At 40.0% G+C, this 60,948-nt stretch overlaps 1 protein-coding gene across 2 annotated transcripts; it reads left to right on the top strand.

Moving 5' to 3' along the window:
• The first annotated feature begins 24,131 nt into the window (after positions 1-24,131).
• Positions 24,132-59,829, top strand: COL1A2 (collagen type I alpha 2 chain). Of its 2 annotated transcripts, XM_043588875.1 has the most exons (52): positions 24,132-24,352; positions 26,862-26,872; positions 27,649-27,663; positions 28,306-28,341; positions 29,531-29,623; positions 30,905-30,961; positions 33,742-33,786; positions 33,874-33,927; positions 34,018-34,071; positions 34,387-34,440; positions 34,860-34,913; positions 35,408-35,461; positions 37,198-37,242; positions 37,536-37,589; positions 37,692-37,736; positions 38,098-38,151; positions 38,657-38,755; positions 38,878-38,922; positions 39,030-39,128; positions 39,569-39,622; positions 39,786-39,893; positions 40,233-40,286; positions 40,376-40,474; positions 41,384-41,437; positions 41,903-42,001; positions 42,378-42,431; positions 42,896-42,949; positions 43,102-43,155; positions 43,430-43,483; positions 44,462-44,506; positions 45,664-45,762; positions 47,154-47,261; positions 47,913-47,966; positions 48,938-48,991; positions 49,689-49,742; positions 49,840-49,893; positions 49,990-50,097; positions 50,457-50,510; positions 51,631-51,684; positions 52,658-52,819; positions 53,527-53,634; positions 54,308-54,415; positions 54,851-54,904; positions 54,992-55,099; positions 55,244-55,297; positions 55,679-55,786; positions 56,245-56,298; positions 56,421-56,528; positions 56,863-57,121; positions 57,500-57,684; positions 58,376-58,618; positions 59,356-59,829. In XM_043588875.1, exons 1-52 carry the CDS (start codon positions 24,283-24,285, stop codon positions 59,500-59,502), a joined length of 4,104 nt encoding a protein of 1,367 aa, XP_043444810.1. In that variant the 5' UTR covers positions 24,132-24,282; the 3' UTR covers positions 59,503-59,829. The 2 variants fall into 2 exon arrangements, with proteins under 2 accessions (XP_043444810.1, XP_043444811.1); XM_043588876.1 differs by lacking the exons at positions 37,198-37,242; positions 37,536-37,589; positions 37,692-37,736; ... (2 more) ...; positions 38,878-38,922; positions 39,030-39,128.
• The last annotated feature ends 1,119 nt before the right edge of the window (positions 59,830-60,948 follow it).

Below are 60,948 nucleotides of genomic sequence, written 5' to 3' on the forward strand. Positions count from 1 at the left end.
TTCTCTGTAAGAATCTCCAGTGTTAACATTCTTCATTTCTAGAATTAAAATGAGTGTCAGAGTTGTTTGCCAGGTTGGGGGAAAAAATGGTTCTGAATGGCACCTGCCCACTCACCACTCTTCACACTACTCCTCTTGGGATCATTACATTGGACCACCCAAGGGTAGAGGAGAAGGTGGTTGGTCCCATGTTATGGGTTGAATTGTGTTTCCCACCCCCAATTTGTATATTGATTCCTAACCCCCAGTATCTCAGGTTGCAACCTTATTTGAAGATAGGGTTTTTAAAGAGTTAAAAGAGAGAGTTTAAATAGTTAAAATGAGGTCATTAGGATGGGCTATAATTCAATAAGACTGATGTCTTATAAAAGGAGGAGATTTGGACACAGAGATACACACAGAGGAAAGGTGATGTGAAGACACAGGAAGAAGACGACAGCCCTCTACAAGCCAAGTGGAGAAGTGGGGAATAGATCCTTCCCTCTCAGCTCTCAGGAGGAACCAGTCCTGCGGACACCTGAAACTCAGACTTTGCAGACTTCAGAACTGGGAGACAATAAAGTTCTGCTCTTTAAGCCGTGCCGTTTGTGACACTTTGTTAAGGCAGCCCTAGCAAACTAATATACCCCATGAGCTAGTTCCAAGAAAACAAAAAGGGTTCTGACTATCCAAAAGCAAAAATAAAGCAATAGGCTTGGATCCTAGACCTCTTGCCCCATCTAACCACACACCCCAATTTGCATGTTTCCCCCTCATGGCACAACTTCTCCAGTGTCTCCCACTCCCCAAAGCTGCCAACGGGCACATTTTAAACCAGATCTAAATATGCTGATGTGATTGATGTCAAGGATTTGTCTGATTTGCCCAGGCTTCTCCATCTTCATTCCCTGTGCCACAATGGTCTCCTTTGTAAAACTAGTTGGTAGGATTTGATAGTGAGAACCCCATTTAGCTACGATAACTGCATATGTGGCAGGCGATAGAGCCACTGAAGCAATTTGAGAAGAGAAATGATGTAATTAAAAGGTGCTTTAGGAAGATCAGTACCAACAATGCAAAGGAGGGGTTAGAAGGAGAGAGAAGTAGAGGTTGAGTGACAACAATCATAATTGTTCAAATAGGTGATGTGACCAAATGGTCAGTGGGATTAGATTAGATCAATAAGTGATTCTCAAATTTGAGTGTGGGCCAGAATTGCTTGGAAGACTTCTTACAACAGAGATTGCTAGGCCCCACCCTTAGAGATTCTGTGTCAGTAGGTCTGGGGGAAAAGACCAGAATTTCTATTTCTAACAGGTTTCCCAAGTGATGCTGATTCTACTGTTTAAGGGACCGCACTCGGAATCACTGGGTTAGACTGTCACAGCCATGACACTCTAGAGAATTTGGGCTCCAAGTTCTAGCTTAAATAATTTTTTTTTTCGGGGCACCTGGGTGGCGCAGTCGTTAAGCGTCCAACTTCAGCCAGGTCACGATCTCGCGGTCCGTGAGTTCGAGCCCCGCGTCAGGCTCTGGGCTGATGGCTCAGAGCCTGGAGCCTGCTTCCGATTCTGTGTCTCCCTCTCTCTCTGCCCCTTCCCCGTTCATGCTCTGTCTCTCTCTGTCCCAAAAATAAATTTTAAAAAAAAACGTTGAAAAAAAAATAATTTTTTTTTCAAGTTTGGCTTTTGGCAAAAACAGGGTTTATTTATGCTTTCGATTTTGTTTTTGGCCTGAATCATCCAAGCTGTTAAATACACAAGAGTGCCAACTGAATGATAATTGATCGTGCAAAATTCTGCCTGAGGTGGGGCCACATTAACCAGCAATTAGAGGCCTCAAAATCTAAAACTGAGGGGGAAAGATCATGAACTGGTGTCCTCAAATCTGGCTAAGGCCTTCTTTAATTTAAAAACCCAGGTGACTACGAATTCTATTCCTCCAGCTTTCCTATCCCAGTTGAGAATCACTGATTTACAATCTGCAGAGCCTTTCCATTTGATTATCAAAAGCACTGGCAAATTCACACATAACGGTTCTGTTCATCATACTATATATATATGTATACTACATATATATGTGTGTGTGTATATATATATACATATATATATACATATATATATATGTATATACATACATACATATATATACATATATATACATATATACATATATATACATATATATATGTATGTATATATATATAAGCTGAGAAAGTATTACCCCCAATTTACAGATTAAAAAATGAGACTCGATTAAAAAATGCCCCTCTTTCATTTTTATTCCTTCCAGATTTTAATAATTTTCCAAAAAAGATTAATGTCCCAGCTCCAGAAGTTTCTCTTAACATATATAATAGAAACAATATTGGACTGATTGTTAAATTCACACAAGCAATTTAAAGCAAATCACCACAGAATTAAATTCCATTAAAACCAGCCAATCAGCCCTAACGGACTTCTCCATTCGTAAATTATGGATTCTGCTTGAATATTCATCCGATCACATTGATCAAATTTCTGTTTCCTCTGTCTTCTTAGAATTAATTTTATATAAAGTGGCGTCAAGCTACAGATCCAGCAAATCGTCCCTTGTTAAGTGAGGGGAAAATCAGCCTCTTGTTTCTGATTTTCTTCAAGTTCACAAAGAGAAAAATCCTGAGAACTGTACTTTCTATTAAATCAAGAAGAGAGATGTGTAATGAGGAAAGAATTTTGTTCAACAATAGCAGCAGTGCCACATAGCTGACCAGCTGGAGCCCAGCCCAGCTGCGGCCCCACAGCCCGCCCTTCCAGAGAGAAGCCAGCGTGGCTCAACAGAGGTGCTCTGACAGAGGGTGTTTGCCCTCAACTTCCATCCAAGAAACCAGCCATCCTTTTCTGTAGCAGCATTTATGCATTTAGAAAACTTTACCTTCTCTCTCTCTTTCCTTTCCCAACTCCTGTCCTTTAAATCAGTTTCATGGTTCTCATGTGAGCATTGTAGTGTGTTGGGTCCATCCAGACTATCCTTGGATTTAAATGAGAAATGAGTTGTTTTTATTTCCTTGGGGACTTAATTTTACTCAATAGATGAGGGTTACACACTGACACTTTATCTTCATGAGAGAAGGCGAGAGAGAGAGAGAGAGAGACGAGACACAGAGAAAGAGAGAAAGGGGCCTTTCTGAGATCGACGTTTCGACCTCTCCTTCCTGATTGCTATTTAAAGCACTTATTCTGACTTGGAGAAAATGTAATATATAGTTCCTTAATGTGTTTAGTTAAGGACCTCATGAATCATGTGGATTTCTCCACAACCTAAGTGGCTATTATGCTGACCCAAGGGTGTGCCATTTTGTGGACACTTCATCTTTGTGTCCCTGTTTATTTGTAGCGAGTAAGCCCAGTTCTGTAAGACACTGATTAGAGAGGCAGTGGAAGTTGTTATCTACTGTAAGTTGCATACAGCAAAAAGCTGCCAGGCAGTGTTCACATAATTGAAGATGCCGAGCTTTCAGACTTGATTGTGATTTTGGTTTGGGGCTTCCAATTCTAGCTCAGGCTCTCAATAAGTCCAAGACTACTCTTTATCCTGAATTATTCCTTTTCAGGAACAACTCTAACCATGAATTCTGGAGATTGCATCCCAGTTGTTGCATTAAAAACTTCCTTTTTAACTACAACAATCTCATCCTTAGTCCCTCTCGAAACTAATGAACCAAAGCTGCTTCCTTTGCTTTTACCACTGGATTTCAACTTTGCAAGGAATTTTACTAAGTAGAAAGAGACAGTGGGGGGTGGTGAGTTAGCACAACCCAGAGCTTTCTTACCAGCTGTTATACATCAAGAAGACAGGCCTTCTGTAACCCCTTCCTGGCATGCTAGTGCAAAAAAAAAAAGCCAGATGCTCAGTGTTGATAAAGATTTTCCCAGGAAAACATATACACAACATGATACCATGAATTAATTCATATTTAAATACAATTACTAAAACGTGGTACTGTGTCTGTGTTTTGGATTACTGCAAAAAAGTGTGAGAACATAAGAGGCACTAAATAGTGTTTGTATCACTGACGTCCCCAAATGGCACCACTATTTGCTTTTTTCTCCAGGAAAGCCACTCTTTCCCACTGAGATGTAGATAAAGAACACACCGATCTGCAAAGTATAAAGAAAAAGGCTAGAGTTGGACTTCACCTTGGTCACATTTCAGAAGTGTGTTCAAGGGTTAAGTCCAGGGTACCTCCCAGGAAATGACAAATGTTTCCACAGCCCGAGTTTTGCTCACTCCCTGGCCCCCAATATCTAGACTTCAGGCTTCCAGGCTTCAAATAGTTAGAAAAAAGTGTTTGGTTTGAAATAATTCCTGAGGTTTAGCTTGCCTCACAAACCACATTCTTTTTGCCCTCCTCCCCCAGCCCAGTTTTAAGGGGAAATGGCTTGGAATTCTGATGATAGACTCTCATAAAATTGTCCATATTGCTTTCTGAGGCAAATAATAATACAAGTAATAATAATAATAATAATAATAATAATAATAAATCTAAAGTACAGCATTTCTGTAGTTGCCAAAATATTTGTCTTCAATTTAGAGATATTTGCCTTCTTTTTCGTATCTTAAATTCTTCCTGTAGTTTTCATTTTTTCAGTTTTCCATTTCAACAGCTTAATTTCATTTTAGCCCTACTCCCATGAAGACAACTATTTTGTGAAGTCCAAGATCCCTGGATATACCAAAACCCTTAAGTCAGTGTCTGTAAGCTTTTTTTAACTTGCAGATGCCAAGGGTTCACCTAAAAATTCTCATTCAGTAAGTCTGATTTGGAACCTTAAAAAGTGTAATTCACCTTCCAGTGATTTTAATGCAGAGCATGGCTTAGAAAACACTGCTATATAGCGTATCCCTACACACACACACACACGCGCACACACACACACACACACACACACACACACTACTCCCACTTAATGATTACCATCAGAGAAGAACAGTCATTTTTAAGAGTTCTATTTGGAATTCTACTGCAGAGGATATCCTATTTTTTCTTTATGCTAAGCTTCTTGAAAAAGTGGCCAGTCTGACTCACGACTTCCTAATCCCGTTGCCCACTTACACTGGGTGCAATCTAGCTTTCCTCCTAATGATTCCTAGATCATGATCAGTGATCTTTTAATCATAAAGTTCAATACTCTTCTTTAGTCCCTTGCTTCTTAAGCATATTTTCAGCCTTAATACTTGACCATCTTCAGCTTCTTGAAGCCCACTACTCCTTTGCATTAGGAGTTGTGCACTCATTCAGATGTCTTCTTATCTTTTTCTTTACTCTTTCTCTGGATCCTCATGTTCTTTCTGCTACAACCCCCCTCCCCCCCCCCCCCCCCCCCCCCCCCCCCCCCCCCCCCCCCCCCCCCCCCCCCCCCCCCCCCCCCCCCCCACCAAATCTGCCATTCGCTGTTTTATTTTCCATCTCCACAAATTCTCCTCTGGCAAGCTTATTCAACCCCACAGCTTCAGTACTTTTTTAAATGTTTATTTATTTTTGACAGAGAGAGAGAGAGAGTTCAAGTGGGGGAGTGGCAGAGAGAGAGGGAGACACAGAATCCAAAGCAGGTTCCAGGCTCTGAGCTGTCAGCACAGAGCCCGACCTGGGGCTCAAACCAACAAATCATGAGATCGTGACCTAGGCCAAAGTTGGAGGTTTAACAGACTGATCCACTAATGTGCCCTTCAGTCCCACAGCTTCAACAGCACCTCCTCAGCAGGAGCTCCCCAGATCCATCTCTCTACTGCTGACCTCTCTCCCATCTCCATTCTTCTCACTTAATTGTTTGCAAGACTCCCTCAGCTGGCTCTTCTACACCTCCAGAGCAATATAGTCAAAAGGGAGTTAATCTCTTCTCCCAACCCCACTGCTCATATGGTATTTCCTGCTTTTGTAAATAGTAGCTCAATCCTCTCATCTGTTGGGGCTCTAAGCTGCAACATCATCTCTGACTGATTCCTACCACTAGCCCACAGCATTCAAATATGGATCTAGCCCTGTTGGTTCTTCCACCCAGATGTCTCCAACTCAGTCTCATTCTCTCTAGTCCTACTGCCAGACTATAAATGCTGTTGCATTAAATATTAAATATGGGGATGATTCCCCATTAAATATGGGGAAGATTTTTTTGAGAACAAGAGTAAGACTCAAAATGCTCAAGACTTGAACACTCCTTGAAAGACAGGATTTCAAGAAGTCAAAGGAGTAATGGAATGGAATCTGGTGGAAAGATCAACAGGGGTAAAGGTTCACATGTAGGAATAAGCCTGGCGTGTGCATGCATACTGAGGATTTGTTTGAAGCCAAGTGTGCTTATTAGTCTCCAAAAGTTACTCCCTAATAAACCATGCTTCTAGGTAATAACAACCTTATGTAATCCTGTCCTCTTGAATCTCAGTTGGCAACGAGGCTCTCTTTGTGATTATAGAATGTAGTGCAAGTGGCACTGCATAACTTCCATTCTATGGCTAAGACAGAAGAAAGCTTGCAGCTTCTGTTTTAGTCTCCTAGAACACTCTCTGTGGCAGCCAAATAGGAAAACCAACTGCTGTGCTGGAGATGCCACATGTAGGCACTTCCGTTAATAGTCCCCATTGAGCCCAGACTCTCAGTCATCTCTGTGAAGGCCACACATATACGAACAAAGCCACCTTGGACCTTTTTGGACCAGAGCAGCTGGCTGAACCCTGAATGACCTCAGCCAATACAAAATAAAACATAATAATTACCCAACTAAGCCCCACTTGAATTCCTGATCCATAAATCAAAAATTTGCTGTTTAAAGACACTAAGATTCAGACTAGCTTGTTAGGCAGCAATAGATAACCAGAGCACAAAGACAAATTGTGTTGAGTAGTAAAAAATAAGATTAAATATGTATGATGGTTCCAAATTATGAAGAGCCTTGAAAACATCAAGCAGAGAGGCTCTTTTTGCTGATACAGGATAATAGGGAGTAAATGAAAGTTCTGAGCAATAGAATGATAATCATAGCCTTGTGTGAGAGATAGTTTGGCAGAAACACACAAAATGCATACATGAATGGCAAGCATTTGACAATCTGATATAAAAGATCTATAGTCTAAACTTGGTTTTGTCGATATCGAAAAAGTTATTAACTTGAGCTTGCTACTACCTCAAGGAATGTTGTGCTGGCTAAATGGGTCATATTCATGACAGTACTTCTTTTTATTAAATATAATTTGTTGTCAAATTGGTTTCCATACAACACCCAGTGCTCATTCCAACAGGTGCCCTCCTCAATGTCCATCACCCACTCTCCCCCACCCCCCATCAACCCTCAGTTTGTTCTCAGTATTTAAGAGTCTCTTATGGTTTGCCTCCCTCCCTCTCTGTAACTTTTTTCCCCCTTCCCCTCCCCATGGTCTTCTATTAAGTTTCTCAGGATCCACATAGGAGTGAAAACATGTGGTATGTGTCTTTCTCTGCCTGACTTATTTCACCTAGCATAATACCCTCCAGTTCCATCCACGTTGCTACAAATTGCCAGATTCATTCTTTCTCATTGCCAAGTACTATTCCATTGTATATATAAACCACATCTTCTTTATCCATTCATCATGACGGTACTTTGAAAGCTTGTTCTAAATACCATATAAAATAAATTCTTGTTAGTCAGATGAAGGAGGGACTGGAGGCATCAAAGCTGACTACAAAGTTAGAACAGTAATCTGCAGGTAGGGTGATGCATTGCTTATTTAGGATAAGTGATTTGGCCTTTCTCTAGCCTTATTTCCCAACACTTTTTGCTACATAATTTGTACCCTAGCCACATCAACCATGGAAGGTGGCTTCAACATTCTGGTTCATACTGGACTTCCTACCTCTATGTCTTGTCTTTCTCTTCTTATCTATCATGCCATCCTTTTCATCTTTCAAGACTCATTGAGGGTTTTGTTTGTCTTACAGATGTTTCCTTGATATTTCATAGCCTGAACTAACAGCTCTCTCATTGTGGCCTCCACTATATATTGTACTGCACAATAATAACACATCATATTAAGAGGCATTTGTTGGTTTATTTATTTGTATTTCCAGTGGTGCTACCCTCTGAGCACCTTTGACTATCTGACACACAGTATGGGGCTTAATAAATGTTTTTCTTTTCTTTTTTTCTTTTTGTATTAAGTAGACCATTAGGGATAGTAATATAAGAAAGTTGAAACAAGTGGCATCTTAAAGGAAAAAAAATAAGACATTATGACTGATTGAATTTGAAGAACAAAGACTATGGAAGAATCAGAGGTGACACTCAGGTTTCAGATGTACAACTAGGAGAACATTATTGTACAAAGAAACTCAGGAAAATGATAAGGATTTTGGACATAGTGGAAGAATTTTGGAAGGCTTAGATGTGAATATGTTAAATTGAGAAAATGGCAAAACATCCAAATAGAAATATCTGGAATTATTTGTATATATAAAGCTAACATTGAGTTCATAGAACAAAAGTCAGCCTTTAGTGGTGGTGCTTACATCAGAGTGATGATATTTGGTGACCTCCCTGTTAAAAAATCTTCTCAGAGGAGTACTGTACAGAGAGAGGAGACCCATCTTTAGGAACCAAGAGAAGGAAAGAAGTTATAGATGGAAACTTAAATGGGTCAATATTAATAAGACTAGCAATGGTGATGTCACAGAAGCCAGTAGCGGTTGCCTGCCAGTCAGCAGCAAATAATGTCCTGCAGCCATCTCAAATATACCATGTGCAAATCTAAGTTAAATTCCCCCTACTTTCCCTGTATTTATTAATGACACCATCATCCACTCAGTCATCCAAGGACATTTTGAAATCATTCACAATTCTTCCCCTAATCCTGATATTCTTTCAGCAAATTCTATGAACCTGTCCTTGAAACATGATTCTCTTCCTCCTTCTGTCCAACCCCCCACACTAAGTTATGTGATACAATTGCTTTTTAACTGCTTGCCTCCAGTGTCAACTCCCCGAGATCCATTCTTCCCACTGCCAGAATTATTGTTCTAAAAGACAAATCAAACCACAGATTTGCGCTACTGAGAACCCCTTAATAATTCTCCATTTCCTACAAGATGTACCTTTGCCTTCCGTGACATGGATGCTGACTACCTCTACACTTCTCTTCTGATTTGATTTTTTTTTTACCACGAACAGTTCCCATGTTCCATACTTGGGAAATTATACAAAGGTATTTCAAAAACAACATGCCTGAAAGGGAGTTTATCATTTTCTCAAGCTCAAATCCACTCTTCTGCCAGGATTTTCTGTCTCAGAAATGTCATCACAACAAGGCAGAAAACTGATAGTCACATTTGATTTTCTCTTTTCCTGATTCTCATATCTTAAATCCACTTAATTCTCTTCATCCCCAATATTATCACCCCAGACCCCGCTACCAGTCATCTCTCATGTGGAAGAATCTCTTAAAGTTCTCTTAAAGACTCTTGTTCCACTCACCCCTTTCTAATCCATTCTCAAGATCACAGACAGTTGTCTTTCTAAACAAATCTGATTGGAGTTAGAGTTAGAGAGAAGGTTAGAGTTAACATTTGGGTCCGGGCTTAATACTCTTCAGTGACTTCTCATTGCTGCTGGGATAAATTCCTTAATATGCCTTTTAAGGCCTTCCCTGATTGTCCTTTGGGTAACCTGGAACATACCGCTATGGACTCAACCTCTACTCACCCATCTCCCTTCCTTTAGCTAAATGCCACTCATTTATTATGGACTGAATGTTTGTGTCCCCACCACATTATAATGTTGAAGCCCTAACCCCCAATGTATTTAGATATGAGGCTTTTGAGAGGTTATTAGATTTAGATGAGGTGATGAGGGGGAGACCCCCCCATGAAGGGGTTAGTATCCTATTATGTAGAGGAAGAGAAACCAGAGCCCTTGCTCCCTGTCTTCCATGTAAAGATAAAACAAGAAGGCAATCATTTACAAGACAAAAAGAGGGTTCTTACCAGGAACCAAATCTGTAGGTACCTTGACCTTGGATTTCCCAGCTTCCAGAAGAGTGAGAAATAAATAAATGTTGTTTTAGCCACTCAGCCTATTGTATTTTATTATGGCAGCCCAAGCTAAGACATCATGCTCATTCTGAGTTTTACATTCCCCCAGATCCTTCCCTATATCCCATGGCTAGATCAGGGTCCCTGCCATGTACTCTAGTAGCACCCTACATATTTCCTGTCAGATGATTCATCTCAGTTTACTGTGCACACTTGTTTAGTGCCTGTCTTCTCTGCTAGACCATAAGATCATGAGAGCAGGAACCCTCCAGCCTTAGATTATTAGTGTCTGTCACAGTGCCTGAGATATAGTTGGCATAAAGTAAGTATTTGATAAATAAATGAAAAAATAACTTGATTGCACCATGCTGCTATGCTTTTACATATTCTTGTTTATTTCCTGCAGTGCCAACCTCACAAAACCCTACCCATCAATAATCATCTTCTCTTGGGGATCCACCTTAATATTCTCAGGCAAAGTTAGATACCTCATTTGTTTTCCTACAGAAAGACCTCTATCATATTGTATTGTGTCTCTCTCACACATCCTCACTAAATTATGAGCAACTTGAAGGCAATTATCATCTTAAGCATCCGTTTCTCTTCAGAGCCTATGATTCAGTACATGTTTGCTGAATAAGTGGATAAATGATTCGCTTGAGAAAGAGGTAGGTTAAGTAATATTTCTTCCAATATGGAGGGATGGTGCTATCCTAACTATTCAGTGATTCCAGTTCTTCATTACTGTATTTGAAAGGCATTATAAACATAAAAGAAACAATAGTCTATTGTTTAAGGTATGGAAAATAATAATCATATCTTCCTTATCTCATTTTACATCAGGAAAATATCTTCAGTTAATTGTGAGACTATTCCACCAATTCCTTATTGTTCACTACATTTTTTAGCCCATTCTTTATTTTTAAAAACAACTGAAGTAGTGGAAATTCCTTAATGTTCTTTGAGAAATCCATATAAAGCTTTAAAGGCCACATGATTGTAAGTTGTGTTATAAGTTTCCACTATTCTTTCTTAAACAATTATTTTTCTATTTGTAATTCTTTTAATTATCATTGTCATTCTCTGACTTCACTTTCTACAAATCTTTTGGAGATGAAGTCTATAGGAGACTTGAGTTCCAAAGAACGGTGAACTGTACTATTTCAGACCTTTCCCATTGTATGATCACAAGACGTTGATGGAACCAATTTATGTCTCTGGAATATCTCCATTGTGCTTTACATGAAGTGTGGTAACCAGGATTGTAAAAATAGAGCAAATGGTCTCTTCAATCCCTTTTTGCTCCCCACTCGTGACATGGGCTTTCATATCTGCTGAAGCTTTATCTGGAAAGTTTCCTCGGCTTGAAGAACATTTTGTATTGTTTGAGACAATAATAGATGGTTCACATTGTTTTGCCATATTTTTTACAAGTCTTTTTTTCTCACAATAATGTGAGCTTCCTTTAAAAAAAACTGCTTGAGGGGCACCTGGATGACTCAGTCAGTTAAGTGTCTCAGGTCATGAACTCAGGGTCTGTGAATTCAAGCCCTGCTTTGGACTGGACAGTGCAGAGCCAACTTGGGATTCTCTCTTTCCCTCTCTCTGCCCTTCTTCTGTTTGCTCTCTCTATAAACACATAACCTTAAAATTAAGAACTACTTGAGGCAAATTTGCATAAAATAAAATTAACCACCTTAAACTGTAAACCCAGTGGCACTTAGTAGATCCACAGTGTTGTGAAACCATACGACTATATAGTTCCAGAACATTCTCATCATCATCAAAAGAGACCCATACCCTTTAAGTAGTCATTCTCTGTTGCCCTTTTCCCCTAGCCCTTTGGCCACCACTAATATGCCTCTGTGGATTTCTCTGTTCTGAATATTTCAAATAAATGAAATCATATATCATGTGACCTTTTTGAGTCTGGCTTCCTTCACTTGGCATAATATTTTTGAGGTTCATCCATGTTGAAGCATATATCAGTACATTATTCCTTTCTACAGATGAATAAAATTCCATTGTATGGATATACCACATTTTGTTTATCCATTCACCCATTAATGGACATTTGGGTTGTTTCTACTTCTTGGCTAATGTGACTAGAGTGCCTATAAACATGTCAGTTTCTGAAGGACTGTAATTATTTATTTTGATATTCTCAGTGCCTAAATAATCGGTTAATCAAAGTCTGTTGAGTATAATGATATAATGTAATAATACAATATAAAGTTAATATTTTTAATGAATATTCAAAGACAAGCTCATACATACACACACACACACACACACACACAAATCCTGCTTCTACTCCTATCTTCCATATCTCTAGTAATGATACCAATGTCCACTTAATAACCCAAGGCAGAAACTTCTCCATTTTCCACATTTAATTATCAAGTCTTAACAATTTTAAGTCTCAAATAGCTCTCAGATCTGCCTCTTCTATCTTAACTACTTCAGCCTTAGATTAGGCCTTCATCATCCCTGCACTATTACCACGCCTTTCTCAATGACTTCCCAAATTCCTGGTTCTTTCTACTGCTGCTTGGTAGGGCACAAATCAGATGGTATCATTTTCCTGCTGAAAACCTTCCATGGTTCTCTATAAACTGTGTATTAAAGGACTTAATATGGCACAAGATGCCCTATATAGTTTTTCTTTAACTTAAAAATGGCCTTGTTTTTCCACTCCTCTTTAATTATACCCTAACTTTTAACTCTGCATATGTATTTCCCCTCCCCAAATACTTCCCCTTCTCTTTCATGTCTACATTCACTCAACAAATGTTAAATCAGTATCAACTCTGCCTGTTGACACAGGACTGAGTAAGACAGGTTAGGCAATATTGACATCTGAGGTGGATAATTATGTGTTATGGAGTCTGTCCTGTGTATTGGATTATACTTAGCAGCACCTCTGGCTTCTATCCACTAGACGCCAGTAGCACACCACCCCCCTCCGCCTGTGACAGTAAAAAATGTCTCCAGATATTGCCAAATGTCTCCCAGGGCCCAAATCGCCCTGGGTTGAGAACCATTATTCTAGAGGGAAATTGTTATAACATTAATTATTTTTTAAGTACAAATTACAATAAATTTCATCTGCCTCCATGCATGTTGGACCGCCTCCCTACAAAAGGTTTTCCAAAAAAAAAAAAAAGGTTTTCCTTTCCCTTTTGCTTGATAAATTTCTCTAAGAATCAGTTTCAGCGTTTCCTTCCCCTGGTCACCTTCCCCAGCAGAATCAGTTACTTCTTTGATCCTCCTGTGGACTCCCTTAGATCTTGTTAATACACTGTTCACTAAACAAATGCAAAATATCTCTGTTTTAATGAGCTAATGTGTTATTTTCTCCAGTTATGTAAGGTAATCTCTCCCTGTGAGTAAATTGCCCCTACTTCAGATTTTAGTAAGCAAGGGATTTGAGTATATGCAGATTTAGTTTTGTATACTTTTTCCCAACCACAAAATTTTAGTTCCAGTATATAGGGATTATAAGTCACTCCTGTTGAGGATAATTGGGGGAAAAGAGGAAATTGGGTGTCGGGAATAAAAAAGTAAAGTAAAGCAGATGGCATGGCAGTAACAGAGGTTTTTGCCTTGAGGCTTTCGGAAATAAGGGAATCTGAGGAGACATAAACCAGGACCTTAAAATGGCACTCCCGCAGCTGCAAGGAAGCAGGAAAGTGATATTTGTGTAAGAGGGGCCTGATGGCATGCGCTTTGGGGAGTTATCTCTGGGACTGAGGATGCAGGAGTCAACAATTCCAAATCATGAAATCAGAAAGGCATTACGCATTTGGATGGAGAACCAGATACAGGGGGGGAAATCCTTTCATATGCATATTATCTTCAGCAAAGCAAAGCAAATTTATGGGCATTTCATTGAAATGGCAGGGGAGGAAGACCCTGAGAAATTTCTTTTGAGCAAAAGATGGTAAATGGAAACCAATTGTACCATAACCATTATTAGTAATTTAAGACGTGAAAAATGTTACTGATACTCTCCTTATTTAGCATGTTGTCTTAATGGTTCTGTTTTAGAGTGATGATACAGAGGTTTATAAGGGTTTGCATCTAGTCTGTCCATAACCTTATTTTTCCCCTTACATCCTAAGTACTTCAAACTGAAATATATCCTTATCCTCACTTTTAGGGAGAATCTATTGTATTTGTGACATCGTCTGAGATTGGAATCTATACCTTATCCCTCTGTCTATCCCCACATCTGCACCTGGCACATAATTGGAACTCCAACATTGTTTGTCAAGCACACAGTCCAAAACAAGATGTTGCTAGAGGAACTGGCAAAACCCATTCTTTTCTCTCAGATGGAGATTCTGAGAGAAAAGTGGAGATTGGGAGCAGGCACAACAGAAATGGACTCAGCTGCAGGCAATAGCTGGAAGTCAGAAGCAGGGAAAGCACGGAGATGACTAGCATGTGTTGGGCCAAGCCAGGACTGCTATCAGTGAGGTCCTGCAAGAAGAAATGCAGGTGTTGCAACAGGTGCTGGAAGATAGAGCCCTGGGGAAGCACTATTGCAGACCCAGTCAGACAGGTCTACAACAGTAACAGACATGAACATAGAGTCATAGTGCTGAAGTTAGGGGCAGGACTCCAGTGTTCAGGATGTCAGGAAAAGGGGGTAAAGGGACGGTTGCCAAGAGCATGTCTCACACCCAGTTTCCAACATTTTACTTGCATAAACAGTAGCAGATTCATTGAGTGAATGAATGAATGAATGAATGGGGTGAATAAATCCAGTCATAGAGGAAATAAACATATTATCAAAAGAGGAACTTGAGTGCAAGAGGAGATGGAAAATATAAGAATGAGCATACAATTTACACTGGGCTTTAGATATATGAAGCCCAGACAAAAGAACAATGCTATAGAGTCAAATCCGATGAGTGACAGAAAATGCTAAAACTGGAGCTTCTTAATTTCATCTTATACAAGGACAGGGCAGATTTCCAGAGTCTGGGCAGAACTGGGTCTGAAGGTGTACATCAGTGGCCACAGTTGTAAAATCAGGACCTGTCAGGAAGCCGAGCAGGAACTCACAGGCAGAAACAATGACTTCTGCGATTGTTTTAGTCTAGCATCTTGCACATTCTGAAGTTCTGAACAGGAAGATTTATTTGCTCACTTACTCTCTTGGGTGCTTCGAAGGAAAGTCCATTTTTTAAGGCTCTCGAGTACCATTCCAATTCAAGTATCAAACGTGACATGGGAACCACAGGGAATAGAAGCGTATGTCTGTGATGTCGATATATACATAAAATGTTTCAAAACATCATCTGGGCCTTTGGGGGGCACTGTCCAGAATGAGTCATGGATTTGCAGTAAACCATGAATCTTTCCTGCCTCACCTGAACTAATTACCCAGGGAATTAGACCCAGGACCACAGAGTGGTGAATTCCAAGGTACTGTAGCAGGGGGAAGTTAATTGGTCCACAGAGGGACTCCCTAGACTTTATTAGCACCAAGTTCTAACCATTAGGCTGACCATACTCAGATTTCTTAAAGAGTTCATATATATCCTTCAACACACATTTTTCTACTATAAATGCTATTTATCCAAATAACCTTAAGTAGAGTTTGGATCAGCAAAACAGGATTGAAACGGTCTTCCTTTGATGTTGCATATTCTGTAAATAAGAAATAACCAATAGCCTTCCAAAATGTTTAGCTACCCATCCCCTTGAACCAAGAAAAATTAAGAAAAGAAACAGTAAGTCAACAGATATATTAGAAAGAGAGCAAAAATAGATGTGAAGGGGACTTTCTGGAGTGAAGGAGCATAGAAAAAAGGAGTTAACATTTTCTTAACTGGACTCTCCCACTTTTCCATCTTGACATGTTCACATCTATTCTCTTTGATGTGAATTAGATGAATTAGATCTAATTCAAGTTTAACCATGACGGTCACATTCCTCAGTACTAAATCACCTGGAGAGCTGTTAAAACACAGACAACTGCTAACCCATGTCCAGAGTTCCTGATTTGCCAGGTCTGGGATGGGGAATGTGATTTGTGTCTCTAACAAATTCTAAGCTGATGCTAATATTACTGGTCCAGAACCATACTTTGAGAACCACTGACCTGGAGAAAAACTTTAATTTTGTGAAGCCTCAGTTTAATCCTTTGTAAAATAATAACCAATTTCCAGATTGTTGTAAATACTGCAAAATATTCTAGGCAAGTGCTAGTTGTTATTTTAATTTAAAGGAAAAAGCAAGAGACCGGGAATCAGGAAACCCCCTGGTCACAGATCTACCAGAAGGAAGCTAATCATATAACTTCAGTAGGCATGTTTTCTCATTTATAAAATGTATTAATTCATGCAACTAAAACATATTGAATGCCTGATGTATACCTGACATTTGCCAGGTATTAAAAGTATGGTAGAAAACAAAGCCTGATTCCACACATTTAGAATTATGATTATGTTTTGGATGATCCCTCAGTTGTCTTCCAGCTCTAAAATTTTGTGACTTTATAATAGTAAAATTAGCTTTTTCCTAATCTTCAATCACTTTGTTCTTCAATAATTGGACTTGAAATGTTTATGAGATACCAAGGAAAAGTTAGGTGCTACTATTGGGTGAGTAGGCTAAAACACATTCACGTATTATTCAAGTAATTTCATGTATTGACTGTCAGTCTTACCTATCAATAAAAAGAAAAGCTTAAGTGTGTGGACTAAGTGGTAAAACCAACAATGAAGACAATAACCAGAACTGACATCTAAGACCCATATTCGCCAATGATGTCATGCCAACTCTATCTTTGTTTATTGAGTAAATATTTGTTGAGCATCTATTATTTAGCAAGCACTATGCTACAATAAAGGGTTGGAAGTGTGAATAAAATAGGCATTGTCTCTGCTATTAATGACCTCACATCCAAGTGAGGTCAGTCAATGAAAAGTTAATTCCTTTCATTAATTAATCAATTGTCATTGTGAGAGCCACTAGATATTAGATCTACAAGGCATTAGAAAAAATACAAGGAAAGATGCTCTACATCACTAATCATCAGAAAAGTGCAAATCAAAACTACAGTGAGATATCACCTCACACCTGTCTGAATGGCTAATATCAAAAACACAAGAAACAATAGGTGTTGGTGAGGATGTAGAGAAAAAGGAACCCTTATGCACTATTGGTGAGAATGCAAACTGGTGCAGCCACTGTGAAAAACAGTATGGAGGCTCCTCAAAAAATTAAAAATAGAATTACCATATGATCCACTACTGGATATTTACCCAAAGAATACAAAAGCATAATTCATAAAGATATATGCACTCCTACATTTACTGAAGCACTATTTATAATAGCTAAATTATGAAGCAGCCCAAGAGCTCATCGATAGATGGATGGATAAGATGTGGTATGTACACACACACACACACACACACACACTGGAATATTACTCAGCTATAAAAAAAAAAAAGGAAATCTGGCCATTTGCAACAACATGGATGAATCTAGAGAGTGCAATGCTAAATGAAATAAGCCAGACAGAGAAAGACAAATACCATATGATTTCACTCATAAGTGGAATTTAAGAAGCAAAACACAAGAACAAAGGGAAAAAAAGATAAAAAACAAACAAACAAACAAAAACCACAGACTCTTAACTATAGAGAATAAACTGATGATTACCAGAGGGGAGGTGAATGGAGTGAGGGAAGCAGGGAGGAGATGGGTAAACTAGGTGAAGGGGATTAAGAGTCCTTCATTTTGATCAGCACTGAGTAATGTATAGAAGTGTTGAATCACTGTATTGTACACCTGAAACTAATAGAACACTGTATGTTAACTACGCTAGAATATTTTTTTAAAAAGAAAAGAAAATGTACAGAGACTTGACTCATTCTAGGATATCCAGGAAGCCTTAGACAAGTCACTTCACTTCTCTAATCCTCAGGTTTTTTACTTGTAAAATCAGGAATAATAGAATATACCCCACTGAGATTTAGATAATGATTATTGGAGGTTTGAGATAATTTATGTCAAATTCCTAGCACAGTACTTAGCACACAATATAATAGGTAGTTATGATGGCTCATTAACTAACTGCAAGATTATCCATGCAAATAGAGAATTTCAAAGGTCAAGATCAAATTTTAAATTCTAAAGAATTCGTCAGTAATACCATTAACTTAATTCACTAGTTATTTTTAAAAGATGAAATATAAATTACATAAATTCTAAATATGGTATCATGTATAAGTAAGTCTTTATAACTCTTTTTCTATATGCAATGTAGGAACCAAAGAGAATGTATCTTGATTCAACTTAATGGGTGAATCAATCAATTACCAACACCCGGAATCTTTCTTGCAACTAAAGTAAAAGTCTCCTCATTTTGTCCAGCTACTTGAAAAGAATTGGAAAATATGAGCCTGGAAACCAAGCCAACCAAAGTTCTAATAAGCCAGAGTGGACTTTTGGAATGCATCAGCATTCTGGTGCTTTTCAATCTAAGGATGAATTTGGAACTAGCTGAAGAAATGTAATCAGCATCTTCTCAAAGAAAGAGGTGGACTTAATTGAAAGCTGAGATTTGTATGCCCTAATAGAGTCTCTGGAATTATCACCCTTAGAACAGACAATAACAAGATACCACAAAACAAACCTGTCCATACAACCTGTACACAAGGACACTCAGAGTCATGCAGAAGTAAAGAAATGAGTATCTACTTCATATTTCTAAACTTGAAAAATGGGGTACTGAGTCCCAGATTAATTCCCCAGATTAAATTAGGATTCATAAACTGAGATAAATTGACTCTGTCTACACATTTTATCAACGTTTATTTATTTTTGGGACAGAGAGAGACAGAGCATGAACCGGGGAGGGGCAGAGAGAGAGGGAGACACAGAATCGGAAACAGGCTCCAGGCTCTGAGCCATCAGCCCAGAGCCCGACGCGGGGCTCGAACTCACGGACCGCGAGATCGTGACCTGGCTGAAGTCGGACGCTTAACCGACTGCGCCACCCAGGCGCCCCTGTCTGCACATTTTAAAGAGAACTCCCCCAAAAAAGAATGCTCATTCACTATGAAGGTAAAAAAAATCTATAAGCACTTAATGCAAAATGCAAATGAGGAGGGGTATAATGTAGGAAATCTAAAGGAGGAGAAGAGCATTTCAGTGGAAGTCTTTAAAGTGGGGTTTAAGTTAAAACATCTGTTAAGATTAAACATTCAGATGGTCTTATTCTAACATACATAATTCTCTTCCATATGAATCTTAACATCATCCTTAAACTATACTCCAACTCTCTCCCAATTCATATTATACTCCCTATATATCTTAAATTCTACCCTAGATGTGTTTCTCACCTCATTCTTCCACCTTCTCATAGCTGGATTCCATTCCATTGAAACCACCTCACCAAGATCACCGGTGACCTCCAAGTTGCTAATCTATGTAATCTTTTTAGCTTTTACTTGACCTCTCAGTAACATATGAAACTTCAACACCCAAAAATCTATACTCTTCTCTCCCAAGCAACCTGTTTCCTTGCCTTCTGTGATGGAGACACTGTGGTTTTCCTCCATCATTTATGTGACTGTTCCTTCTCAGTCACCTTTATCCATTTTCCCCTTCTGTCCATTGCTCACAGGCTGGACCTCTTCAGGGTTTTGTTCTGGCTTTTACTATTGTCCACTTCCACACACACATACAACCTGGGGGATTTCACCCACTCCCATGACATTAGTAATCTAATGTCTTTGACTCCTTTGTCCATAAACCCTGGCCAAGTATAAGTTTTGGACTCCAGGCCTATCCACCTAATCATCTATGAAAACTATCCATTTGGGTAGTCCATAATCACCCAACACTGACATGCCCAGATTTGGCCTCTGTAGCCTCCCCTCCTTCACCTCAAGTCTTCCCCTCAAATGTTTCCCAGCTCGATGGACTATGCCTCCAGGCAGTCAGTTGCTGAGGCCAGACACCTGGCAATGCTGCCCCCTCCAAGCATCAGACTACTTCCAACTCTAACGGCACCTTGGTACTAACCACCATTGTCTTCTGGCAGAATTACTGTTGAAGCCTCCTTACTAGCTCCTCTGTCTCCACTGGTTCCCCCTCTAATCATTTTCTCTGCACTGCAGCCGGAACCATCTTTTTAGAAGCACTCTCTCATTACATAATTTCTCTGTTTAAAAATCATCCAAACACTCCCCATGGCACAGTTTAAAAAACATAAACACCAGAATACAGCTTAAAGGTGCTTTTTTGATCTGGTTCCTGCCAAATCCACCAATCTCATCTCTAGCTCTGTCCTCTGTCCTCCCCTCTGCCCATCCCCACTCCACAATTCAACCATGCTGAAATGCTTTCATTGCTCAGAACTGCCACATTGTCTTTTTTTTTTCTTTAAGTTTATATATGTATTTTGAGAGAGAAAGAGAGAGAGAGAAAACACAAGCAGGAAAGGGTCAGAGAGAAAGAGAGAGAGAGAGAGAGACAGACAGACAGACATGAAGTTTGAACTCATGAACTATGAGAAAATGACCTGAGCTGAGATCAAGAGTTGGAAACTTAACTGACTGAGCCACCCAGGTGCCCCAGAACTGCCACATATTCTAATGCGTCTGTGCCCAATCTCTCCCCCATCTCTTATAAATCCTATTCATATTTAGGGCTTGAGCTAGTTGCATCTTCCAGGAAGCCCTCCTTGATTCCACCTACCTAAGTTTAGATTAGGTGTCCATCTTAAAACCTCCCCCCCACCAAAAGCATCGTGTCCTCCCCCAGGGTAGTATTCCCCACACTCTTCTCTGTCCTTCAGCAGACCATCAGCTGCCTGAGGGCAATGAGCATGTCATTCTGTTTCAACCCACCAACTAGTACAGTGCCTGGCACAACACTAAATGTTATTTGAATGAATACACATCTGGTCTCATTTAAATAATCAGTGGGAGCTGAATAATGCAACTGATATGATGTAGGGCAGGAATCTCCATGCCTTCCCAAACATATCACGGAAAGAAGTCAGCAATCAAACCTTGTCAGCTACCACCTTAATTATCAGCTAATACCTTCTTACAACTGTTTGACAACCAACTCAACTCAAACTCAAACTAGAATGTGATAGGGTAATATTGGGGCTTTCCACAGAGCAGATCCTCAACAAATGTTTGAAAGGAGACATCAGTCAGATGCTTACTTTGATCAAAGTAAAGAGAGGAATACAAATGTAAGACAATGTGGCTTCATAAGCCTGTTCACGTCCCTGTATCAGGCTGACTCTCACATCATACTTTAAGGTGTGACCCGGTTCGAAATCTGTGGAGGGTACAGAGCTGAAGAGGCCATCTGTTTGCGACAGAGAATACTTTAGGAATGGGAACCCAGGTGTTAACTGTCAAGCAGAGACTGATCTCTGCCTTCCTTGTTCCACCCCTCCATCCCTTGGCTCTCAACGTCTCCCTCATCCACTCCCTCCCTCCTCTCTCTTCAGGCTCAGTCCCCAACCCACCATCATCAGGTGCCAGGCCCCCCTACACTCACACACCATGGCAGCTATCACCAGGACACTCGTTTAGGCTTCGGGTCAGCTCTCCTCCCAGCCCCACCCCTATCCACACCAAAAGTTTGTCTCTGTTTGAGGTACAAAATATTTAACAGAGATCTAAATATAAACACTATGTTCCCCATTGAGCAATGAGTAAGAAAGAGTAAAAAAAAAAAATGTATAAAAATGGCTGGGACTGGAATCAGTCTCCCGCTTATAAAAGAAAAATTCCCCTTCAGTTTTCACCATTTTCATTGTTCCATCTACTTCCAGGGCCTCCCACCAAATGCTGACGACTGACTGCCGGCTTCAACCCCTGCCACATCAGCAGGGAAGGAGCCGGGCAACATTTGCTATTTGCATCAGTTTCTAGGAATGTGTTTCAAGTTATCAGTTTACTCTGCAGAGATGTTTTTCTTTTCAGTTTATAAACGTGTGACTGAAATTATATTTCTCTAGTTCTTCAAAACTAGCTGAGCATTTTTTTTGCTAAAAGAGAAATTATGGTGGCACTTCCAAAAAAGGTTTTCCGATTTGAACTATTCGATTTGACTGTGGGAGTCCTCCTTGTAAACACCCTCCTAAAACTGACCAGACACCCTTTCAAATTCCTTCACTCCAAGTTACTTCAAAAATTCAAAGTTATCTCCCCAGTCAATGCCTTTAATTAGAATAAAAGAAAGGGTCTATTACAGCTTTGGTTGTTCTCTTGTATTTCCATTAACCTGTTGGTTTTTAAGTTTCCAGGCTGCAACCAGTTTAAGAACATTCAATTCCTTTTGTTTATAGAGGTTGCTGATGGAGTTAACTTAGGAGGAATTCTTCCGTAAAGCACAGCCAAAAAAAAAAAAAAAGAGAGACGAGTTAGGGGAAGAAGGGGGCAGGGGGGCGGGGTGTGGAGAGAAAGGAATTGCTGCCCACTCACTTCTGTTTGGCGCCAATGAAATTGACCTAAAGATGGCTCTTTCCAGTTGACTTCTGGGAGCCCAAGACACTCTGAGTGGCACCAGACGGCCTCATGGGGGTGCGGGGCAAGCACAGTACAGTCCCAGACCTATGGCCTTTCCTCTGGGCCGGCAATGACATCTCAGGAGGGTTGGGAAAAGGGCCATACACTGAAGCTGACTGCACCCAATCAGTATTCCACAATCTCCGACTTCTCAATGATGCCTTTCACCCTCCTTGCTTCAGGGTCAAGGTTGCAACTCCTCCTCCCACTGCTGGAGAGCAGAGAGTGAGTGGGATGGGGCCAAAAGGGGAGAAGGAGGTTGGGTGTTGAGGAGAGAGTTAATATCCACATTGATGAGAGCGCAACTTGGAATGTTACCAGAAAAGACTGCCCTATCCCAAAGTCAAATTGGAAGCCTCTCTAGATGGGCTAGGCATTTTCCCCAAGGTGTGGAGGGGAGGGGAGGAAGGCACGAAGGTGCTTAGGCATTGCCTGTAAGTAGGGTCAGTGAACGCCCATCAGGGTCCAGAGGCATTGGTGGACTCAGTGGAGAGTTATCCGAGTCCAGGCTCCCCCTGGAGCTGGTAAATCTGGACAAGATGTCTGTGGAGAAGAGGAGGTGGAGAATGGAAACCTGAAGCAGAGGGGACAAATTTTCCACTGCAACCTCAGAAACGAGAGACCCCATAAGACAGTCATCCAGGTCGTCCATTGCAGTCATTTTGCAGGGCCAGATGATCTCTGAAGCCTCAGCCGAGAATCGGCCTCAGCAGAGGGAAGCGAGGAGGTCGAAGGATTTCCCCAATAGCCGTCTAGTCTAGCGTGCGCAGAGCACATCCTCCCCCATCACTCGTTGCCACGCTGCCCCTAGCGTGCTCCCCCCACCTTCCGGACACCAGGCGTCCTGGGACTCCAACCCAACCCTGCACAGACAGAAACCCCTTCTCACCCTATCCCGGGGCCAGAAGAGAGAGAGAGCGTTACTGATGAAAAAGCGGGCGCACACACGCCCCAAAACTGGAGAGGGGGTTGCGGGAGGGAGCAGGAGGAGGGGGCGGGGGCGGGGGCGGGCGGCCTCCGCCTGCGCCACGCTGTCGAATCCCCACTCCCTCCCCCCTAACTTCCTCCGCGCCCGACCGGCCCCCTCCACCCTGCGGGTGGCCCTCAGGGCACAAGGTGAAGCAGGGCTGGACAGCTCCTACTTTGATCTCCGGGCTCCGGTCCCCTCTACAGCTGCCCGGTGCCCGGAGATCGGCAAATGTGCCCACGTCGGTGTCTGCAGAGCGCTCCGACGTGTCCAAAAGTGTTTCCAAACTTGGAAAGGGCGGGGAAGGGAGGGGGGATGGGGAAGGCGGAGGTATGCAGACAGCGAGTCAGAGTTTCCCCCTTGAAAGCCTCAAAAGTGTCCACGTCCTCAAAAAGAATGGAACCAATTTAAGAAGCCAGCCCAGTGGCCACGTCCCTCCCCCCTTCGCTCCCTCCTCTGCGCCCCCGCAGTCTCCTCCCAGCTGTGGCTGCCCGGGCCCCCAGCCCCAGCCTTCCGATTGGTGGAGGCGCTTTTGGAGGCACCCTCGGGCCAGGGAAACTTTGGCCGTATAAATAGGGCAGATCCGGGCTTTATTATTTTAGCACCAAGGCGGCAGGAGGTTACAGCTAAGTTGGAGGTACTGGCCACGACTGCATGCCTGCGCCCGCCAGGTGATACCTCCTCCGGTGACCCAGGGGCTCTGCGACACAAGGAGTCTGCATGTCTAAGTGGTAGACATGCTCAGCTTTGTGGATACGCGGACTTTGTTGCTGCTTGCAGTAACTTCGTGCCTAGCAACATGCCAATGTAAGTGCCTTCGGCTTGCTTGGGGCAAACGGGGAAGAAAGGTTAGATGGGTGGGCACCCTGGTCGGAAGAAAGAAAACCTGGTACAGCTTGGAGGCAAGGCTCCCTGGCATGTGGAGAACCACCGGCATGGATGAAAACATGGAAATTATTTTAGAAAATGAAAACATAAAAGGCTCAACTCTCTCCAAAAGTTGGGGAACTTTTCTCTCAACTGAAAGTGAGTCTTAATTTGATCTGGGTCCTCTGAGTAGTGAAGCTCAAAAAGCAGAAAGTCTTTTTCCTTAGGATGAGACATTAACAGGCCCCATAACTGCACTGATGCCCACCATGTAAAATCTGAGGCCTGCTTTAGAAAGCCCTTTAATTTCGTAATATAAAACTCACCCCACTATGTAAATCTGGACTTTGGGCTTTTCTCTTCCGGGCGGTTTAAGGCTTGCCTGGATGAGGATGATAACTATGAGGCGCCCTCTGGAGGGAGGACAAGGAAAGCACAGAGGACCAGGCATTATGCTAATGGCATCCCCATGAGAGACTCTATGGGTTTACATATAGAGGTGACCTGCGTTTCTGATTGAAGCCATTCCCAGTAGCTAGTCAGTGTATCCTGGGAAGGAAAATGGATGTTCCTTGGAATGGATACACTCTGAAGAGTAAGATTAGCTTCTCCACGTATTATCTGGTCATGGAAATGGTAACTTTATTTAATTAAAATATGTTCTACCTTTTGTTGAGCCTGAGAGTTACCTCTTTAACGTGTCCTCAGTGATAATCAGACACTCTGACCATAGCAAGTTGAGAAATATCAACACTGAGCTGAAACTCAAGAGACCGCGTTTTTTCCAATGACTTTGCCACTAATTTACCACGCGACCTCAGGCAAGTCAAACTGAGCCTTCTCTAAAATGCAGAATGGAGATTAGATGGACTCCAAGGCCACCTTCCAGACATAGGTTTTATGACCAGACTTCTATGTCAAGATAGAATGGAGAAAAGCAATCTGTTTTTGTCTTGAAAATGGCTGTCTAGATAGCAGACAAAGATACTGACTTGATGGGGTATGAGGGGTGTCTGGCCACACCCAACACTCCAGAAAGTTTGCTCCACCCACATGCCACGGTGTCTACCATTGCATCATTGTTGGTTCATTTTTGTATGTGTGTTTTCTCCCTTTGTACACTTTTAGTATACACACTAAGGAATAATTGTATTGAAGAAATTCATATTACCAATTTTTTTTTATGAGATCTGAGGATGGGGGAAAGAGTTGGCTCCTAAAGAAATGATGAAAACAGACCTAGGAAAGTTTGAAGGTACAAAAGGCAACTCATCTCTGACCAACAGCCAACTACAGTCTGGAATAAAAGTTACCAAACACACATTTCTTCAAAATGGCTCAGTCTGAGTAATTAAAAGGCAAATTTCCAAAATCATAAGGACTTCTGTTAATCAAGTTTAGGCCTAATTATTCTTCCTACTGATGGATACAATGAAGTAAACATATCATTTTCCTAATTTAAAAGTAATTCTTATAAATTGCCCTTAAATGTCAGTGCTGGATGTGGTCCACCCTCCTGAATTGTGACTGTTGTAACAGATGTTCTAACTCCAAATGACACACTTCTTGGCCACCTAATTAAAGCAATTTTTAGGGGTGATTCATCTTGTTGCCAGCTTGGCCACCCTTACATCCTGTGTTAACCTATAATTTTTATACCATAGGAGAGGAATTCAGTCTTTAAGGACTTACAGCAATTATGGCAAAGGGGGGGGATATTACTTTAGTATGTTTTTCCCATTATTTCTCAAGATCTTTAATCCACAGTTTTTCCATTTATACAGAGCAATTCCTTCCCAGGGACAAAAGTGATACATATTGGCAAAATGACCTTACCTAATTTAAGTGAACCAATTTAAAGCAAAATTTCAGATGTCCAAATGACTCCATTTTCATAGTGACTAATTTGCAAATTAGACCTTTTGAAAAAGGACCTTAAGAATGGTATAAATTCAGTGAAATACTAAGTAAATTTTGTTTTAAAAAAAGTCCGTTTCGATAACATAGTTCCCTAAATTTTCCCTTTTTTAGATTTTTACATATCAAAAACTATCTAAACCATAAATTATTTCCTCATCAATGTACCCGTCTTACTCACATTCAGTGATTTACCTATGCAGTTTACTAACTTAATTACTACTCATTATAAATATCCTTCAGACACATTAATATTTAACAGCATTTATAAAATAGTAAATAATTAACAATTTAATTCGAAATATATTTACATATTAATATTGCAAACAAATCACACTGCTGACCCCTGCCATACTTTTGACTTGCATAATTTCCAAGGCATTAGAATATTCTTACTAAAAAAGAAAAAACACTTGATCCTTTAATTGGATTAGTCAATTTTATAGACTAATATACCTATTTGTTAAGCACTGCTATGGATCGATGAAATGATTCTAATAATTATGTCCCTCTTTTTCTCTTTTCTCTACAGCTTTAGAAGAGGTGAGTAAAATAATTTTTAGAATTTGTTTTATATATATATAAATATATATATATATACACACACATACATATATATACATATATATATACACACATATATATACACACACATATATATATACACACACATACATATATATACATATATATGTATATATATACATATATATATGTATATATATATATATATACACACACACACACACATACTGAGATTACTGTGGTCACACTAATGTCTTCTCTGGGGAAGGAAGAGGAGGCTACATTGGTGTTGAATAACCTGGATTCCCAAGAAAATCATCAAGAGTTGTGGTAGTCAAACTTTTCTGGCTGCCTCGAAGGCATCCACCCCAATGTCCAAAATGGGCGGTGCTACTGAATAAGACCACCCTTATAAGAACACTCCTAAGAAACAGAATAAATAATCTAGTGGAAGTTTGGGTTTTAAGCATCCGCTACTACAAAGCAGGAGACTTCACAGAACTAAAGAATCTTTGTTATTCCCTTGGAATCATTTGCAAGACTATTACGAACAAATTCTTAGCTCGTGAATTGAATTTGAGGCATAATTACAGATAAGTATAAATTTTGGTTCTGAACATATTTTATTTAATTTATTGGTAAAATTTAAAATCAAACTTTGAAATATTTAAATAATGGTACGCACAGTGTATATACTCTGTAGATATATTTGTATACTACACAGAACTGGGAGCCATTTTTAAAAACACTAATGCAGTTTTCCCCCTAATAATTTCTTACTTATTCTTTTCTAGGCAACTGCAAGAAAGGTAAGAGTCTCATATTTTCCATAATATCTGAAATGATCAGAAAGAACTTCTAATTTAACTAAATTTATAGTAGACTACAGAAGGAAAGTACTTTGTCAAGATTTTGCCCACATGAATATGCATTAGCTGAACCATAAAATAAAGTATCTTTGATGTTAAAGATAACCAAGCTTTATTATCTTCCAGAATTATCTCTAATTACACTGATATTATACAAACTGGTGATTTACATACTAAAGGAAAAAAAGACTTGTTTTAATTCTGGAGATGGAATGAGTATTATGTTAATTATAGGTAGTAAATGCAAGTTTATTTTAAAGGGCTTTGACTATATAAATATACTGTTAACGATGTAACAAAATGGTAATTTTATCCACAGAAATCATATTTCTAAAAATAGTAGTTATAATATTGGCGTAGTGACTGGAGACTATAGCCTGTAGTCTCTCAGTTTAAAAACATCCCATGTCATTATAATAATAAAAACAAAATACTTTTTCTATTGTATTATGCCACTTTTATAGCTACTTTCTAATAATATTGTGTTTAGATCAGTCTTACTGACTATTGTCAAGAATGCTTGCTCGTTCACTGTTAATTGCTTAGACATTTATTATCGTGCTGTTTGTATCTTCCTTGTAGGGCCCAACTGGAGATAGAGGACCACGTGGAGAAAGGGTGTGTAATTTTTGAACTATTAAAAAGCTTTGAACCATATTTGAATAACTACATGTTAGAAACTACAGGAAACTTTCACAGTTTATAAGAACACTATATTTCTTATATCTGGTGGGGCATCCAGATATTTGCACCACCTTTTAAGCAGATAATGTCCTACAGAAAAGGTGAATGAGCATTATTGTATATATATCAATATTTTTTTTAGATCAAGACTATCCTTTTAGAAAGCAAAACTATTATAAGCAGCCATATTCTTTGCATGGTCTGTCTTTGTTTTCAGTTGACCTGTCCAACTCCTGTATAATGGAAATGTATCTACCTACCACCATACATCCTCTCTTTTCACATGTTTTGTTTGCTTTTCAAGTAAGATCTCTTACGTAGTCTGGTAATAGAAGTGAAACATCAGTCAACAACATGTTTCTGTGTAAATTCATAAATGTGCAAGTTAGGCTTACGATTTATTCATGATATTCTTAGATCTCCCTGCTATACTTATTTGGCATGTATAACTACATGCTTTTGCATTATATAACACGTTTGCCAGTGTATAAATACCTACATCTTATATGTGTTGGGAAGTACAGACTAAAATGTATTCCACTCAAACAATGTGTTAGAAGTAGCAATATGTCGGTAAATTATCTTAACAATGTAAATAGTGTTAATGGTAAGAAATCTGCAGGATTTTCTATCCTGTGATAAAGTGACTTTATTAATTGTGATATCAATTAATCTACTGTTCATACATAATATATCAAAACAATTGAATAAGTTCATCAGTCTGAAACTGACAATCAGTATACATGGTACATCGCTGTGCACTCTTTTCTATATGAAGTTTATAGAATACTAATTGTAGCTGTAATTTCCATCTTTATTTGAATACTGGAGCTCCACTATGAATTAATATTCAAATCCTGAGATAGCCCTCTTCCAGAGGAACTACTCTGTCTTGTGTCTTCTTTGTGTGCCAGTCAGTAAACCTCCTTCTAAGAAAGACCCATGTCATAAGTGAATTCCAATTAGTGACAAACAAATATGGCGTATTACATTTCCTTACCACTTGCACGTTGAAAGAGCTGAACAACTGATCTTACCACATGTGTTCTTAGGTCTTCTTTTATATGTATAGATTTCTAAGGGATCTGTCTAACCCTGACCTAATTCACTTTTTACAAAACAGGGTCCGCCAGGCCCACCAGGCAGAGATGGTGACGACGGTATCCCAGGCCCTCCTGGCCCACCTGGTCCTCCTGGCCCCCCTGGTCTTGGCGGGGTAAGGTGTCTTAAGCACTGCTAACTTTTAGCTAACTTTAGTTTTGTTATACCTCTATTGGAAGAAGGTCCATTGTGGAAGTTATTTTTTAGCAGTTAAGGGAGAGTCTACTATTTGAATATTAGTACATTTTATTTCATTTCTTTGGTTTGTTCATTCAAGATTTTGCTTTGCCTGTTCTCTTTGTGAGCCCTTGTCAATTACAGGACTGGTCTTTGTGTTCACTGAAGGTAGCTGCAGTCCTCACAACTATTATTTAATTTGGGGATTTAATATCTTTCATCAGTAGGGCACAAATAAGAGGTGTTGCATTATTAAAGAGTTTGATTAGATTGAATTATAAGTGAAATCCCTGATCTTCAGCAATTTCACAAACATCCTACTCTTTTTATTCTCCTTGGCTTGAAGTCTGCTGAACCAACATTCAAAGTAGTTTTAGGTTTAATTTGCTTGAAACTAATTTAAGAAAAGTACATTTCCCTTTTTCATTAATATCTTCCTTTAGCTTTATGTCTTTAACAATGGTATGAGTGCCAAATGGCCTCACTGCAGGAAGGAAAACATATTTGCTTAATTGGTTAGCACTATGAATCAGAGGCCTGATTCTAATACCCAACTGTATGCCAGTAAAATAAGACCTTTCTCCCCCAAAAGATCTTATTATGATTGCTTATCTACTGAGTGCATTAAAAAGCACCTTCTTTAATAGATCTACTACTATAAGAGAGATCTTTAACAGTAAAGTTATTATTGTGAACTATTTTTTAAAAGTTTAATCTTCCAAGGGGCATTTTAATTTAATTTTCCTCTAAACTTGAAAACTCGTTTTTGAAACTCAAGCATGAAAAAGGTCTCTTAGTCACTTTGGGTAGTTCTGGAGGAGCTGGCAAACAGGTGAAAATACAAAGGTGACCTCTTGTTCTCTGTGTAATTTATCAGGGATCCCCAGTGGCTTAAAGTGTAGAAGGCTCCCCTTTATCAGTGTAGAGGTTTTAGGGGGTGGGAACAGGGGAGGGGTGATGGACAGGGAGGGAAAGGGTTTGGAAAATAAGGTAGGGAAGCTTCCCACTTCAAACCAGGTGTGGACTAAATTTTTTTAAACTTGTATTTTTTTTCCCTCACTTTTTAGGAACTTCATTCAATATGGAATTATAAACTAACAACTATATAAAAATATTGCTCCCTTTTAAACAATAATGTAAAAATCTTCACAAGTAGAATGAGAAAGTGAACTATAGGGCCGGTATTTATAATGTATATAATTTTTTTTTTCCTCTCTAGAACTTTGCGGCTCAGTATGACCCTGGAAAAGGAGTTGGCCTTGGCCCTGGACCAATGGTATGCTTATCTCTTTTTATCTTAACCAAAACAAAAAGAGTTTGTTTTTCATGTTAAAAATTTCACATTGCCATTTCCTTAGCTCCCGAGGTTAACACTTAATACTTAGATCAGATAAAAGCAGCAATTCCTTTTGTATTCAAATGTATAATAATCTGAGCCTAGATTCAGGGTTCACTTTTCTCTACAAACATGTTTCCAATGTGTAGATAATCTCTGGACATAGTAACCATAACTTAGATAAATCAATTTAATTCAAAAGAGTGATCATTCTGATTAATTTTTTTACATCTTTTGACCTTGCTCAGAATTTTAAGCAACCCGTAGAGGCACGGACCTATTAAGTTCTATAAACTTGCTGGAAAGGAGCAACAAGTTCTAGTCCATCCTGTTTGTTCTATAGCAAGAGAGTTTAAGCCCTTTCCCTTTAAGGCCATGGAAGTGGTTAATGGCAGAATTAGAATGTCTGATAATCAACGACATCATGTCTCATGTATCTAGTACTTGAATGAAACATCAATTTATTCAACAATATTTATCAGATGCCTTCAATGAGCCCCAAACTGTATTATGCACTAGGGATGCAACAATGAATATGACAGAATCTCTCCCTCCCTCAAGGAGTTAACAATACAGGAAATGTTTCTTTTTATACCTTTCAATAAAAATACCCTTTTTAGTCTATTAACTATAAACCAATATAGAAGAGAATTTGAGTGCAATTTAGCATTCATATCACTCAGCACACATAGTTAGCAACATATCCATAATTTGAGTAACATCTAGAAAAGTGTCTATATGATTATGATGATGGTCTATCTCTAACAAGTGAACCTTCCAACAAGCATTAGTGAGATGTGTTAGCAAAAGGATGATATGAGCATGCAAAATATATACTAGTATGTATAAAATAAAGGAAAAAATTGCTGGAACTAAAAATATTAAGTTGATTAAACACTGCAGTTTAAAGTTAACATGGTCTTTAAAATATAAATTTTACCTGGACGATGCATTCGGTGCTCTATCTTCAAAAGAAGATGTTTGGCTGGACCTAATGATCCGTAATAAGCTAATACACTATAAGGGCAAGATAATATTTTCTGTAAATTAAAACTCTCACTTGAGAAGTAATGTGCCTTTAATTGATGATTTCCAATTTCCTGCTTTGTCCTGGTAATTTAAAACATCCATATGTGAAATGAAGAAGTAGAGATTTTCTTTGGCTTTGTTTATATTGGATATTTGAAATTAGCCATTTTAGCTAATGCTGGACATTAGTCAGTTTTAAAGCAGTACCTATGTCTCAAGAAGAATCTAAAGGGGAAAAAAGTAAAACACTAATAAAAAAAAAAGCCTGCATAAGCCCAGAAAATTAATATGGATTTCAGATTCCCCTGACTTTGGAAACTTCTCTGGGGGGCATAAAACAGTGTGTTTTACTTTTAAATATCAGTGAAATATAATTTAAGCTTTCATATCCACACAGTCACAGACATATGTAATCAACAGATATGTGGCTCACAAATAAGAAGATAGGCAGCAATAAAGTATTAAAATAATTTTCCATGTTGGAAATCAATAACTATAAAACCCCACAGGGTTCTTCTCTGAATTAATGAGTAATCATGGTCTGTCTCACAGCCCCCGCAAAATAAACTACCTTTTATGTAAATGAAATTGTTGCAAATACGCAGAAAAATGAATAAATATAATTAAAAATTCATGGCGTCAAAAAAAATTATTTTTAACGTATACCTAAACAATCATTTCGATTGAAAAGTGACAGTTTCTTTTAATGTAGAAGCAATTTCTAAAAGCAAACAATTCTTATAATTAAGATGATGTGCTTTTTAATAAAATCCGTATTATTTCACCCTAGGCATTCATGCAGTGGGGCAGACTTTCCTGTAGAGCCCCCATCGTTGATGTGTCACAATAAATTGCCCTAGACTTGTCCATGCAATATTTTCAGCGTGAAGGAGCTGGCCCCTACAGGAGAGCTTGCCCAGGCATTCATTACTGCACCGGGGAGTCAAGAATGTGGAGCTAGCTCCCAAACTAGTAATGCTGCTTGACTCTACTTGTGTGCTGCAGAATGAAGAACAAAAACAACAATCTGCCATTATTGTGGGCCACAGTTTCAGCAATAATATTAGATCCTTCCAGGAGGATGTTTCAGTAATATTTTCTTTTTCCTTCACCCCTCACTACATCCCCTTTTGTTTGACGTTTTCATGGTCACCAACAGCCCTTAAAGGAGCTATAAGGCTCTATAAGGAACCTCCCTCTAATCATTAAGAAGGACTGTTAATCCTTTTCAATTTATGCCTCTTGTGCCAATAAGCATATCAATTTCCTAGCTGGATATGACATGCAGAAGTGACATATGATCGAGGGAATCCAAATGGAAAGGCTTTGCCAGCCGCATAGAAGGCGGTCGTGTATTCTATACTGTGCAGAGACGGATCCGCTTCATGGCATTAGAACCACCTCAATATGCCCAATTGTGTGCAACTGTCAGGAACCGGTGGTCACCCATCCAACTGGGTTCTGATGATCTGGGTTAGGAGAAGTAGTGAGAGCAAAGGCAGAGAAATCGTGGAGGAAACGTGGGTCCTTAAGAGCTTCTTTGGGAGAAACAAAAACTATGAAATAAAACCAGGATAGTTCTCTTCATCTGTCCATCACAAAATGTCTATGGCAATACTGTACTATCCTATCTAACCCAAACCAAAGCCATGAGAACTTATCAGTGCTAACTATGTTTTTCCTCTTTACAGGGTTTGATGGGACCTAGAGGGCCTCCTGGTGCATCTGGAGCTCCTGTAAGTACTGGAAGCTAGTAATCTCTCTTGGGCAAAAAGACAGAATTAAACAAAGGTGCGGAGCATGACATCTCTGTTTTCTTTTAGGGTCCTCAAGGTTTCCAAGGACCTGCTGGTGAGCCTGGTGAGCCTGGTCAAACTGTGAGTACATTTTCCCCCTTTGTGGTAAACATTTTTTTTTTCAAGAAGTTTATTGATGTAACCTTGACGAAATGATTGGTCTCTTCTTAGGGTCCTGCGGGTGCTCGTGGTCCACCTGGGCCTCCTGGCAAGGCTGGTGAGGATGTAAGTATTTACTCATGAGCACTTGCAAAATGCCATTTAAATACTGCCTCAACAAGAATTTCTGGATTCAAATGAAGTATTTTGCCAAAAGCTGAATATGCCTGATATAACTCTCCCCATCTGGAAAACATTACTTTAATGAAATCTTAATTTGTTTGTATTTAAGGGAATTAGTTGTTAATTAAATATATATTTGGACCCACATTTTTATATGATGCCTTTTCCACCTATTTTAAAAACCAAGATGTTCCAACTTCCATCTGATGGCTTAGCAAGAAAAGCAGCTAACCTAACTATGATGTTTTCATGTTTTAGGGTCACCCTGGAAAACCTGGACGACCTGGTGAGAGAGGAGTTGTTGGACCACAGGTAAGATTTATTAGCCCAGTGTATACAGTCCAGACATCAGAAGCATCTCACATATAAGACAGTTGGCAAAACTGGAATCAGTCTAAATGGCCACATAGATGTTTGAACGCATGCACCACTCACTGAAGGCATCTGACAAATCAAGGAGCCTAGTTAATGATGCATACAGTTTTTATTAATGCAAATAATGTCGTCTTAATGATAGCAAGCATACTATAAACTGAATCATGTTTTGTACAAATACCATAGTATTAGTTACTCAAATTAGAGCAAGTTAATTTGCTGATCTGTGCTTTAAAAATATCCCGGCCATTGATTCCAAGCTTGAACTTCCATGAGAAGAAGTACTTTGGAGGGAAGAAATCATTGTTTTTTAATTGAGAACGAAACATTTACCTTCTTCTGTGTTTCTTTTTAAGGGTGCTCGTGGTTTCCCTGGGACTCCTGGACTTCCCGGCTTCAAGGGCATTAGGGTGAGCACATTCTTGACCCGGAGGAAAGAAAATGTTGATTATTTTTAGGAAAAACCTCAACTATATTTAAACTCCTGGGTGACACATACTTGCTTCCAAATTCCTGGAATTCACCAGAGTGAAGAGAGTGAGAGAAGAGGTCGGATGGCTGGGAAGTACAGTGGGGTATAGTTTTTTCAGTCTGTCCGCAGCTTCCAAGAAATGAGGATCCCTACAGAGAAAATTGTGTAAAAGGCATATGACTTAAGAGGTGTTTATAACCATCTGAAGATCGTAAAATGATTAAAGATGGAAAGAATGTGAGAGATCATCTAGTTCTATATCCTTCCCTTTCAAGCACAGGGAGGTTTAGCGACTTACCTGGGGAAACAGAGCAAGTTTGCTGGGCCCTGGACACATTGTACTGAAGCGGTCACCAGATTCACCCAGGAGGTTTGGATTTGACCAAGCACTATAATGAAACGGAATTTTAATCATAAGAATTTGCATTTCAGGGACACAATGGTCTGGATGGATTGAAGGGACAGCCTGGTGCTCCAGGTGTGAAGGTAAGTACCAAACCAGAAGCATTGTTTTTAAAACAATTGACTGTAATTCCCCATCACCATCAGAAAGTATATTTTTACTGAAGACTACTCATATTCCAAAGAGTATCTTATTTCCCCCTCAGTACTTCAGAGCCCTTAATGGTGAGGATACAGGATTCTGTGACAAAAGGCCAATTATTAATAATATTTATTTAATTTAATAGCTATTAAACAGTTGAGATAAAAATGTCAATAGTTTCTTCCTCCATTTCCTCTCCTCCTGTAATTTCACCTGACCTCTGCAGCCAAAATAAAAGTAAATAAACATAAAATCAGATATTAGAACGCCGTGTTATTTTAAACTGTAAATTCTCCTTTGCCATGCACAAATTAGATAGGTACATTCATGTCACAATCCACTTTTCAACCTCTTTCCTGTGATTTATCTGTGCACACTCAAAAAATTTTTAATTAGGTAATTAAAGTCTCAGAAGTGTGTTATCTCTTGGCTAGGCTCTTCTCTGACAGCGCTTTCAACTATAAAATGTTCTCTCTCCTATTAAGGAGATAATGTGATATTAAAGTGAATACCAACGTAATTACAAATTAATGAGTGACGAATACTAGCGGGACCAGAAATGAACGTGAATATGGAGAGTCTGCTCTAACTTTCCAGCTGCCACACAAATGGATAAGGTCAAACTCATTCTCCCTAGGGTCTAATGTAATAGCTCAGACTACTAGTCTCAGCATCATCAAATGTTAGAGCCACAGCGAGCTTTGGAGACCCCCTCACTTTGCAGATGAGGGAAACTGAGGCTTAGAGAGAATGAATGGCTCACCCAGAGTCACACATCCAGTAGTTAGAAGGCCTTAGGCTAAAATCCTTACCTCTCATTGGCGCTTATTCCCAAAGAATACACTTCACCTAGAATCCTAGAAATGAAGGGTCCTTAAAGGGTCGCTCAAACCTGTGTCTTCTATATCTTCATCAGATTATTTAGAAAGAAAGTTTCTTTACATGTACCATTTTATTAAATTACTGCTCCCCCTCCCACCGTGCTTTTTACTCAGGAATATAGGTTGGAAATAAATAAGATAGCTCTGAAAAATATTATGAAGCTTTAAATTTCCATGCATATTTTACAAAAAGGAAAATATTCAGTGTTTAAAATAACTTTAGGGACGCCTGGGTGGTTCAGTCAGTTAAGCGTCCGACTCTTGATTTCAGCTTAGGTCATGATCCTGTGGTTTATGGGTTTGAGCCCCATGTCGGGCTCTACGCTGACACTGTGGAACCTGCTTGGGATTCTCTCTCTCCCTCTATCTGCCCTCCCCTCCCCCACCAAAGTAAATAAATAAAATTAAATTAAAAAAATAACTTTAAAGAGGGTAAATATGATTCTATTGAAAGCAGTTTATCCTCTGCCATCTCTTTTTATGATACTATTCCTGGTAAATAGGCCTAGTCGAAATGATATCCAAAGTCTAAGGAGAAATATTAGAGCTAGGGTAAATAACCCTCAAGTAACCACATGTCCCTAGTACTGTGATATTTGGTATTATCTAAATAAAAACATAAATTTTAGAAATTTAAAAAAATGTATGTGATCGGCATAATTGAGAAGCAGTCTACATGTTTCAAAATATATAAATGGTTCAAATTAAAATAAGAGGGTAAAAATTACCCGATCAGAAAAAAAAATAATAATAAATACCTGTAATGAACAAAATCCCAATCCTTCTTTTCCATGTAGGGTGAACCTGGCGCCCCTGGTGAAAATGGAACTCCAGGTCAAACAGTAAGTTATTGATTACTTGATTGTAAATCTAAATGTGTACACTCTTTGCAAGCTGGAACTTCTTTAATGTTTTTGCTAATTACCATTTCCCTCGGCATTGTATTCTTTGATATTTTTCTAATAACTTTCTGCATACTTAATTGAAATCCATTACCTTTTAGTTGGAATTAGAACAAGACCTAGTTATTTCTAGTGGATTCTTACGCATGTTGGAAATCGGACGAAGCAAATTATGCCTGTGACATTTTTCAAATTAGCATTCTGGATTTCATTGAAAGTATTTCTGCTTCTAGGGAGCTCGTGGGCTTCCTGGTGAGAGAGGACGTGTCGGTGCCCCTGGCCCAGCTGTGAGTATTTCCAATTTTGTCCCTTTTTATCCTTTTAAATAGTCTTCTAACAACTGCTGTTTAACTTTTCCTCTTGACTTTTTCTCCTTATTTTCTTCATAGGGTGCCCGTGGAAGTGATGGAAGTGTGGGTCCTGTGGGTCCTGCTGTAAGTTTTGACACCGAAGAATTTGGAAGGGGTTGAGAGTGTGGGATGGGAACTATCTTCTTTATTAATTTGTAAAATGACACCATTTTAGACCCCTTACCAAATGTTCTAGGAGGTCTTTTGGAAGTTCTCTTTATAAGTACTAGTATCCCTAGGGCTTTTCATTGATGCACAAAGTAAAATCTACCTCACCTTGGATACCTTGAATGTCTTCCCTTTGATATTAATGACAACAGACCAGCTGTCACTTTTCTCTTTGCCGGTAGGAACCAGCCCCTCTGAGCCACTTCAATCTTCTAGCCTCATTGGATTGTTAATTTACTGGGAGGAAGTTTCTTACCATATTCTACTTTGATTTCAGGGTCCCATTGGGTCTGCTGGCCCTCCAGGCTTCCCAGGTGCTCCTGGCCCCAAGGTAAGAACACTGGTGACCATTGTCATTACCTTGATAAACTTCTTACTGTGATGTGAAAGACACAGACTGTGTTTGCAGATAGGTAATTACAGAACAGGTAACTTAATGAGTCGCCCTTTCCAAATGGATATAGAATGGCTACTTTTGTCACTCCAAGCATGAAATAGATCATGTCTCTATACTTGAGCCCAAGAACATAGATATAAAAGCCAACATGGAGGTTTATTTTATGGGACCCCTCTGAAATAGACTCCCAAACTAGTCAGGACTGACTAGCTGAGAAACAGTCTCCACCGCAGAGAGACAGAGGTAGGTGAAGATGATAGCCAAGATGGGAGAACTAGACCAGGAAAACAGGAACCCAAATCCAAATCTGTGGTACCAAACCAGGTAAGGGAAATGATTGCGGTTCTGAAGAAAGTTCATGAAACTTGGTGTCCTAAAAATGGAGATCCGCTGTTTCATTATTCGCAGACTAATGCCTCAGTGTAATTCCTTCTTTTAGGGTGAACTTGGACCGGTCGGTAATCCTGGTCCTGCTGGTCCCGCGGGTCCCCGTGGTGAAATGGGTCTTCCAGGTGTTTCTGGCCCTGTTGGACCTCCTGTAAGTAGTCATTGTCATTAACTTCAGGGAGTGGAAGAAAGCCAAAAGAGTGAAGGTGGGGTCAGAGAAGAATGGAAATACTCCTATTCACTGATATCCTTCTCCCTTCTTTTTCTTCGTAGGGTAACCCTGGAGCCAACGGCCTGACTGGTGCGAAGGGTGCTGCTGTGAGTAAATGGCTATTACGTGCTGTTCTGCTTTTAAAGGCACTTTAAAGAGCACCACCTCATCTGCCAATCATCTTATGATGGGTCACCCTGCATTCTCTTCACAGGGCTTGCCCGGTGTTGCTGGGGCACCTGGCCTCCCTGGACCCCGTGGTATTCCCGGCCCTGTTGGTGCTGCTGGCGCTACTGGTGCCAGGGGACTCGTTGTAAGTGATCGTGGCCACAGCTTCCATCATCCTGAAATACCAGCTCTGCCGTCATCTTGTCGCCATCTAGACTTCCTCTTGTGGATTTATCGTTTTTATGTTTCCTTTTCTTAGCATTTTTAGTTTGCATTTCTTCTATGAGTGCATGTACACGTATGTTCTGTATGTCCATCTGTCTCTCTCTCTCTCTCTGTCACACACACACACCCTCCCGCTATCCTAGAACATTACCCAAAGGTCAGTGAGGTACATTTCTATTATCAGCCTTGTCCTTTCAACTAAGCCATTCCCCTATAAGCTTTTCCAATATGAATTGGACACATTTCTTACAGAACCTGAACTTCTCTTTACCTTGATCCGTGAACGTTCCAAGATGCTTGTCTGTAAAAGAGTTGTGACAAATGTTTGTCATTTGACCACTGTTTTGTAATGAACCCTAGGGTGAACCTGGTCCAGCTGGTTCCAAAGGAGAGAGTGGCAACAAGGGTGAGCCCGTAAGTAGTTCTATAATTACAATTTGATGGGTTTGTTACTTTTTCAATCCAAAAAGTAATACTTCTGCTTTTTAAAAAAAGTTATTATTTTTTCTCTGGGTGGATTTGACATAAAAATGATTTTTTTTCTACTCCCTCCTCTTTTGCTTTTTCCATGAAACAGGGCTCTGCTGGTCCTCAAGGTCCTCCTGGTCCCAGTGGTGAAGAAGGAAAGAGAGGCCCCAATGGTGAAGCTGGATCTGCTGGCCCCTCTGGGCCTCCTGGGCTGAGAGTAGGTTCCAGATGCTCTTGACACCCAGGCACACCAGAGGGCTAGAACACCCTTTCATTGGAAATTGGTCAGAATGACTGAGGGAGCATCTGCTCTCCATCTGCTTTTCTAGATCAGTGACTCAGTCTGGTCTGGGAACAGGATTGACCTACTGTTGTAGAATGTCTCCTGCACACATCCCTCTGGGGTTCGGGTGAAATTTTTTGGCTTGGCCTGTGTTGGTCTCTCACCCTTAAGGGCATCACGGTTTCTCTCATGCATGCCATATTTCTGTGAACACTGCCCTGTTGGATTCTAGGATTTTCTCTGACTCTTGCTGTTTCATGTACTCTCTCACAGGGAAGTCCTGGTTCTCGTGGTCTCCCTGGAGCTGATGGCAGAGCCGGTGTTATGGTAAGCTGTCCATTCCTCACTCCCAGGGAGAGAATTCGGTGGGTGTGTCCCCCGCCTGAGCACCCTTCTCTCCCTCTTCTGTTGAACAGGGCCCTCCTGGCCCCCGTGGTGCTACTGGCCCTGCTGGTGTCCGAGGCCCCAATGGAGATGCTGGTCGCCCTGGAGAGCCCGGCCTCATGGGACCCCGAGTAAGTTTCAGAAAGATTCTGAGTGAGTCACACCTGGCACCGTTTCCTTTTTTAAAGGGATGATTAATATCAGAAGACGACAATAAAAAAATCATCAAACGTAAATCTGCTAGTAGATTTGCTGATGGTTGCCTTTTTAACGTAACTTTATCAACACCCAGAGATACTTTTATGAATTTGCTTAGTTCATATTTACTTAGTTCTTATTTACTGCTTGATACAATGGCCAGGAGGTTTTGGAAAAATAGATTGATTTTAATATATCCAAATTAGGTTGGTTCTCCTATCAGCATGAATCTTGTATCTCAATTTGTGAGTTTTATATAAGGTGTTCATGAAACGTATTAGGACTATACATTATCAGTGTATTAGATTCATAAGTGAAATCATTTTTCCAGCAATCACAAAATGCTGTAATGTATTCAGCATCACACTAGCCACAGAGAAATGACCTTTAGATTTGTAGACACTCTAATCCATAGCAATAGAGTGATTTTTTTGCCTCCATTATCTCTTATGGATGAATATCATCTGTAATTGTACCATAAACAAGTAATAAAGACACCAAATATAGCAATAAAAAATCCACTTTGAAAATTGCTGACTAAAAGTATTTGTTTTTCTGTTATGAGGTAAATAACATGATACATTTTGCCCCTATAGTATGGTGCTTAACACTTTCTTGAGATATCTGTAAATGAATCACTTGCACTAAAATCCAATAAAAGGAAAGGCATAAAAGATAGAAAGAAGAAAGATTTCAGAGCTCTTTCCATACCTCCCAGTGATTTACCCTAGGCAACAAACAAGAAGTCAGGGGGAAAATGCTTTTGTGAGATTTTAATGAATTGGAGCCTTGAGTATGTGCGTTAAAGTGCCAACATGAAAGCATCCTCATTTATTTTATAGGGTTTTCCTGGTGCCCCTGGAAATGTTGGCCCAGCTGGCAAAGAAGGTCCCATGGTAAGAACTGCTCATTTTCCATTATATTTTCAAGGACACTTATTGCACCCTTATCAAGTCTATTCTGTGGCTTCTTTATACATGAACACACAGAAAATAAATATCAGCCACATACATCATCTGGGAATGCAAAGTAATAGATTGTAATTATGGAGTCCAAATGAACGCAGGACTGAAAGGAGAGAAGGAAAGAGAAAAACATGGCAGGGAAAATTGAAGAGGGTGACAGGGGTACGGAAAGGGAGGGGAAAGCAGGAATTGTGTACATATGAGATTGACTTGGCCGTGTGTGTACTGACATCCTATTTAGAAAAGGAAAATAGATTCATAATTTATTGACACTTTATACCAGGAAGCTGTTTGCATTCAGAAAATGATTCTGTTGCATCCCATGGCAGCATCACAAGTTTGAGGTTGTGAGGCCCTGTTGATGCCGAATGAACTTTAAATAAACTCTGCTTTCAGGGCCTCCCTGGCATTGATGGCCGGCCTGGACCAATTGGCCCAGCTGGAGCAAGAGGAGAGCCTGGCAACATCGGATTCCCTGGCCCCAAAGGCCCCACTGTAAGAATGCCACACTCTCTTCTCCCTCGGCACTTCTTTGCCACATTTCACCAAAACTCTATTTTCTCTCCTGCCCTCAGTCCACTCTACCTCAAGGGGGCCAGGGGGAGGTCCCTTTCAACACAAGAAAACAGCAAGCCACTTACCACATTAATAATTGATCTCCAGTATGTCACTGCACACCTGATGGAAACCTATCTCCTGAGTCTATGCCTCTGCAAACACAGGTGGACCTTATTGTACTTGGACTTGCAAGAAGGTGGAACAGAATTCAAAGACTAGGAACCTTAGAAAACAATCAAGCAAGAAATTAGCATTTCAAAATTTTCATGGTTAATTTGACATTAAATGTGTACTTTTTTAATGTTTGTTATAGGGTGATCCAGGCAAAAATGGTGATAAAGGTCATGCTGGTCTTGCCGGTGCTCGGGTAAGTGCCAACTTCTGCCTGTAGCTGCCCACATAGGACCCGCTTAGGAAACACACAGCCTTTGAGGCCACCTGATATAATTCTGGCATTTTCTTTTCAAAATGGCATCCCCAAGGATCCTTTTACCATCAAAAAATGTCTTTTTTTTTTTTAACTGCACTTACAAAGCAGTGAGCTGTAACGAATCAGAATGTATACCAGGTCAAAAATACTTATGGATGCATTTGATTTTAATTTATTTTATGGTTAAAGAGCTATGCATATGCTAGTAGCGTTCTCTGGCCTTCATAAATTGCCCTCCATCCGTGGACTTCCCACAAGCCATTTCAAAAGTTAGTACTTGGGCAGGGGACCCACAATGAGTCATTCTAAGATCATAAGCTTTGAAGAAGTAATGCATGAGGCTTTGAGGCTTCTTAAACTGTCTCACTGGTAATTCTGAGCCTCTCTGTGAAACTTTCTAGGGTGCTCCAGGTCCTGACGGAAACAATGGTGCTCAGGGACCCCCTGGACCACAAGTGAGTGTTTCTTCCATTCTTGTTCTTTGCTGCCCTACAACAAATCCAGTCCTGCAAAATGACCATCTCATTTTTCCAGTCCAAGAGTTCTATAGGTAGACAGCAGTGGTGGCATACACCTCTATTCATGCTATCTTGCCTATCACTTTCAGGGTGTCCAAGGTGGAAAAGGTGAACAGGGTCCCGCTGGTCCTCCAGGCTTCCAGGTAAGTCAATTAAAACATACAGAATACTGCCTCTGGTCAGACTATCCAGCTACAAATCACCATAGCACTCCCCCCACCGCACAGAACCTGATTTCAGAACTGTAAAGTTAAATGAAAATTCACTTTTTCAAGGCGAACTTTCGTGTAATGCTGTAATAACACGCAATAGTTGGTGATCATGTCGCTATCAGTATCCAGAAAAACCCAATTATTAGCATCCTGTGAATGTGCCACAGGATTGAGATTTGTGGCTTGTTTGTTTGTTTTTTCCTAGGGTCTGCCTGGCCCTGCAGGTACAGCTGGTGAAGTTGGCAAACCAGGAGAAAGGGTGAGTAAAACAAGTGCTAGTAGACTTACCTGAAGTTGGGACTTTTCCCCCTTGTAATGCCCTCCTGCAGTGCGATTATAATAGGCAAAAAGAACCTTCTTATTTCACATGTTAATGATAGTGTTCTGCCTACCTGGGTACTTTGGAGAGACTAAACCAACTTACTCATTTTTGTTGGAATAATGAATCCTTCGTTTTAAAGACTGAATGAAACACTGCATTATGGAAGTAAAATGTACCAATGAACATTCCATTTAATAGCCTTACTTTTTGTATTGTTCATGGTAACGTTAACATGCAAATTATTTCCTTTCCCATAGCAAACAAGCAAATGCGCTGATTTTCCATCAAACTAGACCCTGAAAAATTGCGTTTAATATTTTTCTTGGCATTCAGACATGACACTGCTAGCCACAATCAGGGCATGAATTCTGAGTCATTTTCTCTGGTAATTGTGATGAATGTGCCTCAATTCAGTTACATTCTGTGGCCTGGTCTCCTTTGTCAACAGTGGGGCACATTAAGGAGACAGCTGGTCAGTAATAAAGGAGATACACTTGGGTATACAATTAACTAGGTAATGTGCAGAATATGATCATTTCTATTAAGAAAGCAGTCTGTTATATAACTAAAAATAAGCAATGTCTGATACTGTTCATCATTATTTATCATATCAAATGAGATAGTCTGTTTTGTCATTTTTTAAAAAGCAATAAACTAAGTAATGGAAAGCTTAAATTTGTTGGTACCAGCTTCTAGCATAGAAGTATCTTTGATATCAATGGAATTCTCACTTTTTGTACCTGTCCGTATACAACAAATTTCTCTTATTCCTAATAGCCCTGTACTTGTACACTCAGGGAGGCAGAGCCTTCGTGGCTTTATGCCGCTATGTTGAAATTACCTAAATATAATCATAAGTGGATTTCAAGAACATACGTACACTTCATGATTTATTTATTATCATGTTTTGCCTAGGGTCTCCCTGGTGAATTTGGTCTCCCTGGTCCTGCTGGCCCAAGAGTAAGTGTTATTTAATTAACTTTCATAAACTTCTGGTGATGTGTTTGTAAAACAAGTAGTGCTTTCTTTTGAAAGCTATTGATGACCTTGCAATAGGTTCTGAGACTCTTCTGTAGTTAAACATAATCTGTAGAGAATGTTTGATGTGTAAATTAAATCAAAAATTTAAATTTAATTATTCGTATTTCTTAGCCAAAAACCACAGTTATAAGAAACATAAATGAGCTAATATATGTATTATATTCAGTAACTTATATATACAAGTATGATATATTTATGACAAACAAGAAAAAGTAATGTCTTACTAAGATTTGAAGTCAATTTTTGCAATGCATGTCGATGCTCAAACTCTAATGCCGAAATCATGAATCTGCTCTTATAAAAAAAAATAAATAGATTTGGTTTGTCTGTAGTCATTGGAAAAACTGGAATGATCACTTTGCCCCACAAGTATCCTATTATATGGTCAGTTACCAAACTTAGTATCATAAAACCATAGTTATAAAAAAGGTCTTTGAAACAGGCGCAATGTGGACTGTGTACATGTTAAATATTCTGGGCCATGGAATACCACCATGTTATGGTGATATTTACATACAATTGAGAGATATTTAGAAAGGTAGGTAGACACATGCACACACACACACATATATACATCTACATCCTGTTAATATTATAATTGTTACATCACTATTGCATAAGGTTATAAAAAGAGAGCATAGACATGACAATATCTCATCTTATTTACACCTAACATTGCTCTTCATTTAAAATGGCACAGTCTTTCCCAATGAATACCAAGCATAACTGATGTCTGTTTTTATCTGTGGACCTATTACAAAAAAAAAAAAAAAAAAAAGAATGACTTCCAGAGGTGAATGTTGTACTCTAGAAGAAAAACATTCCGGGGTTACAGCCACAAAACACTAAAGCTGAATGAGACTTTAGAGATTATCTCATCCCATTCGTTCATTTTACTACCAGAGAAATTAAGGAAAAATAACTATAATTTGTTAATGGACCAGGATTCAAAAGCTAAAAATCTATGAACTCTGATGTGAAAAATGGCATCTCTGAAAGTGCTGAACAGTGCAACACTTATATCTGTCTTTTCTTTTCTTTTCTTTTCTTTTTTCTTTTCTTTTTTTTTTTAACAGGGGGAGCGTGGGCCCCCTGGTGAAAGTGGTGCTGCTGGTCCTTCTGGTCCTATTGGAAGCCGAGGTCCTTCTGGACCCCCTGGGCCTGATGGAAACAAGGTAAAATTTTGTGTCCCATATTGCTGCTTGGGCCCACTATATTCTAGAGTAGCTAGATCATTCACAATAGTAAATGAATTGTTTTTCAGAGTTTTTATTTCCAATTCTGTGTTGATTTCCATCACAGTAAATGACAATCTGATTCTAGCGGACCTGAATTATTCCAAAAGAAGGGAAATCCCAGTGTTCTACATACGTAAATGAATTAGTATGGGTTTACTCTTGTCTCACCAAACTGTTTATACTTTGGGTTGTTTGGGTTTTTTTTTTTTTTTTTTAGTTTTATTTTGAGAGAGAGAGTGCGCATGCAAACTGGAGAGAGAGAATCCTAAGCAGGCTCCATGCTGTCAGTGCAGAGCCTGACGTGGGGCTTTATCTCACGAACCATGAGATCATGACCTGAGCCGAAATCAAGAGTCAGACACTTACCTGACTGAGCCACCCAGGCACCCCATACTTTGATTTTAATCTAGAAACATCATATAATTTTGGACAGTATTTTTAGAGAACAAAGTTTCACCTTCTTACCATGCTACTTCAGAGAGTAAAATTTCAAAAGGTAGTCTAAATTTTAATAACAGAAGAGGTAAAAATTAAGTGGCCAATATATTCATCCCCAAAACATAAGCCTGGCAACTTGTATTTCAAAACAGAATCTGTGGTTTAGATTTTAAAATAGATAGAATTACACACTTCTGAAAAACAGATGAACCACAATAAAGAAAGGCAACTCATATTACTCCTGATTTCTACCTTTAAGGGGAAAAAAATGTAAGGATTAGCTGCAAAAAGCTATTTTGGTATGTGGAAGGATATTGGAAAAAATAAAAAGGAAAGAGGGAGAGAGGAAACAAGAAAGAAAATATGGTTTGGTGAGGTAGTACTTCCAAAGACTTTTATCTTAGAAGTTAGTCGATAGGTTTTAAGTATGTGGAATTGTAGGGTTTTTATATAAAGTGGAAGCTATAGTTCCTGCTCTTAAGGAGATTAAAATGTAAACATCTCCGCAGTTGATGAGGTTTCTTTCCCTATTTCCTGTGTGGGCTAAGAGACTTATCCTTGAAAAATGTTTGTGGGCAAACATTTTTCACTCTCTGCATCCTATTGTCCTGCCCTCTTCTTCTCTATGCCTGCCTGCCTGAAGAGGACTAGGAGCGGGTTATAGAAAAATCACAGCCACCCACTCCCACTTCTCTTCTCTTTAGCCACGGTGTCATTAATAGCATCTCCCTCTGTTAGATTCTCCCTCCTTTCAACAGCCCTCCTTTGTGTCTCTAAACTGGCAAGAATGCTATCTATTAAATGTTTAAATTGGAATCCTTCAAGAGTTCGAGTCTTCATTTTCTTCTTTTGCCACTGAAATAATTGATTTCACATGTGTTTGATTCAAGGGTGAACCTGGTGTGCTTGGTGCTCCAGGCACTGCTGGTCCATCTGGTCCCAGTGGACTCCCAGGAGAGAGGGGTGCTGCCGGCATACCTGGAGGCAAGGGAGAAAAGGTACCCTCTCAGTGTTGGACCCTGAGACATGTTGTTGATGAACTCTAGCAGAGAAGGCTGCACAGGGTTGCCCAGTTTTTTACAATTCTTGGTAGGTGGTCTGGTAGCATTTTGATATCTATCAATACGCATTTCCCTCTGCCACCTAGCACCTACGCATTTCTAAACTCACTAATCTGGCAAAATTCCTTGCTACCATGGAATTTCACGCAAACAGATGGTGTTGAGTAATACATGAGGCTCATTTTAATGCCACTAACAATAATGCCTCATCCTGCCCTAATTAATGGGAAGCAGCTATATTGAACAGCTGTCAACCGTGCTGCTGCATTAGTTATGCCATAAGAGTGATCAGACACTGAAGCCCATTGTGATGTTGCCTTATAATTCTGTCCACATGAATTTGTACCTTGCTTGATTATGCTTCAGGAGGGTGTATGGAAATTAGAAAAGAATATTTAACAATAATCTGGAGAGGGCCTTGAATTATTTTTTCCTTAATTTTTTTTCCTCATTCAACATTCTATAGAATAGTAGGGAATCAAGACATTACTAAAAATGTAAGCGACTGAAGGTATAAACACTTCAGGTTAATTTTGCTTCAAAAATTTGGTTGGAAAACGAAAAGCTACTCTTGCTTTATACTTTCAGGGTGAAACTGGTCTCAGAGGTGAAATTGGTAACCCAGGCAGAGATGGTGCCCGTGTGAGTAGAATTTTGTTTGTTTGTTTGTTTGTTTGTACTTAGATTGGTATTTTGTTTTATTTTACTTTTACATTTCACTCGATTTGAGGTCGGCAGTTTTCCAAAATAGAACTGACAAAAGGATCCAGGTTTAGTGAAAGAGTATTCCTTTCCTTCCTGGATCTCTGAATAGTAATATCATTTTACATGTCCCAAAAGAAAGATTCAACAGAACTTATCCCTTTGAAAATCAAAACCTGAATTTCTTAACTTCCTTAGTGTTAACTATACGAAGTACAAACTATAAACCAAAAGCTCTAGGTTAAATAGAATTTCAAGTGACTGTTCAAATTATTATAGGGCTTTAGAAAAACAAAACAAAACAAAACGATAACTCTTACATTTTAAAAAGCCAAAACCTCTAACAAGGTCCCATTTATTCAAATGTATGTCCTAAGAATTTATCACCTGAAGAGCAGTCCCAACGATTACCTGTTACTGCCCTGGTGATGCCAAAGATAATCCCGTAAAGGTATAATAACCCTACCAGAGCATTGGCAACATGGTTCTTCCAGGCCGTCAGCTACCTCGGTCCTTCTTCTCACCTCCCTCAGAGCTGATAACTCACTCTGGCACATTGATAATGGTCCTTTCTCTGAGTCACACAGTCCTAGTGGTCTCAAACAAGGCTACTCATTTGCTGCTCTCTAGGGAATTTGACAAGAGCAGAGAGTTCAGATCTCCCCAGTTCCTAACCTGCCCTTGACTGACACATTTCTATAACCTTTGTCACTGGGATACTTTCCTCCTGAGAGCCGCTTCTAATAGTTTTGATAATTAGAACTGAAATGCATCAAAAGCCTTCTCGATGTCCATCCAGAGTGTGTGGTGAAAGTGTTCAGTCACTGTATAAGCACAGCAAGGGGGAATGGCAAGGGTCACTTTTGAAACTGGGGGTGTTATTAATAAGACTCATTTCCTTTTGGTATTAGGGTGCTCCTGGTGCTGTAGGTGCCCCTGGTCCTGCTGGAGCCACTGGTGACCGGGTAAGCACACATTTTCACGGAGTTGCAACTCTCTGAGCCAACAGCAGTATCTAAAATTTCCTGCCTGCCCCAGCCCCAGGGAGCCCCAGCAATTCATTTTTATGACTTGGTATAAAGCCTACTTATTTAAAAACCTATCTGTTGTGATGGGGCAGCAGGAAACAAATGCTGTGTGTTTAAAGTTCTCTTTCCCTTCGTATAGATGTGCTAGCTATCTGATCTATACTTTAATCCCTATCATTTGTTTTAAAGACTTTCCCTGTTGCCCATTAACAATATCCTAATGCACTGAGCCTTCTCAAAGCCTTCAATTGTAAAAAATCAATAAAATACATAGTGTGCCCATTTCACATCGAACAGTCTACTTAAAATAGACCTTATTTATTGTATTGCACAGATTGCAGCAAATAGATCAGCTCAGTGTCCATCTAAAAATTAAAATGTCCTCCTCCTAGTATTGTGGGCACTGATTTATAGTGTTTTTGCAAGTGTATGACCAATACCACTTCAGCCCCCAAAATGAATACAACAGTAAGCACAGTAAGAATCCATTTTATTTTACTGTCTGAGATGAGCATTAGTTTTCTCTTCTGATGTGACTGCAAACCCTGACAAGAGCCCACTGTCTACCGCTGTTCCCTCCCCCCCAACCTCCTCTTTGAGCACATTAACGAGCTCATCTTTGGTTCCATTAAAGGGTGAAGCTGGTCCTGCCGGTCCCGCTGGTCCTGCTGGTCCTCGTGGTAGCCCTGTAAGTAGAAACCTGGGTCATTTTGGACACTCATAGCCTTTAGACATGAACGAATCTAATACTGCTACGACGTTCTTCAATCCCTTCTCCCACCTAGGGTGAACGTGGTGAGGTTGGTCCCGCTGGCCCCAACGGATTTGCTGGTCCTGCTGTGAGTATCACATAATGACAGTTAACCCCAAAACATCCCAAACTGGCAAGTAGAGTGAGCTGGAATGCCTGAACTCCAACTATTCCTTTCTAACAGGGTGCTGCTGGTCAACCTGGTGCTAAAGGAGAGAGAGGAACCAAAGGGCCCAAGGGTGAAAATGGCCCCGTTGGTCCCACGGGCCCTGTTGGATCTGCTGGCCCATCCGTAAGTTGAATTCATTGGCGGTCAACACAGCCTGTGTAGTTACCCTTGAAATCTTATCATTCTACCTATATCAATCAAGTGCCTACTGTAACTACACCAGGAATGTAAGAGTTAGCATTTGCATACTGCTTTATAATTTATAGAAATTTCATAAATATTGTCTCATCTTACTTCTTTGGTAACCCCATGAGGGTGGTAACACTGAAAAAAGGACACTTATCTTATGACACAGATTATCATTTTTGATTTCGGGATTTGCTTCTAATAGATATAGGAATGATACCTTTGAATAAAAAAGCAACATGTAGAAGAACTCTTTTGTGATTTGACCCCATCTTTTTTTGTCAATTTCCCTGTAGGGTCCAAATGGTCCCCCTGGTCCTGCTGGCAGTCGTGGTGATGGTGGCCCTCCTGTGAGTATTTATAATGGAGGACATTTCTTTCTTTAGAATCTATGAAAACCTTGAAACTTTGGAGATTTTTGGTTAATTTTGGACTATAATAAGGAGACTCTTTAAATTCAAGTTAACTTTATCTGAAGATATTCTGGTGTTGAAGTGATAGTCAGGCCAAGGGATATTAACTTAATCCCAACTGGAGCTCAGTGTAGTGTATGTTGCTACCCCTCACCTGAGGCAATAACCAAAGTTAATGCCAGGTTGTTGAATTGTGAAATGGGTAAAAATATTTCTCTTTATCCTTTTGACGATGCTCCCCTTCTCCTGCCTGACCATGCCCTTTCTCTTGGCACCCAGTGCTGTTATGCAGACTCCTTAAAGACCCAGACCTCCCAAGGAATGAACTGCACTGACTCCTTCCTGCTCTTGCTGGACAGCAATTAATACTCATGGTCTTTTGTTGTACCTTCCTGTGTAAACAAAATTACTTATCCAGTGTCCACTTCTTTTGCACCCAGCCAAGTGGTTAAGACATTTATTAACGTATGCACATCAGTGTGTAATAATGGCATGGTGTCTTCTTGTTCTTAAAACCATCAGGTTACATACCGGCATTTCAAAAAGGACCATCAGAGCCTTAATGCAAAATATGGATGTTGCAATTGGGGCACGCTGGTCGGAAAGCTGTGTAGAGATGGAAGGTCTTTGGGGTTCTTGTTTTTTTTTTTAATTTTTTTTTTACCGTTTTTATTTATTTTTGAGACAGAGAGAGACAGAGCATGAACGGGGGAGGGGCAGAGAGAGAGAGAGGGAGACACAGAATCTGAAGCAGGCTCCAGGCTCTGAGCCATCAGCCCAGAGCCCGACGCGGGGCTCGAACTCACGGACCGCGAGATCGTGACCTGGGCTGAAGTCGGACGCTTAACCGACTGAGCCACCCAGGCACCCCCTTTTTTCTTTTTTTTTTAATTTTTTGGGGGGTTCTTGTTAAATAATACCCTATAGGAGGGTGCCACCACCTACTCCTTGGTCTATCTGTGGTCATGTGTATTGAGGAATTGTCAGAGGAGAAGTTTCCATCTTACATCCCTAGAGCTGCCATTGATTGTGGAATTTTAATGTGCTTGGTTCTTAGGGTGCTACTGGTTTCCCTGGTGCTGCTGGACGGACTGGTCCTCCTGGACCCTCTGTAAGTAAATCACTTCAAAATGTGTCATTTAGCCAAACAACCTTGCCTCTAATAGGAAATTGGTAAGAAGCTCTCTAGAAACACGCTACTAATATTTTGCTATTACTTTCCTGGTCTGAAATCAGTTTTCCTGAACCATTAAGGCAAAATCATCACAAATTATATTTTATAATATCGGCTTAAGAGTCTTTTATTCATGTGAACACAAGTCCCTTTTTAGGGGCACGGTCTCTTCGTTAAAAATAAAAAAAAACAGAACAGTTTTAGTCACATATCAGATATTTCTATATCTAATTACCCTTTATGGCCAACATTCTGCCTCCGTTGTTAAGGTATAATTGTTCCAGAATTTAAAGGTGGTTTGGCCTCTAATTTAATTCTGATTCAGACTCTCCTGTCAGGACTCAAGAGAATTTAATTAATTACCAAGGATTAAGTCTTCCGGTTAAGGTTTCAGGGAAAAAAATCACAAAGATGTTGATTTCTTGGAATCCTTTTACAGGTTCATAACAGAAAAATCTTCATTCCCTGTAGGCATTTAATTAAACCTAGTTGAGAGCATATGTGATTCCTCAATTATGAACAAAATTCCAGTATTGTCTTTCTTCAAAAAGAAATGAGCAGAGTCCTCCAAAACCCAAAGTCCCATTCATTGACGACTAACTCTTCGAACTCTACATAGTTCTGATTCCAATATGCCAGGATCCTGGTAGCACAGCATTGCTTTTCCTCACCAACATTTGCCATAGCCTCTGCTTCAGTTATTCATTTTGCCATAACCTTCGGAGAAAGGATGGGAGCTGCTTCTCTCCATAAGAAAGACTACTACAAACCCTAAACATGTCCCCCAAATGGTCAGGGTATCATCCTGTTGCTTCACACTGTTTGCATCTTAATATCTGGAACCTCAGCTGCTCTCTCCCAGGTCTGTGATGATTAACTGAGGATAAATAACCTTGCCATTTGCTCACAGGGTATCACTGGCCCTCCTGGTCCCCCTGGTGCTGCTGGTAAAGAAGGACTTCGTGGGCCTCGGGGTGACCAAGGTCCAGTTGGCCGAACAGGGGAAACAGGTGCATCTGGTCCCCCTGGCTTTGCTGGTGAGAAGGGTCCCTCTGGAGAGCCTGGAACTGCTGTAAGTGATTTCAAGCTTCTCTTTCTTAATACCTTGTGTTGAATTAAAATAAAGCCTTACACAGATCTTCAAGTGGCATATATTTGTTGATGAGTGTTGCAGGCTTTCAAGTAGAGCTCAATTTGAGCCAGGAAATCTGTCCAACAGATACTGAGGTGTCATAGCTTCAGCAGTTGCTCAGAAGGCATGAGATGGGGATGACAATAAATGAGGGAACTCACTCTTTTATCAAAATGGCACCTTACTGGTACTGGGAACTGAACAGAATCCCATTGCCATGGTCATCCTATTGTAAATTTATCAAATCTCAGCAAGCTACCAATTCCTTAAACATGCATTGTTCAGTATCGTTGTTACTCTGAAATGTGTCTTTCTTAGACCTGGTTCAGTTAGAGGCCGAGGTCAAAATCTGCATCTTGGCATAGATTCCATAAAAACTCTATTTCACTACCCCAGATGGCTTCATTAATCACAACCACATATTCTTTAATGTCGTTCTATTGGTGTCAGGGAGGAACTGGGTACAAAGAAATATACTTGCCAACATGAAACTCATCACTAGAGAAAAGATATCCAAGGATACATCCTACTAATAGAAGGTCACTAGCTTTTTTCTAAACCGAGGATAGCGCATTCTCACAATCCTCAAGCCAACCCGTATTGTCACTGAGGGGCTTATTAGTAATGGTATTTTTCCTCTTGTTCAGGGACCCCCTGGAACCCCTGGTCCTCAAGGTCTTCTTGGTGCTCCTGGTATTCTGGGTCTCCCAGGCTCTAGAGGTGAACGTGGTCTACCAGGTGTTTCTGGATCTGTGGTAAGTGTTTGACACCATTCTTATTCTCATTAACATAATAAAAGATTTTAAAAGCTGCCACTTCAGATGTGACAGATTGATCACTGAATAACTCCACTTAAGATTTTTTATTCATGGCATTTTCTTTATACAGATCACATGTCACTTATCTAAGAAGCTTTAATACCACCTTACTTAGACACACGCTATAAAGATACAGCTTAATATTATGCAGAATGATTTTTGTTCTTTTTACATGCTTAAGAACTATATAAGCTCTAATTGCATTTACTCCTCTGCAGTGTGAAATGCTGGCATCATTTATCCTGTTGGAAGAATGAAGCTCTGGAAGTTCTGAATCATTCCATTAAATCCTATACATGACAGCAGCTAGGGCTCAGCTCACCTCCATAAACTCTCGCAACTTTATGAATTCATTTCATTTGGGATATCGGACGTAACTAGGCTCACCTGTACAGAACAGCATTCCAAAATTCAATAAAGCTGACCATCTGAGTGTGTAGGATGAGGGCAAGGATAACACTGATGACACTTCTTACCATTTTGTGACCCATTCAGTCTCACTGTACCTTCTCCTTGCAAACTGGAATCTCCTCGCCAGGGTTGTTTAGGAAGGATGAGGTTTGCTCTCAATCCAATAAGAAGAATGTTGTTTTGTGTTCTCTGCCTCTAGGGTGAACCTGGACCTCTCGGCATCGCTGGTCCACCTGGGGCTCGTGGTCCCTCTGGTGCTGTGGGCGCACCTGGAGTCAATGGTGCTCCTGGTGAAGCTGGTCGCGATGTGAGTATGACGCTTGGTTTGTCATACCAGACTACATACTAACTACATAAACATAGCTAGAAAACCTATCTGTGTTTCATTATGTGCAACATCATATCCTGAGCTGAGTTCCTCTTGTTCCAAGTTTTGGAACAAGATGGTCTGTTTCTCCATTAAATCAGCATGTACTGACCACTCCTGGTATTGAAAATACGAAAAATTACTTGGACTGGGGGATGGATGGGTCTTTGAAGAGCATGCTTCAAAGTTGGCCAAAATATCCAAAACACCTCTAAAAGAAACTAGGTTGGCAAGTTCTTGCTCCTGTCTTTTAACAGTCTGAAAGTGGGTTCACTAGTGAGCACTGGGAGTGATGAAGACGGAGGAGCTGAACTATAGGGGCTGGTGGGTTAAAGAGCCTCACTAAGTGCCTTCATTGGTGTGGTGTCTTCACAGGGCAACCCTGGGAATGATGGTCCCCCAGGCCGCGACGGTCAACCTGGACACAAGGTCAGTATACCTCTCTGTCTTTCTCCAGTTGAAAAGTGACTAAAACACAGGACAGTTTGATGCTAAACTTCACTTTGCCTTTGGTAGGGAGAACGCGGTTACCCTGGCAACATTGGTCCAGTTGGCGCTGTGGGCGCACCTGGTCCTCATGGCCCCGTGGGTCCCACTGGAAAACATGGAAACCGTGGTGAACCTGTAAGTTTGTAAATACCAGTCCCTTTGTGCTGCCATCTTTGTAGGCTTCCCTTGTGACCTCCCCACACTTGGGAACTGTGGGGGCTTGGGGAGGAGAGTTTTGGGCTTGGCTGATCAGTTATGTTTTTCTTTTTCAACTCACAGGGTCCTGCTGGTGTTGTTGGTCCCGTTGGTGCTGTTGGTCCAAGAGGTCCTACTGTATGTACATGGTGATGATTTCTTTACAAATTAACATTTAAGGAGCCTCAGTCCAGACTGTCTGTGAAGGAAATAAATAATATACAGGCTAGACTTCATATTTTTTTAAAAATGTAGTCCATGTTGAGAATTGCTACAAATAGCTTCTAAGTCTCTTCTATTTCAAATCCTTTCTGCTTGTTTTAAATATTCACAAAAATCTAGCCACTTCACAGGAAGCTCAACTAAAGCAGATTAAGGGAATAGATAACACCCCCATGGCTTTTAAACCTTTGCACATCCTGAGTTGCTTTGTAAACAGATTAAGCAGTATTTGTGGGCACGGGAGTCTCATTTTCTAAAGAAGTAAATGTCCTATCCGCCCTTCTTTTTTCTATACAGGGCCCACAAGGTATTCGAGGTGATAAAGGAGAGCCTGGTGACAAGGGGCCTAGAGGTCTTCCTGGCTTAAAGGGACACAATGGACTGCAAGGTCTTCCTGGTCTTGCTGTAAGTAAAATGTGGACATCATGCATGTATACGGATCTTAAAAGATTTCCCTCAAATTTTCGCTGCCGTTGTTCTGAAATGTCCTACATCATATTCATTTCCCATTCTCTGGTTCACTCCATCTCGCAGAGATTAATGCCATTTCATCCCAACACAAAAAGGTGAGGGTTAAGGGAAATTGAAATATACATATATTAAAATCTCTTGGCAACAATGTCCTTCAACCCCACTTAAAATAAATATAATTAGAGGAATGACTAATATTGCACTGCTGAAATAGCTTGTAGAAAAAAATATAATTGAATATAATAGACATAATGGGAGAAAAGAGCCCCATTTTACATTTTCAATTTTCTCAATCCAGAGTCCATTGAAACTAAAGTTTTCCATTCAATTTAAAAAAACCTATTTGTCGACACGTGTTCTGAAAGTGTGATTTTCCTGTTCTCTCTTTAAAGGGCCAACATGGCGATCAAGGTGCTCCTGGCTCTGTGGGTCCTGCTGGTCCTAGGGTAAGTCAATCTAAGAGACATTTATCTCTGAAATGGAGTTTATGCCAGGCACTGAGCCCAGGCCTCTGCTTCCTTGTGGGGTTTTTACTGACTCACTCAGACCCAGCGTCCTTCTTCCCTAGGGCCCTGCTGGTCCTTCTGGCCCTATGGGCAAAGACGGTCGCACTGGACATCCTGGTTCAGTCGGACCTGCCGGCGTTCGTGGCTCTCAGGGTAGCCAAGGTCCTGCTGTAAGTATCGTTTTGGGAAATAATAAAGAGCATCACAGACCTAAGGAATATCTTCTTCAGACTAAACCAAGATGGTTACGACAACACATTAAAGTTGTCCCCCACTGCCACATGTTAGTTCTAAAACGTGTAAAAATTATCTGTATGTGATACGTTGTTTAGGCCCATCCCTGCAAGTATGTCTGAGATCAAGTTGTTTATTTACATGGACTTAGTTCTTTTTTACTTATTAGAACATGCTTGTGTGTGATGCTCGACTGAAAATCTGCTGTCACTGAGGTCTCTCACTGTGACCAAATACAAAACCTCCTTTTTCTCATGTTCACCTTTGCAGGGCCCCCCTGGTCCCCCTGGCCCTCCTGGACCTCCTGGCCCAAGTGGTGGTGGTTATGATTTTGGTTACGAAGGGGACTTCTACAGGGCTGACCAGCCTCGCTCACCACCTTCTCTCAGACCCAAGGATTATGAAGTTGATGCTACTCTGAAATCTCTCAACAACCAGATTGAGACCCTTCTTACTCCTGAAGGCTCTAGGAAGAACCCAGCTCGCACATGCCGTGACTTGAGACTTAGCCACCCCGAGTGGAGCAGTGGTAGGTCAAGATATCCAAGCCAGAATGGCCCTTCTCACAAGCTGGGCTTTGCAAAGTCAGTTCCCACTGACATGTAGAATGAAAAGGTTTTGGGTAAAAATTGCATTATATAGAATCATGCCTAATTAGAAGCATTTTCTTCTTCACCAGCATCCAGTTTCAGGTTTCTCTTAATGTGTATTTTTCATATACTCTGATTTGATGTTTCACGGAGGAGAGGGGAGAAGGAACTGTCTAATCTGGAAAGTAGCCATCCTCTTCCTATTAAATGTAGGGTAGACAATGTTACTTATAAGAATCAAAATCTTGGTCTAGTAATTATTAGAACCTATAGTCCACTCAATAAGTTTTATGAGCTAGGTCTTGTCTTTTTTAAAGGTTACTACTGGATTGACCCTAACCAAGGATGCACTATGGATGCTATCAAAGTATACTGTGATTTCTCTACTGGTGAAACCTGTATCCGGGCTCAACCTGAAAACATCCTAGCCAAGAACTGGTACAGAAATTCCAAGGTCAAGAAGCACGTGTGGTTAGGAGAAACTATCAATGGTGGTACCCAGGTGAGGAATCCTACAAACATTCCTTCTCCTACTAAATAATATTATTAAGATTGTTTGCTCTTTAATGATCTACATTTTAGTCCTTTACCCAAATGGGATTGTTAAAAGAACCTGCTCTTTTCTTGGGTTCCAGTTCTAACCTGGGATTGTACATTAAAGATGGATTGATTGAACGTACCCACACAATTCAAAGTTATTCTGCAAATTTGGCTCTACTGATAATCCCTGGAGAAACTGACTAATGACATTTAGTGTGAGGAAGTACTGGCCAGCATATGCATCCCTGTACCCATGAATGTATATTTTCAGAACATGTGCTTTTCTGAATTTTTAATCAAATCTTTTCACCAACTTTATTTCATGCCTCCTGGTGGGGATTACAGAAAAAGAAAGAGGTCTGAATCTCTGTCTCCTTGTTCTCTTATTCTAAAGAAGATACATACCCATTAAAAATACCTTATCTAGAACAGGTACCTTTTTGAGATGATCTTGCCTCAGCCTGGTAGTTCCTATGTCCCTTCTAAGTAACTAATATTTCAAAGACCAGTGAATTGAGTTTCCTGGAAAAGTACCTTTTTCCCAAGGTCAGCTCTGAGTCCATTATTCCTCCCTATACCAGACATTTTTTTTTTGACTCTTAGTACCTGAGGCCATCTCCACTTAACTAGAATTTCTATCTTATTTTCTGTAGTTTGAATATAATGTTGAAGGAGTCACCACCAAGGAAATGGCTACTCAACTTGCCTTCATGCGCCTGCTGGCCAACCATGCCTCTCAAAACATCACCTACCACTGCAAGAACAGCATTGCATACATGGATGAAGAGACTGGCAACCTGAAAAAGGCTGTCATTCTGCAAGGCTCCAACGATGTTGAACTTGTTGCCGAGGGCAACAGCAGGTTCACTTACACTGTTCTTGTAGACGGCTGCTCTGTAAGTAATAGTGAAATGTGGGGATATGCTTATTTGGGGAGTGTATTTTGGAGGTGGGGAGATGGAGTTTTAACTTAGACTGTAATGAATGAATAAGACCATAAACGGATGAATAAGAGACCTAACTTACTAAATCTATTTTCATAACTGTATTTATTTAAATTAAATTCTGAGTGTTCTTATCAGACCTTGCCTTCTGAAATTCTCTGCAATGCTAAAATGTATACAGTGTCCATGCACTAGCTGTTTTTCTTTAAACATGAGTTTGTTAAATGATGATGTCTGCCCACAATTTAAAATTACTTGAGGTTAAAAGGTCCCAAGCTATCACTTATGGCTATATGTATTTTATTTTACGTATTAGTATGGCGTGCATGCGATTTTTCTCTACAATATGCTAGACATTGCAGAAAAATTAAAATTTACTTGCAGCAGCCTGCAATACCCACCTGGTTCTCCCTTACCCACACACGCACACCCCAAAAACGATAATGTAGCAGTAAGCCACGTGGAATACGTATTGAAATTTTCTTTTAAAAAATTAGACTGGTAAGAAACTGCTCTCCCTAAAGACACCCCTGATATTTCTGTTGCAAAGAGAACATGTTGACCTTGGGAAAACTTCTTCGGAATGAACAAGCCCAAAAGTGGTTCTTAAATATCTAAGGTTCTGACGATACTAGATGTAGAAATAGTGCTGCTTTTCATATATGTACTTTTTTTCCTCTTTTAAACAGAAAAAGACAAATGAATGGAAAAAGACAATCATCGAATACAAAACAAATAAGCCATCCCGCCTGCCTATCCTTGATATTGCACCTTTGGACATCGGTGGTGCTGACCAAGAAATCAGGGTGGACGTTGGCCCAGTCTGTTTCAAATAAATGAACTCAACCTAAATTAAAAAGAAAACAAAAGAAGTCCGAAAAAAACTTTCTCTCTTTGCCATTTCTTTTTCTTCTTTTTTAACTGAGAGCTGAGTCCTTCCATTTCATTTCCCCTGCACATCTATTTGCTTAAATTGTGGGCAAAAGAGAAGGAGAAGGATTGATCAGAGCATAGTGCAATACGATTTCATTCATTCCCTCCCTTCCCCCCAAAGATTTGGAACTTTTTTCAACACTCTTACACCTGTTGTGGAAAATGTCAACCTTTGTAAGAAAACCAAAATAAAAATTGAAAAATAAAATAAAAACCATGAACAATTTGCACCACTTGTGGCTTTTGAATATCTTCCACAGAGGGAAGTTTAAAACCCAGACTTCCAAAGGTTTAAAACTACCTCAAAACACTTTCCTATGAGTGTGATCCACACCATTAGGTGCTGACCTAGACGGAGATGAGCTGAGGTACTTGTTTTGTTTTGTTCCAAATACAAAGGTGCTACCAGTATTTCAGATACTTGAAGACTGTTGATGGTGCTAGAGGACTCTGAGAAGAAAGACTCCTCTGTAATGGGTTGCGGTGTGTGTTCTTTCTTCATTTGATTTAGCATCAGTATTTTACATCTTCTTCCCAGATAAAAGTATGCAGATTGCTTGCCCAACCTCGTCCTCTTCTTTAAATTCAGCATTTGTTCTTTGCCAGTCTCATTTTCATCCTCTCCCATGGTACCAAAAAGAAGCCTTGTTTCTCGGACAAGCAGAAAGATTAAATTGTACCTATTTTGTATATGTGAGATGTTTAAATAAATTGTGAAAAAAATGAAATAAAGCATGTTTGGTTTTCCAAAAGAAAATGCTGAGTAGAATTCCTTGCTTCGATGCTCTTTGCAATATAAATATGGATTATAGCATCTCTACCAGCCGCTAGACTGTTTCTCATTAGATAGAAACTATGCAAAAAGGGCAGTGTGGTATAATAGAAAGAGCAGAGAACAAGGACCCAGGAGGTCTGAGCCCCAATTCTGACTCTGCTTCTTGCGGTCAAGGGACCTTGAGCGTTTCACCTTTCTGCCCCTCAACTTCCCTATCTAATACAGGGAAGTTTCCTTCTCTGAACTATAAACACTTGCCCTGCTCAAAATGTATAATACTTAAGCAAATGGTATTGTAGACCTAAGTTTACTCTAAGCAGAGATCCACAGAACCTTCTGGTTTATTGTCTATTAAGTACTTTGAAGCAGTGGCTGAAAGTTGGTCTATGCACAATTAATACTATTAACTAAAACAGTTTCAAATATTCAGTAAAAATGCCATACACTTAAATCTGATGCAACTGAGTACAATGCGTGTGAGGAGGTAATGTGTGTGCTGTCAATCAGCACAGACAGTTGTGGATAATAGTACCATGAACACCTACCTGCCAAATCAAGTTCATTTTCCTCCCCT

Source organism: Prionailurus bengalensis, chromosome A2, assembly GCF_016509475.1.
Source record: "Prionailurus bengalensis isolate Pbe53 chromosome A2, Fcat_Pben_1.1_paternal_pri, whole genome shotgun sequence".
NCBI lineage: Eukaryota > Metazoa > Chordata > Mammalia > Carnivora > Felidae > Prionailurus > Prionailurus bengalensis.

Excerpts from the sequence above, each read along its gene's own strand:
- COL1A2 (XM_043588875.1), top strand. The coding sequence starts at position 24,283 with ATGCTCAGCTTTGTGGATACGCGGACTTTGTTGCTGCTTGCAGTAACT. Across the intron at positions 34,441-34,859 it reads GAGGAGTTGTTGGACCACAG|GGTGCTCGTGGTTTCCCTGG; the intron begins GTAAGATTTATT and ends TTTCTTTTTAAG. Across the intron at positions 37,590-37,691 it reads TCGGTGCCCCTGGCCCAGCT|GGTGCCCGTGGAAGTGATGG; the intron begins GTGAGTATTTCC and ends TTTTCTTCATAG.